At 62.7% G+C, this 68370-nt stretch overlaps 3 protein-coding genes across 5 annotated transcripts in view; all 3 read right to left on the bottom strand.

The window, feature by feature from the left end:
• Nucleotides 1-4560, bottom strand: part of Haus3 (HAUS augmin like complex subunit 3) — a 7802-nt gene extending 3242 nt beyond the window's left edge. Inside the window, exons 1-3 of the mRNA XM_048364497.1 lie at nucleotides 4527-4560; nucleotides 2340-3394; nucleotides 624-1063 (exon numbers count right to left, since the gene is read on the bottom strand). Coding sequence (XP_048220454.1) covers nucleotides 624-1063; nucleotides 2340-3248 — 1349 coding nt within the window. The 5' untranslated portion in view covers nucleotides 3249-3394; nucleotides 4527-4560. The remainder of the gene's footprint in view (nucleotides 1-623; nucleotides 1064-2339; nucleotides 3395-4526) is intronic.
• A 6789-nt stretch (nucleotides 4561-11349) lies between these two features.
• On the bottom strand, nucleotides 11350-22222 carry Mxd4 (MAX dimerization protein 4). Its single transcript, XM_048364368.1, has 6 exons — nucleotides 22019-22222; nucleotides 21839-21938; nucleotides 18846-18875; nucleotides 14088-14202; nucleotides 12988-13150; nucleotides 11350-12464 (listed from the first exon to the last, which is right to left on the bottom strand). Exons 1-6 carry the CDS (start codon nucleotides 22080-22082, stop codon nucleotides 12307-12309), a joined length of 630 nt encoding a protein of 209 aa, XP_048220325.1. The 5' UTR covers nucleotides 22083-22222; the 3' UTR covers nucleotides 11350-12306.
• A 4664-nt stretch (nucleotides 22223-26886) lies between these two features.
• Zfyve28 (zinc finger FYVE-type containing 28) lies at nucleotides 26887-67707 on the bottom strand. Of its 3 annotated transcripts, none has more exons than XM_048364362.1 (12): nucleotides 67574-67707; nucleotides 61694-61831; nucleotides 60117-60319; nucleotides 59344-59433; nucleotides 58237-58326; nucleotides 49039-49140; nucleotides 41772-43001; nucleotides 30652-30806; nucleotides 29973-30089; nucleotides 28249-28353; nucleotides 27345-27448; nucleotides 26887-27018 (listed from the first exon to the last, which is right to left on the bottom strand). In XM_048364362.1, exons 2-12 carry the CDS (start codon nucleotides 61799-61801, stop codon nucleotides 26887-26889), a joined length of 2436 nt encoding a protein of 811 aa, XP_048220319.1. In that variant the 5' UTR covers nucleotides 61802-61831; nucleotides 67574-67707. The 3 variants fall into 3 exon arrangements, with proteins under 3 accessions (XP_048220319.1, XP_048220320.1, XP_048220321.1); XM_048364363.1 differs by having other exon boundaries at nucleotides 30652-30803; XM_048364364.1 differs by lacking the exon at nucleotides 58237-58326.
• Between the last annotated feature and the right edge of the window lie 663 nt (nucleotides 67708-68370).

Here is a 68370-nt window from a genome sequence, read left to right as displayed (position 1 = left end):
TAATAGACTACAGAATGGTTCAAGCCCAAAGCTGCCCAAAGCTGTGAATGTAACTATACAATTTCACAAGGTATCATTCACATACATCATCCTGTCGATGGCACTCTCAGAAATGAGGTAGCCCTAAATCCATACTCATCATTTTACTAATAACCAAGAAATCTAGTGAGAATCTATTCATTCTCTTCATTCTCCAATCCACTATCTATTCATTCCTCCAATCCACTAGCATCAACTTTAAAGTAGCTGCATTTACACTTAACATGAGTGGGAAGGGAGTACAAAATTTGAAAGGAAGCTGTGGCTCACACATATAATTCTAGCTACTCAAGAGTCTGAGATCTGAGGATTGGGGTTCAAAGCCAGACAGAAAAGTCCATGAGATTCTCCAATTACCCTGCAAAAATCTTGGAGAGTCTGCCTTGACTGAAAAAAACAAGTAGGAGGCAAAGGCCCCCCACTGGGAGTTCAAGTACCTGACTAGTACACGCACACTCGCGAGTGCATGCAAAACTGACCTAAATTGAAGTACAATTATTTTTTAAACCCACACAACTTCAATTTGAACTAATACTTCACAAAAACAAAGAAAAAATTACTAGAGATTTAATAAGCATACATACCGCTGAGTAGAATAATCATTGGTATCAATGGTATTCCTTGGATTTATTTGCTTAGAGACAGATGGATCTGTTAACATTTCTAATCGCTGGCAGAGCATCTTGTTTCTTTGACTAAGTTCTTGAACCAGATTCTCAACGTGCCGATATATGTCCCAATGTTTCCTCAATTCAATTTCGTAAGATAGTTGTACAAGTTCAAATGATGCCTTTTGCTTTATCAGCTGATTTAAAACTAACTCTTGTCTTTCTGTGTAATAATCTTGTTTAGCAATCTGCAGATCAAAATCTCCCTTTACAACTGGCATATTCAATAACTGGGCATTCTCTCTTACCACAGCAGGCAAACGTTTATCTTTTATATAAGTGATTTGCTCTTCAAGTTTCAGAATCTCACTGTTCAAGCTAGAAACTTTAGCATCCAAATTTTCTTTGTCAATGACCTACACAAAGAAAAACAATTACATTTCAAACTACAGGTTTAGACTAAGAATAGTTTTTAAATGATTTTTTTACTATTTTAGATGATCAGATGTTATGCTCAATGAAAATGAATTTCATATTAACATTAGCCCAAATTACAGTTTAAAAAGAAAAAAAATGGACTAAGACAAGATCAAAGCCAGCATGAATACTAAACCTTAGGGCCATACACACAAACACACACACAAATGGGTGCCCAAGACCTCATCACATTTGATTAATTCAGTCACAACACTAGCACCTTACTCACTGACAATGAATGAATGCTATTTTTCTTAAAAATTGTTCTCAGGGCTACAAGTGTAGCTCAGTTGTAGAGCCTCTGCTTGGCAAAGCACAAAGCTCTGCTTTTCAAACCCCAGTATCATTTAAAAAAAATCAATTTAAATAAATATATAGAAAAAAGTTATCTGTGGTAGATATTCTTCTAGTCTATTGGTTGATTTTAGTACACCAAATTACATCGAAAGTTTTTTATCTGTTGTAACTAACCTGATATAACTATATATATATATAAAACCTGATATACCCTGATATACTATAACCAGATATTAAGATCTAGGGCTGGGGATATAGCCTAGTGGCAAGAGTGCCTGCCTCGGATACACGAGGCCCTAGGTTCGATTCCCCAGCACCACATAAACAGAAAACGGCCAGAAGCGGCGCTGTGGCTCAAGTGGCAGAGTGCTAGCCTTGAGCAAAAGGAAGCCAGGGACAGTGCTCAGGCCCTGAGTCCAAGGCCCAGGACTGGCCAAAAAAATAAATAAATAAAAAAATAAAAAAAGATCTAGAGGTTACATTTTTACTTAACACACTTGCCATACATCCATACATTCTCAACAAAGAAAAGCCCCTGAACTTGGATGTTTCGCTTCATTAACACCATGCTAAGTCAGAGTAAACAAAGCAGGATATTCACAATCAAGAAATTTGTCTCTTTGCCATATATCATAAAAAGCGAATTCCAGTTTAGTCTAAAGTAATACAAATTTTAAATTCTGAATGCAAATTAAAATATTTTTGTTTAAAATAAACTACATAATGTGGTGGGAATTATAATCACTATGCTTTTCATTGAGAACCTATGGTATATAACGAATACATATCACAAATAAATACTAAACAGAAAAATAAAAATTATAATCAGATCTATATTTCTAAAGGGCTTTAGTAGAAATATTAAATCCTACATTTCTACAACAATTGGAATATGAATAGTCTCATTCACTTCTTTACCTTGCTTGTTAGGCTGTGAAGATTCTCCTCTGCCCATTTTATACTTGACTTCATGCTCAAATTACTTGTTTTCAAGTGAATTAACTGATGTTGAGCACAGATATATGCTAGCTGCAGCCTAGCCATCTCTAGTTGTCTCTCCTCAAGGATTTCTTGATTATCACAAATAGACGGTGTTTGTATATTTAAAAGTTGAAATTTTTCTTCATTTGAACTTTCAACCACTTCATGTATACCCTGAAAGAAGTGCTTTTTGGAGTATGAAGTTAACGCTGTTGTGCATTTCTCTTCCTGGCTTAGATATTTCTCCAAGGAAAATTGGGACAAAAACACCATTGGATTTGTACCTTGACCTAAATTAGAATGTCTAAAGAACATCATCAATTTATTAATTCCATCACCAAGGGCCTTAAGTTCACTACTGAGTTTAGCATTCCTAACATTTAAAAGTCCTTGACTTTGCTTCAGCTTCTTAGTGGCTTCTTCTTGTTTAGCATTTAATCTCAGAGATGTGTGGCTATTTACTGAAGTCATCAACTGGCACTTATTACGGCGCTGAATCTTTAGGTTCTTTAGTTTCTGCAGAGTTTGAACTTCATCCTCTAATTTCTCTAGTTCTTTGTCATCCAGTCTAGGTGTCTTCAAATAAAAAGTTTTACAAGTTTTAAGAACTTCTTCCAATGCTGACCCTTCCAGGATAGGCTTGCCTGATTTTTGAAGAACGCTAAAGGCTTCCAATTCTTTTTCTGACAAAACGTTTTGTTCATTCACATTCCCACAAAACCATCTCAAAAATGACTCATCTTCCACATTCTCAAACAGCCAGTCAAAATCTTCTCCATTAAGAATATCAGCTTTGAGATAACCAATTTTCCTTAATGTTTCCACAAACTCATTTCCACAACTCATGGTTTAACTACCTCCGTTTCTTGTAGCTGATAGGGGTTTATGGTATTGATTTTTAGACAATAAATCAAAATATAAACATACCTAATGTTTACACTAAGTCCACAGAAAAAGGGGAAACTGATGTAAGAATCTTTTAATGATTCCTCCTGGAGTGGGGAGAGGGAAGAAAACAAACATTAGACCACAAGGCAATGTTTTTTTTTAAAGATACAGATAAATGACACATGATGAGCAATAGCTGCACTGTCCGGTGAAGATAAAGCAAGACATCTGTTTCGGCTATTTCTCAGAAAATCACAACAGTAATGAGAAACTAACAATAAAGTCTAAAGTCTCTTTTCCAAAGATAAAACTGTTTAAGAACACACTGCGTTTTATAGAAAGAGTTATTTTTAACCCAGAGTAAACGGGCTGAAACCAACCCACGTCATCACCATGCGCCTAAGCACTCAGCAGCAAGAAAACACAAGTCGACGGGGAAGTTTCGGTGGCCTTCGCCAAGCTCGCAAGGCTCTACCTGGTGACTTCGGAGCCAGTCACCCCGTGAGAACATTCCAGCATCTACTCTTCTCAAGGAGCGCGCAGCTCCACGGCCCGCGAGCGACGTGGGCCGAGCGGAGGCCGGCGGGGCCCGAGCGCACCACGCGGTTTTACTTTGGTCTGGGGTTCGATCCCCGGATGTCGCCGGCGCTCCAGAGAGTGAAACACGGAACCACAAATGCCACTGAACCGCGGCTGGAAAGGCCGCAGCCCGAGGCCGGGCGGCGCGGAGGGCGCCCCGCGCCTTCCCCCGCGCCCCCGGGGCCCCTCCGCAGGGCCCGCCCCGGGGGCCCGCCGCCCGGCCCGCCCGACGGCCGCGCCTCGCCGAGCGCCCCCGCCCGGCCCCGCCCGCGCCTCACCGAACGCCCCCGCCGCGGCCCGCCCGGCGCCCCCGGACCTCCGGCCGCGCCTCACCGAACGCCCCCGCCCGGCCCGCCCGGCGCCCCCGGACCTCCGGCCGCGCCTCACCGAGCGCCCCCGGCCCGCCCCGCCCGGGACCCCGGCCGCGCCTCACCGAACGCCCCCGGCCCGCCCCGCCCGGGACCCCGGCCCGCGCCTCACCGAACGCCCCCGGCCCGGGACCCCGGCCGCGCCTCACCGAACGCCCCTGCCCCGGGCTCGCGGCCGCCCCTCCCCCAGCGCCCCCCGCCCTCCCCCTCCGCGTTATTCGCACGCCCGAGAGCAGCAGTAGAAGGGAGCGGGGAGAGGAGGCGGCCCCGCGGCCCCGCAGCGTCTCACCTGCCGCCGCGCCGGCCCGCACCCTCACAGAGCGCGCCAACCGCGCGCCTCGCGGGGACTGACGGGAGGGCAGCGAGGCGCGCACGCGCAGTGGGGGCCGGGGTGTCCGGCGTCACGGCGGGGACTGCGCGCTCGGGAGGCCGGAGGGGGTGGGGCCTGGTTTGAGGACTCCGCGGCTCGTCCCCACTGAAGCTCGGCGATTGGCTTTCCTGCGTGAGGTCCCGCCCCAGGCCCCGCCCCCAGGCCCCGGGCAGGAGAGCGATGATTGGCTCCTTCTCTCGAAGTCCCGCCCTTGCTCCGGCGCGCCCCCCCCCGCCGGCGTGCGGGGCCGGCGGCGGGTCGCCGCCCCGTGGCCTTCGGCGCCGCTCGGGGCGGGCTTCGGCCTCTCGACGTCTCCAGAGCACGGAGATCCTGAGGCCCCGGCACGCCGGCCGGCCGCTCGGCCTTCCTCTGGGAGTCTGCGTGGTGCCCGTAAGGGGGCAGCGCACCGACTGCCCGGGTCCTGCGCCCGGCCGCGGCGCTGGGCCCCTGCGAAGGGTCAGTGGCGGCGGCTGGCCCTGACACCGTTCACGACGGCTCTGACTTCGCAGAAGCCCCGAGGTCCGGAGCCCTCACCGACGCGCAAGCCGAAGCAGATTTTCCCACCGTGCCTCTGTGGGATCCTGGGGGCCCGAGGGGCGGGACCACAGGGCGGGGCCACGGGGGCAGGACCACGGGGGCGGGGCCACGGTGCGGGACCAGGAGGGGCAGGACCACGGGGGCGGGGCCACGGGGGCAGGGTCACAGGGGCGGGACCACGGGGGCAGGGATACAGGGGGAGGACCAGGAGGGGCAGGACAGGCCACAGGGGCAGGACCAGGAGGGGCAGGGCCACAGGGGCAGGACGGACCACAGGGGCAGGACCAGGAGGAGCAGGACTAGGAGGGGCAGGACGAACCACAGGGACAGGGCCACAGAGTCAGGACCACAGGGGTAGGACCAGGAGATCTCTGGCACTGAGGCTGGAGATGGGAGGCACAGGACAGAGATGGAGTTGAGCAGTGGATTTGGCAAGAGGAAGCAGTGGCTGTTCCTTCAAGAAATTTTGCTGAAAGGGGAGGGAAGGAAGGAAGGAAGGAAGGAGGACACAAGATCTGGGGGTGGGAATGCAGGACCGGGCAAGAGGAGATTTGACTTTGTTTTGTTTTAAAATGGGAGGAGCTTGTGGATATTTATAGACTTCTTAGGAGGAACTCAAAGGAGACAGAGTTAGAGATGCCAGAAAGAGGAGGCCACTCACAGAAGCAGGTCCTCCAGAGCAGGAGGTGTAGTACCTGGCCCCAGAGGCTTCCTGGACATCACCCACTTTTCTTAGTGACTCCTGGGTGGTTTCCTAGCCCACAAACTGTCCCACTGACTTTTGAGTTGACCACAGTTATCCTAGTTGAGACTCAAGAGGCTGAGATCTGAGGTTCACAGTGTGAAACCAGCCCGAGATCGTAAAGTCCCCATGAGATTCTTATCTCCAATTATTTACTCAAGAAACAGGAAGCAGAGCTGTGGCTCAAAGGGATAGTGCACTAGTCTTGAGCAAAAGACCTCAGGGACAGTACCCAAGCCCTGAGTTCAAGCCCCATGGCCGACAAAAAGAAAGCCATAAAAGTATGAAGAAGGGGCTGGGAATATGGACTAGTGGTAGAGTGCTCGCCTCGTATACATGAAGCCCTGGGTTCGAATCCTCAGCACCACATATACGGAAAAAGCCAAAGTGGCGCTGTGGCTCAAGTGGTAGAGCCTTGAGCAAAAAGAAGCCAGGGACCATACTCAGGCCCTGAGTTCAAGGCCCAGGACTGGCAAAAAAAAAAAGTATGAAGCAAAAGTTAAAAGTGTTAGTTCCACAAAGGATTAAACTGTACAGAGCTGGAAAATTTCCTTGATGTTACATGTGGAATTTAACAGAGCAAATATATATCACACTTCTTTCTAAGACAAGCTTTCTTTCTTTTGATCAAAATCAATTGGAGTTTAAATGTAGTCAAATGATAGAGGACTGGTAATCCTAGCTACTCAGGAGGCTGAGGTCTTTGTATCATGATTTGAAGCCAGCCCTGCCAGTATAATCTGTGAGACTCTTATTTCCAATTAAGCACCCAAAACAGCCAGAAGTGGAAGCTGTGGCTCAAGCAGTAGAGCTAGGCTGCCCTTAAGCTCAAAAGCTCAAAAGCTCAGAGACAGCACTCAGGATGCAGCCTACGTTCAAGCTCCAGAACTATAATGTATGTGCACACACGCGTGTGCGAGCGAGCATACACACACACACATAGTTACAGGGAACCCAGGAACTAATCCACCCGGAGCAAGCCTGTGAGACTACAATGAGCCAACTACTAGATGTCAACACTGGCGTGTGGGAAGGAGTGCTATTCCTATTTGCCTTTTACCCTTCCTAGAAGCTGGTTTCCTCCTAATATTAACAAGTGTGTGTTTGATGATGACTTTTAAGACCTTTTTTTTTTTTTTTTGGCCAGTCCTGGGCCTTGGACTCAGGGCCTGAGCACTGTCCCTGGCTTCTTCCCGCTCAAGGCTAGCACTCTGCCACTTGAGCCACAACGCCGCTTCTGGCCGTTTTCTGTATATGTGGTGCTGGGGAATCGAACCTAGGGCCTCGTGTATCCGAGGCAGGCACTCTTGCCACTAGGCTATATCCCCAGCCCCACTTTTAAGACCTTTTTTAAAAAATTTACATCGGTTTGTGACGCTGAAGATGGTTTTCAGGTGCTATTTTTAACTTCTTGTAAAGGTGAGGTACAGAAGTTAGATGCCATTTTAATGGAGGTGCTGGGGGCTCTTGCCACGCAATAGGGAATGGGAGTGTTTCTAAGCTGGGAATGACACTCAGATGTATGTTCAAAACTTGATTCTGCAGCTACAGAGGTAACCAAAGGCGGAGGAGTGAGCCGGAACAAAACCAGCCAGGAATGTAAGGCGAAAGGGCAGAGGAGCTGCAGGACCCTGGCGTAAGCAGCCAGACAGATGTGTCTGGGAGGCGTCCAGCTCCCCTGCGGCACCTGCTGCTCGTGCTGGATGCCCCGGGGTTCACCGCTGAGGTCCGTCGGGCGCTGAGCTGAAGGCGTCCCCGACGCCGGCTCTGCTGGCCGCTGCACCTCCCCCTGCGGCGGAGGGCGGGCGGAGGGCGGGCCAGCCCTTGCGATGCCTTCAGTGGCCGGCCACTGTGAGGAGCGCCTGGGCAAGGTCCGCCCGTCCCGTCCCTCTCTGCCCTGGGAGCCCCGCACTCCAGCTGGAGTCGGGGCGGACACATGGGCCGGCCTGCGGAGCAGCCTCGCTCGAGCTCCGTGCTCGCTGCTCGCGCTCCGGGGGAGAGCTGCAGCTGTCTTCTGGAGCTCCTGTCTCCTTAGTCTTTGAGGTGGGAGAAGAACTCGGGCCTTCCCAGGACCCCGGGGTGGCAGGAGGGAGGAGCGAGAGTGCTCACCATCAGCCATGTGACTGCGCTAGCGCTGCCCCCACCTCAGGGGTGAGAGCTTGGCTCAGCACCACCAGGACCCGGGGCAGGGGAGGGGGCTCTGCGGGTGGAAGGAGCAGGTCCAGAAGCCCGGCAGTGCTGGGCAGCCAAGGGAGAGAAGTGTCCGGAACAGGGCCTCAGACAAGCTGAGGGGGCTGTGGCCGCAAGAAAGTGGGGTGCTGCTGAGAACCGCTGCGGCTCCCAGCCATCTCCGTGCTGAGCCCCGGGGCTGGTGTGCCCCAGCCGCGGCCTGGAGATTGGGGTAAGGAGGACGAGCCCCGTGCAGAGGCCCTGCCAGCGACCCGCTCAGCCTAGCCCAGCACCGTGTGGTGGCTGTAATCCCAGCACAAACGTGACAGAAAGGGACCCAGAGGGCCCGGGGCCCAGCCAGGAGATCCACGCGGAGGTGAGGCCAAGGGCAGGGCAAGGCAGGGGATGGGGACCCAGAGGAGGAGGGGGAGGGGGAGGGCAGAGCGGCTGCGGGGCGCCCTGGCTGCCTGCAGTGGGCGAGGGCTGGGACGGGCCGCCTGGGAGCGGGCTGGGAGGGGGCTGGGAGGGGCGGGTCTCCATCCGCCACCCTCCGCCTCGGGCCGGTGACTGGGGAAGAAGTACCTTCTGTGCCCCCGGTGTAGGACGCCGCTCTGTGATTAGCATGGACCTCCCCCGGCGCCCACCGCTTCCGGTAGGAAGTGCTAGCAACAGAGATTTTGAAACACTCTATTTGTGTTCCCATTAGAATTGCCTTCCCTCGTGAGTGCCCCCCTCAAAGGCCCCTAAGGCCCCCCGTGGGGCTCACCTCGGCTCAGAATGCAGACTCACATCACGTGTGGAAGTGGAGAGGACTAGGATGCTTCCTGGAGGCCCCCAATTCCTCTCCCACAGGCCCCCCCCCCAAACCTGGCAGCAGGTCCCAGGCTGAGCAGCTGTCATGGGCCCCACGTGGGGGCGCCCCGCATGAGGTCTCTGAGTCCTCATCCATCACCCCTGTAGTTCTCGCGGTGGCGCGCTCCCCCAGTGTCGCAGGGCGTGCACCCGGCCACGTCGCCCTCTGCGGGGCAGGTCCTGAGCGTGGGCAGCGGGGACCGCGTCTGGCTTAACCTAGGGTCGCCGAGGACCAGGGAGGGACCAGAGCCAGCAGCCTCCGTGCGAAGACGGCACAGCACAGCACCCTGTGAGGGGCAAGCTGACTTCGGCCCGGCTGCGTCCAGCCCAGCCCAGGGCCAGCGGTCACGGCACCCGCGGGCGGGCGGGCGGGCGAGGGGAGGCGGCTCTCTCAACTCCCACCTGCACTTGACCCGAGGGGTGACTGGAGACCCGGGAGAGGCTGGGCCCTCTCAGAACGCAGAGCCTGCGGACAGGGCGGTGTGGGCCCGTGACCAGGGCTGGGCTTCCAGAGGCGCTCCTGAGCTCAGGCCCTCCGGCCGAGGCTGAGGGGAGGGTACAAGGCAGCATGATGGAAAGAACTGGAAGCCAGAGGTCGAGGTATAAAAATCTGTATTTATATTACAATGACAGATTGACACAGCACAACCTCGCCCCGTGGACAGGTGGGGGCGTCACTCCGCAGCTCAGGTCTGATCACACGCCAGGCCCCACGGGGCCCCAGACTCTGGCACGGAACCTGCCCTAGTGCCCTCATTAGGGGTCTGGGGCCACCTGCTGGCCTGGCGTGACACCCGGGTAGGGGGGCTGGAGCCGGGGTGGAGGGGTGCCAGCTAGCTGACCCCCAGGAGGGGGGGAACGGGGGAGGGGACACAGTTTGGTTCCGGGCTCGGTCCACCCAGGGTCACAGGCTCAAGAACGTTGCCGTGCCCGGGGATGGGACCGCAGACCCGGGGACCGGGCCCCGGTGGGGCCCGCGCCCCCTGCAGTGCCCCCTCCCGGCCAGCCGGGCCCGCGGAGGGGCGCGGCCTGGCCTGGGCTCCCGGACTCGGCCGCCCGGCACCACGTGGCCACAGATGAAGGGCGCCGGCCGTGGCCACACCACAGCAGGCCCGCTCTGACCCCGTGGCCGCCGCGCCGGGCAGCTGGTGCACGTGGGGGGGAGGGGAGGAGGAAGGGGGCGGGCCTCTTAGCACCAGCCCCGCCCCGCAGACCGGCCGCCGCCTCCCGGCCGCCGAGGGGGGCTGATGAGACCCACCCTGCCGTCGGGGGCCACGCCTGACCAGGCCACGGCCCACGGAGCTGGGAGCTGCTCTGGGTTCGGTTCTGCCAGGCAGCGGGAGGCAACGGATGGTTTCAGAATTGTGACTCGGAGGCAAGCCCCGAACACAGACCGGGCACGCAAATAAGCGCTCCGACAGACAGACGCCCCCTTCCCCGGCACTGCACCCCAGACGGAGGGAAGAAGCAGACAGCGCGGCTCCGCAGGAAGTCGGGCATCCTCTCCCGCTCCACAGCCCCCCACCTGCGGGCCCCTCACCCCTCCATCCCGAGCCCCCACGGGGCGGCTCAGCGGCAGCGCGGTGTCCAAGGAGCCTGTGCCTCCGCGGCCCCCACCTCGGGGGTCCGTCAGTCACCACGGCGGAGATCAAGTTTGGGACTTTGTCGCAAGCGCCCCGAGACGGGCGAGGAGCTGCGCGACCTCAGCACCGCTGCGTGCTGCCCACCGGGAAAGGTCTGCAGGAACGACAGGCCGGCGGGAGCCTGCACCCCGTGCAGGGGTGAACACGGCTGTGTTCACCGCCGCCAACCGCCGACACCCCGATCCAGCCTCAAGAAGAGGGGCTCCCGCTGAGTCACAGGCTCCCGAGGCGCCGCCACCGGGCCGGGCCACGGGCCCCCCTCAGAAGGCAGCCACACTGCCCCCCCCACCCCCGGGGGGGGGCGGATGTGTCACTGAGGCGGCGCAGCTGCTGGGAAGGGCTGTCTGTGAGGCGGGAGGGGAGGAAAGCTGCCGGCCGGCCCGGGCCCCCCGCGGGCACGGGGACATGCTGGTGGCGGTGGGCAGGGCCACAGGGGACACAAGGCACACTATGACGAGGTGACAGGGGACGGGTCCCTGAGACACGGGGTCACCCCCACCTCAGCACACAAGGACACAACATCGGCTAGGAAAATAGAGTACAAAAATCTCGTACAGGAAATAAAGGCGACGCACGGCCACACCCGCCGAGAGCCCTGAGAGCCCTCGCTCTCCAACGACGTGGGAAAACCCTCCGCCGCTGAGGCCGCGGCAGAACCGGCACGAGGGCCCGGCGGGCTCCCTGTGGCACCTGGCCGTCCTCCCTCCCTCCCTCCCTCCCACCCACCCTCCCTCCCTCCCTCCCTCCCTCTCTTCCTTCCTTTCTTCCTTCCTCCCTTCCTTCCTTTCTTCCTCCCTCCCTCCTCCCTCCCTCCCTCCTTTCCTTCCTCCCTTCCTTCCTTTTTTCGCTTTTTTTAAGAAAGGGAGCTGAGAGCCTGAGGACAGGGTGCCCAGCGTGCCCAGCCTCTGCCAGGAGAGGAGCCATATTTCCTGTACAGACCCGGCCGGGGCCTCTGGGCCGGGAAGGGTGCGCGGGGCTGGGGGCGGAGGCAGCAGGAAAGGCAGGCAGAGGCTCGGGGCCAGCACTTGGAGGTGGCCCTTGAAGGTCTAACCTCGCAGGGTGTGTGTCTGCTGGTGCCCGTGTGTGTGTGCGTGTGTGCGTGTGTGTGTGCCTGGGAGTGAGCCTGGGGGGTGCATGTGTGTGCCCGATGGTCCTAAACAGAGCAGAAGCGACCCGGCGTGGCCTGGGGCTGCCCGGAGGAGCCCCGGGAACCCAGCCTTGGCTCCTGACACCGGTGGGAAGAAGGTCTCTCTCCACCCACCTGCCCCAGGTGCTCACCCAAATCCCGCCCTTCATGGATCCCTCGGTCCACGCCCCAGGAGCCTGTGCGAACCAAAAGATGGAAATACAGACGGACAGACCGTGGCGCCATCCTTCCTTCCTCAGTCCACTCCTCTCTCCCGGGATCTGGCGTCGGTTGCAAGCTCCCTCGGTGGTCACTAAGCCCCTGACATGGTGCCCACCAGAGTTTGCAGCAATGACATTTAATACTTCTGGAATGATTGGGAATCTGAGAACAGACTGTGTGCGGCTACGCTGGGCTCCGGGGCGTGGGGGCTGGGCTCCGCCTCCCCGTGGGGGGCCCGTGGGGGCCCCGGCGCTGCAGGAAGAGGCTGGCAGTCCAGGCGGCGGCCGGAGCTTCCAGCATGGCACGGCAGCGGGCCCGCGGAGAGGCTGGCGTTGGTCAAGGGAAGGCTGGAGGGCTGACGCGCTTGGCCAGGCGGGGTGGCAGGCCGAGGAGCACAGGACACGGGACCTACAAGAGGCCGGGGCGGCCCGGCCGCGGGCAGGGGCGCCCGTAGCTGCCGTCGCTGCCGCCGCCGCTCTGAAGGCTGTAGTGGTCATCGGTGTCACTGCTGCTGCCAACACTGTCCAGCTCCCCGGGACCAAACTCCATGCCCTCTATGTCCACCTCTGCGGAAGCAACAGAGAACAGGTCACGCGGCATCTCCAAGGCCAGCCCGGCGCCCCCTCCCCAGGCAGGGCTCCCTGCTCCCTCTCACAGAAGTGGACGCTCTGTGGGGGCAGTGGGGGGGGGGTGGCCCTGAGCGAGCAGACGCCAGCCTGGGACTCAGCATGGGGCTCCCCGCCTGCCACCCCGGAGACTCAGCAGGTGCAAGTGGCTGGGCTGACCATGCTGGCCTGGGCAAAGCGGGAGCAACCCGAGAAACACGAAGGAGCAGGGCGGGCACTGCCCTCTCCTGGGGCGATCACAGGGCCCCGCTTCTACACCGGGGCTCTGGGGCGGGGGAGGGGCACGCCCCGCGGCCAAGTCCGCCGGGAGACACGGACCCGCCGCCCCAAGTGGGGCGCTCGGTCAGGGTGGGAGCGACTTGTTCTGGGATCATCCCCACCCATTCCCCGGCCCCCCCCCCCCCGCCTTCCACGGGGAGGTGCAGGGTGCCCGGAAGCCCAAGCAGGCCGCCCCGACGCCCACCTTGCTCCGAGTCGTCGGTGGAGACGGCGGAGCCGGTGCTGTCGGTGCGCACGCGCTCCACGCTCTGCACGGACAGCTGCTCCAGGCGCCGCTTCAGGAAGCGGTGCTCCCGCTGCAGCTGCTCCTTGATGCTCAGGGCCCGCCGGTCCTGCTCCTCCAATTTCTGGGGGCCGGGAGGGGGGCCTGTGAAGCCGGGCCGGCGGGAGGGGTGGCCTCCCGGAGGCCTGCGCGGAGCAGGGCCCTCACCCCTCACCCGGCCCCCAGCTCCACGGCCCCCAGACCCAAGGTGCCGCTCCCCACGCCAGCCCTGCAGTCACGGGGCCTGGCCCTGCGCCCCCCACCTGCTGACCAGCTCCAGGACCCCCAGAGCTGCTGGGCAGCGCCACCTCCCAGAGGCCCGCCCTGCTGCCCCCGGCAGCCCCCCCTGGCCCCCCATGCCCCCGGCAGCCCCCCGCCCCCGCAGCCCTCCCTGCCCCCCATCCCCCCCCCGCCCCCGGCAGCCCCCCCCCGCCCCGGCTCGGCCCTCGCCGGGCCTGTCCCCACGGCATTTGTGCGGGCCCCTCACTGTACACTCCCTTCTGGCCCAAGGAAGACGCTGCTGCTCACAAGGACGCCCAGCCCCGACGGAGCCGCCCCACCGGAGGAGACCGCCTTCAAGGGCTCCCCGACCCCCAAGCCTGCACGTCTGTGTGAAGGCCTCGAGGCAGGCAGGCAGTGCCCCTCGCCACCCAGGCCCACCGCCAGCACCCCAAGAAGCAGCCTCCAACTGCCCCGCACTCCAAGATGGCCACCTCCTTCCCGACGGCGTAGGAAAGCACGGACGATGCCGGGCCCCGCCTGTCCTTCCAGCAGCTCTCCCGGCCCAGCCCGGAACACGGCGCCGCCTTCGCCCCCACCCCTCCCCTAGCCTGGTCTGCCCACGCCGCCGCCTTCCCGTGACCCCTAATAAAACTCAGCAAAGCCAGGGCACCTCCTCGACTCCCACCGGTCCTACTGTCCCCAGAAAAGCTCCTTTGCTAACGCGCGCGCCTCCGCACTCCCCACGCCCCCGGGGCGGGACGGCCAGGCAGGGCGCGGGCACCGCAGGGGCGGCTGCTCACCTTGATGTGCATCTTGGCTCGCTTCAGGAGGCTCAGCGTGGTATGGCGCGTGCTGTCGGGGCCCAAGGGCACCAGTTGCTTGAGCTGCTCCAGGTAGAGCCTGAGTTTGGCTCGTCTGAAAGAGCCAGAGACAGACCATGAGGCCAGGCACAAGAGCCCATGGGTAAGAGCAGAGGGGCGGGCGCGGGCCGGGGGGAGGGCCTGGGGCGGCACGGGGCTCCTGGGCGCCCCTCTCCGGGGCCTCCCGGCCTGGCACGGGCGGCCGGCTGGACGTAGGCGCTCAAAGGGCCCTGCGAAGCCTGCCTGAGAGCCAAGCTGGGCCCAGGGGGCCTGGGGACTCAGACGGCACAAATGTCCCCATGGGCAGCACGCACCCCCATCGCCCTCGACGGGCTGACAGGCACGGGCCCGCCCACGGGGGGGCTGAGGGCGCGCGTCCTGTTCCCTGGGTTTGCTAGGCCTTCGGAAACTGCTTCATGCCACGTCTTGTTCCTGACTCCATATGGATAGAGCCATTGTGGTTTTGTCTCTCCCCCCCCCCCCCCAGCTGGAGCCATTTACTCCGGAGACCTGCTCTCACACCACCATGCCCTTGAAGAATAATGCCCATGGGTGTGGAAGGGGCGGCTACGTTCACGCCCAGGCCCTCTGCTGCCTTGTGACGGCCAGATACCCCTCCCAGGGCTGCGCGCATGCCCGGGTTGGCATGCCCCCAGCAGCCCGCGGAGGCCTGGCCAGCCCCACGTCGCTTCCACGTCCGCCATGCTTTGCTACGCACAGATTCTCGGGTGTGCAGCTTCCAGGCCTAAGGAGAGGACGACTCTGGGGGCTTTGGAAAGCCTGCTGTCCACCCGGCCGGCCACAGCCAGCACCCTTCTCCCTAGCCACGGAGCCTCGGCAAATTCACGGGCTTCTTCAGTCCTGAGGAGACCCAGGAGGGCAGAGGGCAGGAACGGCCACCTCCCGGGACACCGGAGGGGTCACTGGGTGCACAAAGGGGCTTCAGGAGGGCGCTAGCAGCCCCAGTCCACAGCAGAGAGGGAGGCTGCACTGGCTAACGGCACCCCTGGCTGACAACACATCTCACCGGGAGCTGCAGCCCAAGTGCCCTGAGGCCTAGCGGTTCTTCTAGATCAACTTCTAGAACCCAGGTGGGGAGAGGAGTCCCGCTGCAGTGGCCGGGGCCCTGGGCGGGGAGGGTGGTGGAGCCGCGCGTGCTCCAGCCTTGAGGCCATGTGGGGCTCCCTGAGCCCCGCCCCTGCCCACGTGCCCAGAGCCTCGGCCTCCTCTCCTGCAGTGGGGTGGGCAGGCCGCCCCAGGGCTGGAGGCACGGAGCTGAGCACGGCCGCAGATGAGGCTCGGGCGATAGGGGCAGGTGCGGGCAGGTCCCTTCTTCCGGTCCACCCGCTGCGTAACAAACAAGGCCTCCCACCGCCCACCGCTTAATCGCATCAGCTACACGTGACCTGAGCAAGGACCAACTGTCAAGAAAGGAAGTTTCCCCCGCCCACAGGTGCCCACACGGTCATTTGGCAGCATCTCCACTTCCACACCACGAGTGTTAAGTGAAAAGTTGAACCACGTGTGTGACAAGTGACCCAGTTTCGTTTAGGAAAATGAAACAGCAGACGCACACGAGAGACTCCACGGAACACAATGAAGCGCAGGAAGCACGCATCTCCAGGACATGCGGCCACAACGTTTATTTCTTGAGCTTGGTGCTCTCTATTTCCAGGCACTTTCTATGCTAGCCCCTCCCCCACGTTACTAATACAGAGAAAGACACATTGGTACAAGAAAGGAAAAAAAAACACAGCTAAAAGACAAATAACAGTAGAAAGGTATTTGCAATACATATAAAAGACAAACGGTTAGTATTCATATGTTGAGCTCATACACATCAAAAATAGAGTAGTCCCTGAATGTCACAACGAGCAAAGAGCACAAACAGGTGAGCTGCAGAGTGAAGGGCAGATCTAAGATGAAGTTCACTCCATCTTGTAAGTACTCAAGAAAATGGAAATTCCCACGCGCAGATACTCATTTTCTCCTTTGCCCCAGTGAAAAGGCAGAAGGGGTGCCGGGGCGGCGGGTGCTCGCTTGCTTAGCCAGCGTGGGGGCCCGGAAGGGCGCGGGCTTCAGCTCGTAACTGTGGCCAGTGCTTCCTCTGCTCTTAGGACTTGGGTCTTACCACGTCCTCCCAGGCATGCCAAGACGCCCGGTGGGCACTGCCCACCTGCCAGGGCGGCATTAAGACCCGGGGGGTGGGGCAAACCACGGGCAGGGAGGTCGGGGAGGGCGAGGCCGGAGGGCGGCGCGGCAGGACCCCATGGAGGACCGTGAGGGGACGGAGCGATCGAGCCGTTCCCTGGGGCGCAGCGCAGGAAGCACGTGAACAACACCTTAGAAGAGCACGTTTCTCAAGAGACCATACACACGTGACGTTTAAAATCCACCATGTCCACCGGTCTCGGCGGGTGCGTGGCCAAAGCTGCACGCTGCCCGGGTCCCTGGCTTCTTGCCCTGGGCAGCCGCGGTGATGGGCAGGCTGCCTGAGGCCACCGGCTCTGCCCGGGGCTGGCGGGTGCGTGCGTGTGCGTGCGCGTGCGTGTGGTGTGTGCGTGTGCGTGTGTGCTGGGACCGCCTTCATCCTTTCAGCCCCACAGCCACAGAACCCAGGCCACACCGGGCTTCCCGCTGAGCCCCTCCACGAGGCCCTGTCGTGGCCCAGGCCCTTGGCCAACGTCGCAGCTGGCCTCAGCAACCCATGGAGCTTCCAGAACCTTGCATTGTGGAAAGGAACCCACAAGGACGCAGCCCCTGGGAATCCGACACGGACGTGGACTGTGGCCAGCCGCTTGGCACAGCCCTGCCGACCCCCCCACCGCGATCCCCCACTCCTCCTCCGACGCCCCGCGGCCCCCCGGCCCCCGAGGGGCAGAGTTCTAGGTGGCTGGCAGAGCCAGACGTCAGGCCACACCAGGCCAGCGGCCAGCGGGAAGGGGGCAAAAGAAGCCCTGCTGACCCTTCAGCTTTCCAGAATCTTCTATGGGTTGGCAAGCTCATGCGCCCTGTGTGGTTCCACAGGGCTGCCCTGGGCACTTGGGCCAGCCTGGAGGGGCAGCTTAGGGTTCCAGGGTCCGCCTCCCCCGCGGCAAGGGGCCCGGGCACCATGGCCGTGCCTGGGATGGTGGCAGAGGCTACCCTTGAGGATTCGTCCTGCCACTCCGGGGCCAGGAAGAGTGCCCGAGGCCCCTCTGTACACCAGCTAGGGCCAGAGCCTAGGGCTGCGGCCACGAGGACGGCCAGGCCCAGGGCTGGCTGCAGTCGCCGGCCTGGGCAGACCTGCCGGAGCTGCTGTCTGCTGGGGGACTTGGAGGAGGAGGACCAGGGCCAGAGCAGGCCTGAGGCTGGCTGGATACAGCTCACAGAACCGTAAAAGGGGGCGCCACAGGCTCAACCTGGACCCCAGTGGGAGGGTTCCCCTCCCCCTCCCCTGGGAAGGCGGTGTCTAGGGCCTGTGACAGGAGCCTGGCTGGGGGTGGGGGTCCAGCTAGATGCTTCCTTCCCTCCCTCCTGAGGACAGCAGCCCCCAGCACCAGCCTCAGGCCAGCCGGGCCCCGCTGGGCCCCGCGCTTCAGGTTCTCCCAGCCTGTGGCTCGCCCTGCCTTCCCCACAGTCTTCAAAGGGTCTCGTGAGGCCCCGCGTGGGCACAGAGATCAGGGCCGGGATCAAGCAGCAGGTATGGAGGTCGGAGGCCAGGCCTCGTCCTCTGCCCTTGCCGCCTGCCCTTCAGTGCCCCCCATCTGTCCTCCCTGAAGCTTCTAGGACACCTCTCCCGGTGTGCCCGCCCTGGGCCTGGCCCGTCAAGGCTGACTGGGCTCCTCTGGCCTGGGAGCAGAACAGCAGCCCCTATCCCCACGGCCTCCTGGGACCCCCCCCCCAAACACACACATGACGAATGCAGGAAGTGCATCTCCTCGGGGAACACGGTGTTCTGTCCCGCCCAGCCAGAGCCCTGGATCCCGGGGGAGCGGAAGCTGGCGCTGCCAAGGGTTCAGGCACGGGGGAGGGAGAGGGGAGAGCTGGCCAGGCTCCAGATGTTCCCAGCACACCCAGGAGGCTGTCTGGGAGGCAGACCTGCCGGGGCCCATTGCACAGATGTGAGCAGGGGGGCAAGACAGCCATGCCCTGGTAGCCCTCGGGGTTCCCCCTGGTCCTGGCACAGGGCTTCTGTCTACGGGGTGCAAGGCCCCAAAGGCCTCTGCACCCACCTGAGTGGCACTGACCACCACAAGCGCCCTCACCTCCAGAGGGGACCGGGATGGAAGTCTCAGGGGCACCCGCCACCGCACAGACACCTGAGGCTGGGCCCTGCTGGCTGACTTCACCTCTGCGCGGGGCCGTGTGGGGCCAGGCAGGCCTGGGGGGGGCCTGGGGGGGCCTGGGGGGGGTACGAGGCCCCAGTCAGAGCAGCGGGACTCCTACAGGCCTCCCACAGGAGACGCCCACCCCTCATGCTGGGTGCAGAAATGATACTGCAGCACATCTGTCCCTCCTCCAGGGAGCCAGGCCAGACTGCCACCAACAAGGCCCTGGCCTCCAGCAAAGTCCGGCTCAGTGTGAGCACTTACAAGCAGAGCCTGGGCCCGCCCGGGGCCTGCCCCCCCGCGGGCCTCTTCCACAGTGCGGGCACCGCCTGGCATCTCCCTGGAAGCGCACAAGGGAATGGGGCCGGGGGGGGGGGGAGCCACTTACCTGTGCTTTTCTAGTTCGTTGTGTGAAGACCTGTTTGGAGAGACAGAAAGACAGGGCTCACTCTGAGGCCAGACACCAGAGTACAAACCACCCCGTTTTGAGGGAGCCAGGAGCCCCCGGGCAGCGTTTGGAGGTCGGGGCCCGGGGCGGCTGGAGAGCTGGCCACTCGGGCGGGGCACCCACGGGGAGCACCAAGGAGACGGGCGCCAGGGCCACACGGCCCCCTAGTGTGACTGACCAGAGGACACAGGGCCCTTCCAGAGGGGTGGGGAGCCCCGGGAAGGAAGGCTGTCCGCTCAGTGCTCCACACCTGGCGGGGAACGAGCCGCTGCCTCCTCTGCTTCCCTCTCCCCAAGGCCAGCGGGTCCGTGGCAGGCTGAGCGGGGCACGGAGGGGCCAGCACCGTGTCCTGAGCAGACAGGGCCATGCGGTCCCCCCGTGGCCACCGTCGGGTCACGCGCCTCGGCGATGGCGGACTCGGTGGGTCCCATGAGGATGGGCCCAGGACAAAGCCGTCCTAGCCGGGTGGGCTCCGGGGGCGTGGGGGTTCTCAGCTACGAAGGCTTCCTGGATCCGCGGGTCCGGGGGGAGGGTGTGGGGCAGCCGCAGCTGGGCCTCTCAGGGAGCACCCCCCCATGTCCTGCCCATTCAGACCGGGGCACCAAGTCCTGAGTACCACGGGGGCCCCCCAGTGTTCACGTCCCTTGCCCTCCCGGCCTGGGAAAGGCTGCTGCACACAGGTTCCAAGCCCTGCTCTCTCCAGGCTCCCCTGCGTCCTGGGCGTCCACTGGCCTCTGCCCTCTCCCCAGCGCGCTCTCGCTTCAGCAAGTCAGAGCTGGCATCTCCCATCTCCACCCCCGGGCCCCAGCACCTGCCCACCCTGCCTGCCTCCACCCCGGGCCCCAGCACCTGCCCACCCTGCCTGCCTCCACCCCGGGCCCCAGCACCTGCCCACCCTGCCTGCCTCCACCCCGCCTGCCTCCACCCCGCCACGGCCACCTGGGGCGGCAGGCCTCTCCCCTTTCCTCCCTGAGCCTGCCAGGTCCTGTGCCTTCCAGGGCCCTCGAGGACCTCCTGGTCACATGGGCTGGGCAAGGAGTCCTGGAAACCTCTGCCAGGGCCGACTGAAGCCAGAAGGGGCACTGATGAGGCTCCTCCCTGGCCATCAGGGGGCCGTCCCTCAGTCCAGACCTCAGCCCGGCCGTGGGGGTCAGGAGGTCTGCTGGCTCACAAGGCAGGCTGAGGTCAGCAGGTGCCCTTCAGTGTAGACAGGCCCACCCATCTGCCCTGTCAGAGGACAGCGCCGGACTCCATACACCCTGGAGGCAGAGCAACCTCCTCCGAAGCCCAGGGCAGCTTCTCCCTACGCTCCTCCTGCCTGCAGATCTCCAAAGGGATCTGCTGCCCCACCAGTCCCAGGAGCACCTATCCCTCGGAAGACGTGGCACCCAGGCTGCTCTGGGTGGCGCCAAGGGTTGTCCTGTGAGGCAGGCATTCTTCCACTTGCCTTCTCAGAGAACCTGGTGCCAGCCCCCTCCTTCCAAGCCATCCCTCCACAGAACTTGGAACAACCACTGAGCTGCTGACATCCTACCCCAGCGATGCCTTCCTGGCCTGCCACCCACCTCCTGCTCTGGTTTTCCATGCCCAATCTTGTCCCCTGCCTTGGCAGAACGTAAGAGCTGTACAGGTAAGGGGCTACCCCTGCCACACTGGCTTCTCTGGGCCGGCTGGAGACGAGCCTTGCGGGTGGTAACCAACAAGGAAAAGGGTTCAGCCATTTCTGTTTGTCTCAGGCCCTGGGGAAGTTGTAAATGCCCAGAAGGGCTGCAAGAAAGGTACACTGAGGCTGAGGGGCCCTCTCTGCACCCTTGCCCAGTGCTGCCAGGTGCTGCCATCGCAGCAGAAGGTGAAGAGCTCCCAGGAAGAGGGTGTGAGAGGCAAGTGGCCCTCCGCAAGTAACTCAGTCTTTCTATGCTTTTGGTTCGGGTAGGCTGCAAGATGGAGACAGAAACGACACTGCCTTCACAGGACTGGGGTGAGGAGAACGTGGAGGATGAGAGCCGAAGCCATGGTTTTGGCCAGCCGGGGCCTCGCCATGCCAGAGGCCTCCTCATCCTGGCATCTGGTACAGGCGGAAGCGGAGACGGTGATGTCCCCAGCGGGGGACCAGAGTCTGGGACTCAGGCAGCTAGAGACGCAAGGAACCCTTCGCCAGGCCCAGGACGCCACAAAGATGGGTCCCGGTGCCAGTCCCTCTGTTTCCCAGGAACATGCAAGCCACAGGAATGAGCCGCACCCTCTGCCAAGGGGCCCGGAAGCCCCCTGCCAGGGCAGCTCCCGGGGACCTGGGTGGCTGGGCCCGGTGGGTCCTTGGGGAGCTCCACATGGGCCCAGATCCCCTCAGCAGCCAGCAAGGGGGGCGCCCGTGGGAGCCCACGCCCGAGTGGGCCTCTCCCTGCCAGGGTCAGCACGCAGCCTGGGTCGGGGCTTCCGCGGTTAAGCACCAGGCCGAGGGCCCCGAGGACTGTCCCCCTAAAGAAGGCGACCCCGCACGGGCGGGCGGCTGGGGCGTCGCGCTGGGCACCGCAGGGGGTCCCCGACCACCCTCGAGAGACCGGGGTGCCGCGCCGGGGAGCGAGGCCCGGCTTGGAGACCCGGGGGCGACGCGCCCCCCCCCCCCGCCCCGCGGCGGGGCGCAGGGGCAGCGGCCGGGGCCGGCCGACCCCTCCCCTCGGGCCGGAGGGGCCCCGAGGGCTGGCGGAGGGCGCGGGCGGCGGTGGGCGCTGTACGCGTGGCACTGTTTACGGCGGCGGGAGGCGCGGCCGCGGGAAGATGGCGACGCGCGGGCGGGGCGGGCGGGGCCGGCGCCTCCTCCAGGCCGGCCGCCGGGGCGCGCGGGGCCGCGCCGGGGACCCGAGGCGGCCGGGGACGCCCGGGGGGGGCGGAGGCGTGGGGGGTCGACGGGGCGGCGCGCGGGGGGGGGGCGGTACCTGTTGTTTGGGGCCTTGCGCACCAGGCCGGCGGCCTTTGTTTTCTTCCTGGAGAAGTCGCCGTCGAAGGGCAGCACCGAGGCGTAGCCGTGCTCGGCTTCTGCGGACAGACGGCGCGGTCAGCGGCCCCCCGCGCCCGCCCGCCGCCCGCCCACCCGGGCACAAAGGGGCGCGGGCTACCTCGATCCCTGCGCTCCAGGTACTCGGCCGCCTCCAGCAGCAGCAGCAGGGAGTTGAGCTCCATCCTGCCGCCCGCGCCCGGGACGGCGGCGGCCGCTGCCCGGCGCGCTCCGGACGGCTCCGCTCGCCGCCCGCCCCGAGCCCGGCGGCACCCTCGCCCGACTCGCCGACTCCGGCGCTCGGCCGCCACCCTCCGCCTCGGGCCCTCAAATTGACACATAAGGGGGAGCGGCGGGCGGGGCGGCCAATGGGCTCGGGCGCTGCGGCCCCGGGGGCGGGCGCTGCGCCGGGCCCCGGCCAATGGGGCCGGGCCGAGCGCCTCGGGCTGGGCCGAGAATGTTGACAGATGCGAGGCGAGGCCGGGATAGGCCGGCCGCGCTAGTAACAATTTAGAAGCCCAAGCTTAGCAACAGCACGTGGTGGCCCGGCCCCCGCGCGCGCTGACTGGCGGCCCACGTGCATGTTAAGTAGGTGCCGCGCGCTGATTGGCCCAGAGCGTCCTATGTAAATCGAAACCGCGGACCAATGGCCGCGGGCCGGGCGCGCGGCCAATGAGGGCCGTGGAGGCCGGACGCGTTGCCGAGAGGAAGCGGCGCGCGCGGCCGGGCGGGTCGCGGGCCGGGCCGCCGCGGGGCCCGTGGGGGCGGCGCGCGGCGGGACGCGGGGGCCCTCGGGGGAGGCCCGGGCTCCGCGGAGGACGGAGACGATCGGAGACGACCGCCGGGCGCGTCGGGGTCGGTGGAGACCCCGGAGCCCGCCGCGCGGGGTCGGGCCGAGCTCCGGGTGAGTGGCGTGGACGGCCGGCGCCCCGGGGAGTCTCCGCGGGCGGGAGCCGGTCGGGAGCCTCCGTGACCCCCAGAAATCCCAGGTCCAGCCCGAGCAAGAGCGCTCCCAACCCCACGGTCCCGGGGAACCTTTCCCGGTACCCCACGGTGGCTTCCTTTCTCCGGACCCCGGGTCACCGCCGAGCTTTCCGGGTGTCTGATGGCCTCAGCGTAGTGTTTGGAGGCCCCCCCCCCCCCCAGCTGGCCCTACCTCCTCTCCTCTGCTGCCCCTGGGGTAGGTAGATGCCTGGCCTGCAGCGGGCCCGAGAGGGTGGCGTCCTTTTCCTCCTGGTCTCAGAATCTTCTTGCAACCTGCAGCCCGCCTCTCGGCCCCCGGGGGTAGCTGTTCTGTACCCCCCCCCCCAGCAGTCAGCCAGCAGATGCCCCGGAGCTGCGATGGGCCCAGCCTCCAGAAGCCCCGTGGGTGCCCGCGCGGGCAAGGAGTCCGCGGAGGGCCTGCCTGTGGGTCCCGCCCCGCACCCACTCGGGATTCTGGATTCTGGCTCGGCCATGCGAAGTCAGTTCAGTCCCTTAGCGCTCTCTGAGCCTCCGTTTGTGGGGTTGCAAAATGGACGTGACTGCATCATGCCTTTTGGGGTGGCTTGGACCCAGGGAGGTGTGCACAGACACCCCTGGACCGCAGCAGGCTGGGCACAGAGCAGTGCCCAGAAATAGCGGGCATGGGAACAGTGCCCAAGTCAGTAAGTGCCAAACCCCTGGTCCCGCCAGGGAGGGGCGGAGGGGAGGGAGGGGAGGGAGGGGAGGCATGCCTGCCTGCCTGGTCACAACTGGTCAGAACCGGATGCCAGGCTGGCCAGCCACAGCCCCAGGTCAGGTCTCTAGAAAGTTTGGGGACCTTCCAGAAAGTTTGACATGCAGGAAAACATTGTTTTCAGAATATAAAAAGAAGACCTGGAAATCGGGATGCTGGAAGATGTCATCAAATGTCTATGGACCCTGATATAATGCCAGCATTATTTTTAAAATTTAAAATAAAACAATGCGTCGTGCTTGTGAACAATTGTCAGAGCGGATTTTTGTCCTCGATTTGTCTCCCCACTTTGCTGGTGAGCCCCGCGCAATTTAGCAACTGTAGGTTTAATGAATTTCTTGTAGCCCCCAAAGGAAATCTCATTGCGAAAGCTTTTTCAGAAGGAAAAGAAGCCCAGAGGAGGACTGTGGGTGTGGGTGGACGCATGCCCTGCGGTGGTACCCAGGTGGCCCCGAAACTGGAGATGCCCGAGTCTGCCAGCTTAACAGGCCGGACTCCTCGGAGCACCGGGGTGCGCAGCCTCGCTGCCGCTCCGACCCAAGCGGCTGGGGGTGGGGGTGGGCGGGCACGCCCTTACGGGAAGCCCGGGCAGGGGCAGGTGTGTTTGGGGCTTTGCGCTGGGGGTGGTGCCTGGAAGAGGGGGTCTGGGGAGGAAACGGCTCCTCCAGGACTGGGGGGGCATGGGCGTGGCATGGGTAGCTCCGCCCCTCGGCCCTCGCAGCACAGTCCAGCCCACTTGGCCCAGGCTGAGCGCATCCCAGTTCCCGGGCTAGCTTCCAGCCAACCCAGCTGGCCAAGGCCTGCAGCGCCCACCAGTAGCCCTCCTTGGAGTCCGCCCTGCCTCTGTCGTGGCTGTCAGGTGGAGGCCTCTCTGGACCCTCCACCCATAGGTAGAGTTCTGAAGGCCAGGAGCTGCCCACCTGCGGGAGGGGGGGGGGCGGGAGGAGGCAGGGAGACGGCTAGGACCCGGCTGCCCCCTGGTGGCTGGTAGGTGCGGTATGGGAGAGGTGGAGGTGGTGGGGTGTCCTCATTTGGCCTCTAGTGCCCTCTTCACCAACAAGAACACCAGCAGTCCCGAGCCCGCGTACCCGGCCGCCCTGCGGAAGCCTGTCTCCCACGCTACGTACAGGACTCAGCGCGTCCTGGCCAGGGTCCCCAGGCCCCTGCAGGCAGGACCTGAGGACCGGAAGGGGCAAGGGTCGCAGGGAGCGACTGAGGCCAAGAGCGTCCTGGCGCTGGTGGGGTGGAATCTCAGAGCCACCGCTGCGAGGGAGTGGTGACTTGAAGCTCCCTCTACTGAGGGGAGCCTTGGGGGGGGGCAGGAGGGTGAGGGTCCTCCGAGTCCCTCTCCATGCTCCCTCCTCAAGTCGGACCTGGCCATCTCTAACCCCCCCCCCCCCAATCCAGTGGCTCCAGGACTCCTCCTCAGGCTGTCACCTTTCTGCTTGCTGTCCTGCCTCTTGCGTGGGGAGCATCTGAGTCAGGCTCCCTTTGGCCTTGGGCCCCTGCTGGGTGGCTGAGGGCCCCTTCCCAGCCGTGTGCAGCCAGTGAGCGCCGAGGGCCCTGCTGCTAGTTGTTGCCAGCTGCCGGCAGGCTGGTGGTGCTCCCTCTCGAGGCTTTTTGTTGCCAGCTGCCGCCAGGCTGGTGGTGCTCCCTATCAAGGTGCAGTGTTGTCAGCTGCCGCCCGGCTGGTGGTGCTCCCTCCCGAGGTGCTCTGTTGCCCGCTGCCGGCAGGCTGGTGGTGCTCCCTCCCGAGGTGCCCTTCTCACCACCCACCGGTGGGCGGCCACTGCTGCCCGGCACCTTCCCTAGCCGTGTGCTCAGCTTCCAGCCCCGTGGGTCCTCTCTTAGAGCCCGCAACCCAGCACTACCACTTGCCGACCTCGTCAAGCCTGTTTCCCCATCCAGATGGGAATCCTGCTCCCCTGGGTGGGCATAGGTGACACCGTCCATCAGGTCTGGAAGAGGCCCACCGAGGGCAGGGCCAGGCTTCCTGATTGGCGGCTGGGGGGCGGGGCTCCTCACTTGCACCAGCCCACAGGGGCGGGGCCGTCTGTGTCAGGCAGGAAGGTCCCCTACACATTCCTCTCCTCCCGAGGGTCCCACCCCACTCAGGAGAGCCCCACGCTCTGAACCACCGACCAGAAAGTGGATAGGGGAGCAGCTGTGACTTCCCCCAGCCCTGCTCCCGTCTCCGGATCCCCCAGCCACTACCCCCACGGGACCGGGCCCCCAAGTCCCAAGGGCAGAGCAAGTCCCCACTGCCAGCTCTGCCGCCCCGGGTGGGGGGGGGCAGCCCTGGGTTACTGGGCTGCTGCCCCGCCCCCATGCCAGGCCCAGGCAGGATGGGTGGCAGCCACAATGTCGCGTGGGACAGAGCCAGAGGGGGAGGAGGCCCAGCCGCCCCTCCTGAGGGCTGATGGGAAGCCAAGTCAGCCTTTCAGCCTGGAGAACGTCCTCAGCGTCCACAGAAAACATGAGAGCCTCTGCAATCCTTAAATAGATTTATGGAAATGGTCTCCAATTACAGCATTTAGAAAATAAAAAATAATCTCCATACATAAGATTCCCTCTGTTACATTACTCTCTCCCCCCTCCCCAGAGAAGCCGTTTTTGTGCATGTGTATTCCACTGCTGAGCAATACTTAGTTTTCATCTATAAAAGAAGCTGCAATCGTCATTGCAATGTGAAGCCTGAGATCAAAGCCTGAGGAGACAGCATGCCGGGGCCCCTTGGCCGGCTGGGCCCGGGTCCCGGCTGCTCTGGGGTCTGAGCCGGGCCAGGTCCCAGGGTGAGGGGGCAGGGGGGAGGGTCGGCCAAGTGTGTGGTCCTGGGCCACTGGAAACCCTGGGCCCGCGGGGCCGGGGCCTGCCCAGCGCTGCTCTGCCGGCACCGGGCTGTGGGCCGAGGTCAGGGGCGTGTCCCCATGTCCCGGGGGGGCCCCCGGCTTACCGTCCCATGCTCCCCCTCCAAGAAGAAATGAGACACGTCATTTAGCGGGGTCCTAAGGCAGTGGCGGGCTGTGGGCACGGGGAATGAGGTGGGCGGCAAGCATGGCGGTGCCCTCGTTCCTGCCTCCGCGCACAGCCGGAGCAGGCCCCAGCGGGTGCCCCGCCCCAGAGGCGGCCTCTAGGCAGCCCCGGGTCCCTCCGCCGGGGAGAGCAGACCCGCGGCCGTGGACCGCGGCCGCGGCGACGGCTTGCGGGGCGCGGACTCCTCGGGCACCGCCCGTGCGGGGCTCAGGATGCAGGGCCAGGGGTCCCGGGCTGCGTCACACGCCCGCCTTGTCGCTGTAGAAGGGGGTGACGTGGAACATGTAGCAGTGCGTGCACACGCGGACCGGCTTCACCTGCCCGTAGCGTGGCAGCGGGGCCGAGTGCGAGGAGCAGCGGGAGCAGAAGATCTGGAAGACAAGGGGACGGCTGGCGCGGAGCGGGCGGGCCCCGCTCGCCCCCCGGGGCCTCCCGCCAGCCCGGGCGGAGCAGGGGTGGAGGGGGTCTGCCCGGCCCCGGCCCCGTGGGCTGAGGAGCTGGGCCTGCAGGAAACCCCGAGTGGCGACCGCCGGCACTTGCGGCCCCGAGTCCTGGACCCCCGCCCGGCCCGGCCTCCGAGGGGCTGGGCGTGGCCCCATCCAGGCCCGGTCGAGGCCCGGAGTCAGCGCAGGGCCAGGACTCGCGAGGGGGGACGAGAGCACGAGGAGCCCCAGGCCCTGCCGGCGACCACACCCACCTTCCCGCAGCTCCGGCAGTGGTGCTTCCTGCGGATGACCGTGAAGGGCGCCTTGCATGCGGTGCAGAAGCCGCAGGCTTCGTCGGGCACCCACTCGGGGGGGTCTGTCACAACAAGAGCCAGAGCCCCGTCAGGCACGGCGAGGCAGGAGGCCGGGCGTCCTGCCCCGGGCCTCGGTGCCCAGGTGTGATCTGAGGAGCAGACGGCACCCTGGGGCTCTTCTCAGCCCTCCCCTGGCCGTCACACTGCCCGCTGGCCAGGCGGGCCACCTCGACGTGGGGCTGCAGCAGAGGCTGCCCATCCACCCGGGTGACCCAGGCCTACACTCCCAAGTGTTCTCTGCCAACTCCGGTCACTGGGTTCCGGCCCCTATGCTGTCGTCCATCCGGGAAGGAACCCCGGCCTGCAGGACCAGGGGGTCCCTCCCGTAAATGTGCTGCGACACCCCCAAGCAGGCCCCAACTTCCTGCCAGCTAAGCTGTCCGGTCTCCAGGCTGACGGGAGGACGTCCCCCGATCTCACACCGCAGACCAGGCGGTCTGCGGTCCCCTCCTGGCCACGGGAAAGGTCCCTGGGGCCCCCAGAGCCTCCCACAAGGAACGCTCCGGGGCCACACAGCCCCACTTCACGGGGAGCGCCGGCCACGCTAGGCTCCCGGTGAAGCCGAGGGCTCAGGTCCCTCCCAACGCCTCCGCGGCTCCCCATACCCTCTGGTCTGTGCAAGGAGAGACCGCTCATGCGCACACACACACACACATCCCATCTGTGTTCACAGAGGAACCGGGGGTGCAGCGCGGAGGCTGCCGCCCCAGGGAAGATGCACCCAGATGGCCCCACAGGGTGGGGAGCGGGAAATACCACCCCCCCCCCCCGACAGCCCGCCCAGCCCGCGCTTCCCACCCACCTTCAAAGTCCCCGTCCCGGGTCTTGGCTGCGAGCTCGGAGGACGACAGGGGCTCCTGGCACAGTGCGCAGTCCTCCAGGGCAGCGCTCCTCAGGCTCTGGGTGACTGGAAGAGAAGGGGGCGCTGGGGCGTGGTGGGCAAGGGGCCGGTGCCCTCGACGATCACGCCTCGTGCTGCCAACAGGCTGTGGGCCGCCTCAGCATGAGGGTGCTGACCCACAGGGCTCTTTCTCTGAGGCTCTTCCTCATACTAGGGTGGATGCAAGCACACATGGTGGGGTCCTGCAATGCATGCAGCATCTGGACCAGGGCTACTCTTCCCCTGACAGTGTCACGGCTCCTCCCGTGTGAGCCTCCGACCCGGGACTCCTCCTCCCCTCCTCCCCTCGGGCCTGGGACTCCTCCTCCCCTCTGAGCCTCCGGCCCGGGACTCCTCCTCCCCGCTGAGCCTCCGGCCCGGGACTCCTCCTCCCCGCTGAGCCTCCGGCCCGGGACTCCTCCTCCCCTCTGAGCCTCTGGCCCGGGACTCCTCCTCCCGTGTGAGCCTCCGGCCCGGGACTCCTCCTCCCCTCTGAGCCTCCGGCCCGGGACTCCTCCTCCCCTCTGAGCCTCCGGCCTGGGACTCCTCCTCCCCTCTGAGCCTCTGGCCTGGGACTCCTCCTCCCCTCTGAGCCTCCGGTCTGGGACTCCTCCTCCCCTCCTCCCCTCTGGCCTGGGACTGCTCCTCCCCTCCTCCCCTCTGGCCTGGGACTGCTCCTCCTGTGTGAGCCTCTGGCCTGGACTGCTCCTCGAGTATGAGGCTCTGACCTGGGAGCAGTCTTCCCCTCTGAGCCTCCGGCCAGGGACCACCGCACTGCATGTGGACAGAGCCTGGCCTGGGATCCTGGGGAAAGGTTCGGGCTCTGCTGTCCGGAGTCCAAGGGTCCTGTCTGGGGCTGGGAGCAGGCGGCTCACAGGCCTGTTTGCAGAGCTGGTACCTAGTATGGACGTGTCCAGGTGACAGTTCTGCCTAGGTGCCCTGTCAGCATGATGTCCAGAGGCCCCTCCAGGACCTGTCCTGCCGGCCTGAGCGTCCAGAAGTGGACGCCCCGCCCTGTGTACCCAGGCACCCCATCAGCAGACGTTCTGGAGCCGTCTCAGCTCAGCAAGGGTCCAGAACTCTCTTCTTCCCTGGGACCCTAGAGGACAGAGGGCCAGACTCCCTGTGCCTGACCCGTCCGCACAGACAAACTCCTGCCGTGAGCACGAGGCGAGCTTCTGCGCGGACCTGTGCCCCTCCGTGACGGGCGCCCGCGGGCATGGCGGCAGGAGGCGGAGCGCGCGCACCGCCCCGTCCCTCCCCTCTGGGAGGTGGGCCCCCATCCTCCCCCCACCCCCGCCCGCTCCCGCTCCGGCCGGCCTGCGAGCGCGCTGACAGATGGCCGGAGGTGTCACTGCCACATCCGGTCTCGTCCTCGGGAGGGTTGGGAGGGCGGGTGGGTCTCCCGGCGTCAGGCCGCTGCGGGCTGCGGGGCTGGGGCGGGCTCACCCCCGCGCGGCAGGGCGCTTCCCCGGCCGCCCCCAGCGGACGGCCCGGTGCATCCGGCCCGGCCCGCCCCGGGAGTGCGGTTGGCTCTCGCGCTGCCCGTGCCCCGGCCGGGAAGTGTGCGCGTTCTGGGCCCTTCCTGGACGCGGCGGGCGTGGCAGCTGGCACGGGCCCTCCGCCTGCCCTGGGCCGCCACTCACCCTTCTTGAGCTTTTCCCTGTCCTCCGCCTCCGGCTTGGTGGCCATGACCTCGAACAGCGTCTTGAGAATGCTCCTCAGGTCGCTCGCGTAGTTGGTCTGCAGCTGGTCGGCCACACCTGCGGGACACGGACAGGCGGAGGGAAGGACAGGGAAGGCTGCCCTCGGAGGGCGGCCAGCGCCACGGGCTGAGCGGGGCCCACCCCCAGCTCAGCACGCCCCGCCCCTCGGGGAGCCACGGAGAGAAGGGATGAGAGTTTCCCTCGTGGCCCCACCACGCCGCCACCGCCGCCTCTGAGCCACCCTGACCCCGCAAGGGACACAGCCCCGCCCGCCGTGCAGCGTGGCCATCCGGATGCGCCCACCACAGTGCGTGTCTGGGGGGCACAGCTCCTCAGGACCCCGCAACACACCTCCCTGCCTCCAGTCACGGACGGCAGGGCCACAGGGTGGACACGTGCTGGGGGGGGCCCTGTGACCCGGAATCAGGAGCCCCCCCTCGCCCGCCTGCACGGGCCTCCCCGTTCCCTTCCCGGCAGGCAGGCCTAGTGATCGCTCTGTCCACGGCACTGCTCCGCGAGCGAGGGGGGCCTGGGGCTCGGCACCCACACTGCACAGCGAGGGGGGGCCTGGCCCTGCGATCCCGCCCCCTGCACGCCCCAGGCCCACACCACCCCCCACCTGAAATGCAGACAAACAGGCGGTGAATGAGGTCGTGGCTGCCGTGGAACCTGGCCCGGATCTTCTCTCGGGTGGCGGTGGGGGTGACCGGCACGGCTGCTGGGGACACCTCCAGCCCCGTCTTGTCTGAGGAGCAGGAGCCGGCGGTGGAACTGCTGCGGGGGGGGGGGGGAGGGAGGTGAGGTGGGTGGGGGCATCACGAGGGGCTGCCGGGGCCCCAATCCCCTCACCATGTTCCTCCCTCCCTGTCAGGGCTTCACAATGTCTCCAGCGCAACCTGGGGTGCAGCCTAAAGAGCCAGGGGCCTGGCAGGGCTCCCGCTGGCACCCCGGTCCTCACCCCGGCCCCAAGGGAAGCCCTTCCGGACCCTTCCAGTGGCTCTCTTAGTATTGACTCAAAAGCTCAGGCCAAAAACTGAGGGAGGAGGTGATGAGTAGGGTAAGAAACGTACGCACTGCCTTACATCTGAAATCGTAACCCCTCCGTACAGCGTTCCGACAATAAAGAAACACGTGAATTAAACAACCCCGAGCAGCTCGGGCCACTGCCTTCTGCGTCCTTGTCCAGTGTCATCAACTGACTTCCCCCGGTGGAAGAGGCAACCCGGCTAACGCGCGCTCTCTGGGGGCTGAATGCAGCCCGGGGCCCGTGCGTGGGGCCGCGTGGAGTGTCCACCGCAGTCCCCTCACTCACAGGACGTCCCCAGAAGACACAAACGCGGAGCCCGGGGCACCCGGAGGAGAGGAGGGAGCCGGTGACCACAGAGCCAGCTACAGTACTGTGGCCACGGGTGGGGGGGGGGAGTGGGGGGGGGACGGGGGCACCTGCAGCCCTCGGGGATGGAAGGTGTGGGGAGGAGCAGGGAGGACCCTCCCTCCTCTCTGGAGAAATACTCATTACAGTTGTTCAAAGGGCCACTCGCGGCTCTGACAGCCCTGTGGGGGACGGGCTCACTGGCTCTGCTCCCCAGGCCGGGCTCTACGGTGCGCCAGCACGGGGCCGCCCTTCCGTGGCCCCGCGGGCCGCGGCTGGCGTCCGTGCGCCTGCAGATCGGGCGCAGCCTTCAAGGAGGCCCCGGATGCTCCCGCGGGAAACGACGCGTGCAGGGCGGGGGGCGGGGGTGGGGGGGAAGGCCCCGGGGGAGACTCTGAGCCGACACTGCGAGGGCTCCGTCTGAGTGGCGGTGGGCCCCCGGGTGCAGTGCAGGGGCACACGGGACTGCATTTGGGATACGTCCTCCCCTGATGTGTAGAACCATCCAGAAGCACAAGGGCACGATACAGGCAACGCCACGCGGCCCGCTGCACGGAGGGCTCTGGGCTGGGAGAGGCCCCGGAGCCCCGTGGGCTCCTCCCCCTCATCACGGAGCCGGCGGGCACCCAGCACGCACGAGGGTAGGGGTTGAAAGCCTGGCATGCAAGGTCAGGGAGCCCCACGATCTGCGGGGCCCTGGTGATGATCGAACCCCCCCCACACACACCTGGGGGCCCTGCTCACAGAGGTACGCCTCTGTCCCGGGCGCTGAGGAAGGAAGGGGTGTGGCCCTCGCCGTCTGGGATGTCAGCTTCCACTCAGTCACCTCCAGCCTCCGTGGACAGCCTCCCCCACAAACACCGAGCACAGAGACCCTAGCCGACACGCGCAGCCGCAGGGCTGGTGGCCAGAGGTGGAGGAGCCCACGGACAACGGAACGTCCCTCAGCCTTCACAAGGAACAAGCCTCAGAGGGGCGCGCAGTGTGAAGGAGCCTCGACTAATGAGGCGAGCGAGACACACCAGCCCTGCGGGCGAATCCCCGCGGACTTCCACTAGGGCAGGTAGGCCAGGAGAGACGGGGCTGAGGGGGGGGACCCTGGGTGTGAGGGAGGGGGATGGGCACAGGCTTGGGAAGTGCCACCTGCAGGGGCTCTGCACGGGTGTGTTACGTTCATGGAACAGCACAATGCCGCTGAGCTGGAAACTAAAGTGGTGAACGTGAAAGCCGGGTGTCCGGGGCTCAGGCCCACGACCTTAGCTACTCGGGAGGCGGGGACCTGGGAGACGGCAGTTCAGAGCCAGCTAGGTCAGAAAAGTCCACAGGACTCCGCCTCGAGTTAACCAGCAGAATGTAGGGCGGGAGGCAGGAGAAACCAGACACAGGTTTGAGGCCCTGAGCTCAAACCCTGGTATTGACAAAAATAGATAGGTATTAAGCCGTCTCTTAGTTGGTATTTCTTTGTATATTTTTTGCTCAAGGCTGGCACTTTACCACTTGAGCTACACCTCCACGTCCCCCTTTTCGGTGGGTAATTGGAGATAAGAGTTTCACGGCCTTCCTTCCCAGTCCCGAGCCTCCGGAACAGCTAGCATAACCAGCAGGGGCCACTGGTGCCTGGCCAAGTGATCTTTTGGTTGTTTTCAATATTTTGCTGGAATAACTATTTTTCTTCGGTGGTACTGGGGTCGGGCCTCGGGGCCTCACGCTCGCGTGGCAGGCGCTCGGCCACGCCTCCGCCCCTCGTGAAGTTTTAAAGGGACTAGCCGTCGGGGTGGAGGGCAGGGACGAAGGAGCTGGGAATGTCTGTGGAAGAGAAGGCTGGATCGGCGTGGCATTCAGTCTGGAGCACGTGCACACGGTACAAACCACGGGCGCGCGCACTTGGCAAGGGTGGGGTCTGTCCCCGCTGCTCTCTGCCCCGTCCATCGTGTCACCTCGGCACGCACGCCAAGGGATGCTGAGACCCAGCCACGTTTTGCAGCTTCTACGCGCCCTGCGGCTGCCCCGCCGCTCTCACCGAAGGCAAGCCGCGTCCGCCGAGGTTTGAATTGCTTCCTAACACCACCCTCTGGTAGAGAAACACAGGGCGATTCGGGCACATCAACAGCAAAGGTTTGGGCCACCGTGAGCCCGCGACACACACTCCACTGAACGCTCTGATGAGCTTCTCCCGGGCAGCCCCGGTGGAGGAGTGTCTCATTTCACTGTGGAAGTGGGGAGCGCTACAACGTTGGGAGCACAGGACATAGCTTCATTCAGCAGTCCAACACAGCAGACAAGCACATTTTACTCAAAAGTTTAATTCCAGTCACCTTCTAAAAAGACCATCGCAAGCCAGGTGCCGGTGGCTCATGCCCGTGATCCCTGCTCAGGAGACAGATCAGAGGATGGCTTCAAAGCCAGCTCGGGCAAGAAAGTCCAGGAGACTCTTTAGTACACTACCAAAAAAGCCAGAACCGGCGCTGTGACTAAAGCAGTAATAGAACACAAGCAATGAGCAAAAGAAGCTCAAGGACAGCGTCCAGGCCCAGAGTTCAAGCCCCAGGACTGGCATGCGTGCACACACGCCATAGCAAAGCCCAAATGAATCTGGCTCAGTGGAGAATTTAGTTACTGAGTATATGGGTGGAAAAAGACCTTCGCCACCTTGAACTTCTGAAAGTCTGTGAAGCAAGAGAGAACGCCAAGGGGAAAGCCAGTAGAACTGCGAGCTGTTTCAGCTAGCGAATCGCGGATTCACCCGAGTGCCCCGGCCCCCTCGCGAAGGCCTAAGTAACAAGACGTGAGGCTGCAGAGCCTGAGTGCGCGTCGGTGCGAGAGCGTGAAAGCTTGGACGTCTGCACAATAGGCTGCCCTAGTGAGGCACCTTGACCCTACTGGAGATGATGGGCTGGTCCTTGTAAAAGCCATCCGCCCACGGGTCTATCCATCCTTCAGAACCCACCAGCCATCCTCCATCCATTACTCATCCACCCAGCCACCCACCCAACATCCATTATCCGTCCATCCATCCATCCGTCCGTCCGTCCATGCACTCGCCCACGCCACCCACGCATTCTAAAAATGTATACTGGGCACAAAGCACACGGCGGGAATGGTCCTGGTTCGTCTCAGGAGCTCAGCACTGACAGTGGAGATAGACAACCCATTCTTGTATACTACTAAAAGTATAACGGGAGAGTCACACCGGGACATCCTGTAGAGGGCTAGAGGAAGGTCTTCTCGCTGAGGGTGGACAGGCATGGAGTCCGGGAGCCCTTCCTGGAGGAAGGCACGAGGACAGCCCAGGCAAAGGCCTGACGGCAGTCCCCGTGCCACAGAGCCCACGCTTCAATGCTAGAAAGACCAGGCCGAGGAAGGCAGAGGCTGGGTGAGGTTTTCGAGAGCCAAGGATCACCAGCCGCCACTAAGGACCTTTGGAGGGGCCTGTGACAGCTTCTCCCCGCTGTCTCAGAAGGAGCTGCCCCTCAACCCTTGATCCTCCAGCCGCCTGAGCACCGTGATGAGGAGCACTCCCTCCAGTGCCAGTGCCCAGCTCCTGCGGCGGGGTCAGGACCACGTCACTGGCCAGCACTGGGGCCTTCCTGCTTCCCTTCCTCCCTGTCTGCTTGTTGTGGGTGCCGCGAAGCCTCAGAACGGAGGGGACAGGTGGTACCAGGCGGTGAGCAGAAGCAGCTCAAGATAATAGAGCATGCTTACGGTGTTTTAAAACACTCAAAAGAATAGTCACGTCTAACATATAATTATCACGTACGAGGTCTAAGGGATGCTAAGCCTGCAGTCAATGTTTAAACATCTGGGCACGGTGCTTTGCAGTGTTTATTTGCTGCACTCATCCACGCGTTGAGCCTGGAGCGGCGCAGCGGCGGTGGAGATCTGCGCTCCAGTGCGGGGCTGACGCGCCCCGTCACTCTGCATGGACAGTGTGGAGAGGCACGAGGGCCCCAGGGGTGCGGGGAGCGGCATCTTCCTGCCCCAGCTGCCTGGAGGGGGGAGCTTTGGTGACCTGGCTCTTCCTCCAGAAACCTCTGGAGAACCCACCTGGCCAGGCCACAGGCTGCCCCCTCCCCGGGGTGCTTGCAGCCAGGGCAGAGAGGGCCTCCCCTGGGCTGGGAGCTGGGGGGGCGGGGCGGGGCTGGGGGTCACCCTTCCTCACTCCCTGAAATGTCCATGTGCGGGTGAACGTATGCGTGCACACGGCTGCACTGTGCCAGGCACGAATACCTGTGGGTGTGCGCTGAACCGCGGCCGTGTGCAGGCGCGCAGCCATGCCCGAGGGCAGGTGTGACCGCGCCTCTGTGTGCACGTGTCCCGTGGGTGGGCAGTGGACACCGTGCCGCGCCCCCGCGGGCTCCCGACCCACCGAGACCAGGGATGGTCCCCAAGGCCCCGGCGTCGGCACCACGGAAGTCGGCTGCACACAGGGCTGCTTTTCAGACCACGGAAGGCGGACCCCAACGCCGCCCTCCGCACAGGAGGGCTCCCCGCAGCGGTCCCCAAACTCCTGGCTACGGCCACCACACCAGAGCCACCCATGGCGGGCAAGGTCAACATGCAGTTCATTAGCCTAGGCCTGCACCGCCCTTTAACAACAAGCGCCACTGTGCGTTAATTTTAAACGTGGTCACTGAGAAATGAGACCCCGTGAGCTCCACGGGCGGAACGAGCCGTCCCAGCCGCCCACACCGCAGTCACGGGGCGACCCGAACCGCCCGCCCACACCGCAGTCACGGGGCGACCCGAACCGCCCGCCCACCCGCCGTCCCAGCCGCCCACACCACAGTCACGGGGCGACCCGAACCGCCCGCCCACACCGCAGTCACGGGGCGACCCAAACCACCCGCCCACCCCGCAGTCACGGGGCGACCCGAACCACCCGCCCACCCGCCCGCCCACACCGCAGTCACGGGGCGACCCGAACCACCCGCCCACCCGCCCGCCCACACCGCAGTCACGGGGCGACCCGAACCGCCCGCCCACCCGCCGTCCCAGCCGCCCACACCACAGTCACGGGGCGACCCGAACCGCCCGCCCGCCCGCCCACACCGCAGTCACGGGGCGACCCGAACCGCCCACCCGCCCGCCCACACCGCAGTCACGGGGCGACCCGAACCACCCGCCCACCCAGCCGCCCACACCGCAGTCACGGGGCGACCCGAACCACCCGGCCACACCGCCCACACCGCAGTCACGGGGCGACCCGAACCACCCGCCCACCCCGCAGTCACGGGGCGACCCGAACCACCCGCCCACACAGCAGTCACGGGGCGACCCGAACCACCCGCCCACCCCGCAGTCACGGGGCGACCCGAACCACCCGCCCACACAGCAGTCACGGGGCGACCCGAACCACCCGCCCACCTGCCCACACCGCAGTCATGGGGCGACCCGAACCGCCGCCCAGCCGCCCACACCGCAGTCACGGGACGACCCGAAACACCTGCCCACACCGCAGTCACGGGGCGACCCGAACCGCCCGCCCACCCCGCAGTCACGGGGCGACCTGAACCACCCGCCCACCCACCGTCCCAGCCGCCCACACCGCAGTCACGGGGCGACCTGAACCGCCTGCCCACCCCGCAGTCACGGGGCGACCTGAACCACCCGCCCACCCCGCAGTCACGGGGCGACCTGAACCGCCCGCCCACCCACCCACACCGCAGTCACGGGGCAACCCGAACCACCCGCCCACCCACCGTCCCAGCCGCCCACACCGCAGTCACGGAGCGACCTGAACCACCCGCCCAACCGCTGTCAGTGCGTGTGCAGCACATGCAACCACCTCCCGGGCGGCCGGCTCACTACTGGCCCGCAGACACGCCACCGCACAGGCCCGTCCGCACGCCCGCAGACACGCCACCGCACAGGCCCGTCCGCACGCCCGCAGACACGCCACCGCACAGGCCCGTGCCGCACGCCCGCAGCCACGCCACCGCACAGGCCCGTGCCGCACGCCCGCAGACACGCCACCGCACAGGCCCGTGCCGCACGCCCACAGACACACTACCGTGCAAGCCCTTGCCGCACGCCCGCAGACACGCCACCGCACAGGCCCGTGCCGCACGCCCACAGACACACTACCGTGCAAGCCCTTGCCGCACGCCCGCAGACATGCCACCGCACAGGCCCGTGCCGCACGCCCGCAGCCACGCCACCGCACAGGCCCGTGCCGCACGCCCACAGACACGCCACCGCACAGGCCCGTGCCGCACGCCCGCAGCCACGCCACCGCACAGGCCCGTGCCGCACGCCCGCAGACACGCCACCGCACAGGCCCGTGCCGCACGCCCGCAGACACACTACCGTGCCGCACGCCCGCGGACACGCCACCGCACAGGCCCGTGCCGCACGCCCGCGGACACGCCACCGCACAGGCCCGTGCCGCACGCCCGCGGACACGCCACCGCACAGGCCCGTGCCGCACGCCCGCGGACACGCCACCGCACAGGCCCGTGCCGCACGCCCGCGGACACGCCACCGCACAGGCCCGTGCCGCACGCCCGCGGACATGCCACCGCACAGGCCCTGGCCGCACGCCCGCAGACACGCCACCGCACAGGCCCGTCCGCACGCCTGCAGACACGCTACCGCACAGGCCCGTCCGCACGCCCGCAGCCACGTTACCCGCAACCACGCAAGCCCGTGCCGCACGCCCACAGACACGCCACCGCACAGCCCTCCGGTGCAGTGCAGCCGTGTCATCTGCCTGTAATGGAGGCCACGTCTATGAGGCCACCCCCCAGGGATGAGCCTCATGCCTCCCAGGCCTGCAAAGTGTGTGAACCCAGGTCTGCCAGGGACAGTTTTTTCAGTGCTCAAGGCCTGAGTTCAAGCCCAGGACTGGCAAAAAAAAAAAAAAAAAGGTCAAGCCTAAAGAGCCACTAAGAAAACTGCCCACAAGGATCACTTAACACAGAAAGCGGAGGAGGGGTAAGTCCTCGTGCGTCCTTGTGATTGAGCAATGGCAAGGAGAACTGCACCTTCAAAGAACTTTGTGGGCAAGTGGTTAGAACCTCACTTTCAGTGAACAGCCAAAACCGCTCCTGAGGGGGGAAGATTTTTTAGTTCCCTCCTAGGTCCTTTCTGAGGTTTCCCAAGGACGCGCAGAACCAAGGGCCACAGTCGTCGCTAGAGGAGAGGAGGCTGAGGGGCCTTCCCGGCACAGGTTTCTGCATGTCCGGAAGAGGGGCGGACATCGGGCTGGGCAGAGCGTTCCCTTCTGACAGGTAATTGACAGATGATTCTTAAGAGCACAGAATGTTCTAGACCAGGGATATGAGGCTGGGCAGAATGTTTTTTGAAAAAAACATGTCTTCCCCGCCCCCGCCCCCCCCCCCCCCGCAAAAGGCTCACCTAGGACTACTGAGAAGGCAGGAAAGCAGCCAGTTGGAAGCAGGGAGCTCAAGGGCAGAGGGTGAACTTTGCCCCTGCAGGGCCCCTCCGCCGAGGCCGGCCCCGCCCGTGGCGCCGGGCCCCGCTGGCTCCTGGCTCCGGCTTGGGTCAGGTCCCCCGCAGGGGCGGCCTCGGCGTTCCCCCTGAACAGAACACTCCAGCCGCCCGGCGAGGGCGTCGCCGGGAGCCTCTGACTCGCGGGCGGGCCCCCGGTCGCGGCTCCCTGCACGGCCCTCATCTGAAGCGCTCGGAGCCTGGATCGCACGCAGAACCCGAGCCCAGGGGCGCAGGACCCGCACGGGCCACCCAAACGCCTCGCCACCCCCCCGCAGGGCCACGGAAGTGGTGCTGGGCAGGCGGGGCCTGGTCGGATCAGGACAGCGGGCTGGTGGGCCTGTGCTGTGCAGGTGCCGGGGACCAGCACCCCGGGCTTGCTTAGCCCAGGCGGGAGGAGAGGCCACACCTGTCTGGCTCCCTGACGGGCGCACAGAGCGTGACTCTCGACACACAGGAAGGAGGAAAGGAGCAAAGGGGGCGCCCATGCAGCCGCTGTGGGCGTGGGATGCGCTCCCTGCAGCGCTGTCCAAGGTCCTGGACCAAACGCACGGAAGCCCCGGCCACCGGCCCTGCAGCCTGCACGTCCTTACACTTGCGGGAAGGCTTCCTGGGAGATGGGGCGCCCCTGAGCTGGGGCGTCAGTGCAGAGCAGGGCAGGGCATGCGAGCTAGGCATGATCTGACCCCAAGAAACTTCCAGAAGGGGTTGGTGTCTTCGGGCTGCCGCCTGGACAAACCACAAAACGAGCAGGTCAGAGTCCCAAACCCCTCACCTGTCAAGGAGTCTGTGAGGGTTCGTGTCAACCACACAGAAAAGGGGCTCTCCCACCCACAAAGCAAGTGCAGGCGTGGGGCCCAGGCTGGTGGCAGCCTGTCAGAAGTGGATTTTGTCCCAACCGACATGCAGTGTAGCGAGCACACTGGACCATCATCGCAGGAACCTGGACACGGCCCACGGCCAGCGCTGGACCACGGTTGCAGGAACCTGGACACGGCCCACGGCCAGCGCTGGACCACGGTCGCAGGAACCTGGACACGGCCCATGGCCAGCGCTGGACCACGGTTGCAGGAACCTGGACACGGCCCACGGCCAGTGCTGGACCGCCATGGCAGGAACCTGGACACGGCCCACGGCCAGCGCTGGACCACGGTCGCAGGAACCTGGACATGGCCCACGGCCAGCGCTGGACCACCATTGCAGGAACCTGGACACGGCCCACGGCCAGCGCTGGACCACGGTCGCAGGAACCTGGACACGGCCCACGGCCAGTGCTGGACCGCCATGGCAGGAACCTGGACACGGCCCACGGCCAGCGCTGGACCACGGTCGCAGGAACCTGGACACGGCCCACGGCCAGCGCTGGACCACGGTCGCAGGAACCTGGACACGGCCCACGGCCAGCGCTGGACCACGGTCGCAGGAACCTGGACACGGCCCACGGCCAGCGCTGGACCACGGTCGCAGGAATCTGGACACGGCCAGCGCTGGACCACGGTTGCAGGAATCTGGACACGGCCCACGGCCAGCGCTGGACCGCCAGGGCAGGAATCTGGACAGGGCCTCGGCTGGCAGTGTGTGTGGCCCAGCCCCACCGGCTCTACACCTCTGGAAAGTAGCCTGCCTGAAGCTGCTGGGGGGAGGGGGGAGAGTCAGGAAGCCTGGCGGGAAGAGCTCCTGGAGCAGGAAGCCCCCTCTCCTCAGCCGGAGTGTGTGGAGCCTCATGTCCACTTCTCCTTGCTTCGACTCCTAAACATGGAAGACTGTCCAGGCATGGTAGTTCATGCCTGTGATTCTACCTACACAGGGGGCTGGGATGAGGAGGATTGTGGTTTAAGGACAACCTGGGCAAAAGTTTGTGATATCATGGCTGGGAATGTGGCTTAGGGGTAGAGAGCTTACCTAGCACGCATGAAGCCCTGGGTTCGATTCCCTAGCACCACATACACAGAAAAAGCTGGAAGTGACACTGTGGCTCAAGTGGCAGAGTGCTAGCCTTGAGCAAAAGAAGCCAGGGACAGTGCTCAGGCCCTGAGTTCAAGCCCCAGGACTGGCAAAACAAAAACAAAAACAAAAAAACAAAACTTTGAAGCCTGTTCCCTTTAGCAGCAAGAGAAAATAAAAAATGCCCCCGGGCTGACTTCTTTTGTAGATTTGGCTGGAAACCATGCAAGTATTTTACATGGAGTTAAATTAAACATAAACAGCAGTCTCTATATATCTCATGCAAAGTTGACCTGATGGGAGTAAAATTGCCGGCAGAACCTCAGAGAGAGGAACAAGTTGGGGTGACCAAGGCAGCTGGCTGGATGCACTCTCTAGTGGATTATCCCCTAGACACACAGAAAGCAGCAGTGCACGGCCACCCTCGTGGGCAGGGATGCGAGAAGCGGAGCCCTTGTCCGTGACCAGTCAAGCGCACACCAAGTGCGGCTGTCTTGGCGAGCAGTCTGGCAGCTCCTCCACGGTGTTAGCCATGAAGTCACCCGGGAGCCACACGCGCACCGCACCCCAGCCGCCGTGCGCTCATCCGCCGGCGCCAGGAGGCGCAGGGCAAGACGTGCGCGTGGGGCGGCTACGGGCCCGTCCACCGCCCACACACCGCTCACGCTCACGCGGGGGCTGGACGAGGAGCCGCCGCAGAGCACGGGGCAGCCCGGGCTCGGGTGGCCTGCGGGGGTGGGAGGGCAGATGAGCAGCCAGGCGGGAGGAGGGGGGAGGGGGGAGGGTCACGGCTTGGCTGTCTAACTTCCTGTGGGGTGGACGCCTCCCGGTCCGGCCCACCTCCCGTCACACTGACCCCGCACCACCCATGGCGCGGAGCCTCAGCAGGTCGCCCGGTAAGGACCGTCCAGCCCCGAGGGTCCCGGGTGCTCCGCCGGCAAGGCCGCGGGCCCTGGGGCAGAACTCCTCCTTACCTGCAGCCCGACGGGTGGGGCGGCTCCGCCTGGGCTGCGTCTCCTCCAGGACTCGCCCCCCTTAAGGTGGACGGGTTCCCGGGGCTGCGCTCTGGGGCCTCGGGCCGGCGTTCGACCCCGCCGCCGCCTCGCCGCCCGCTGGCGTCCCCCTGAGGCCCTGAGGTGTGTGCGAGGCACGTGGTGGAGGCAGGGCCTTCGGGCTCCTGCCGGTGGGAGGCATCGTCTGCGGGCGGGGAGGAGGTGGGGGCCGGCTGGGCCTCGCCCAGTCCCTCGGGGCCCTTGTGGCCGGCCTTGGCCAGGCCGGCGGTGGGGTGGGGGGCGTCCAGGAGGCCCCGCAGGGGCTCGGCCGCCTCCTCCCGGCCATCCCGGCAGCTCCGGCAGCACACGCAGGAATGCAGGAGGCAGTTGGTGGCCGTGGGGCCCAGCGCGCGGGGCCCGTCCCCCGTCCCCTCGGCCCTGGGCTCCGCAGGGGAGGCGGCGTGGCCCGGGGCTCCCGGGGGGCCAGGGTCTGGGGAGGGGGACGACTTGGGATTGAAGATGACCGTGGCGGAGAGCTTCATGCCCCCCGTGCGGTGGGCGATCCTCTCCGCCGTCTGGGCGTGCTCGGCGCCCGCCTCCCAGCCGTCCAGGGAGAGCGGGGCGTCCAGGCAGCTGCAGGAGGAGGAGCCCGCCAGGCCCGGCCGCTTCTCGCCCTCCTCCTCGTTGTTGTTGTTGCTCCAGTCCTCCGCCTCGTCCACCGCGGGGGTGCTGGCCCCGGCCCCGCCCTCCTGGGCGCCGGCTGGGGGGCTGTCCGCCCACGCCAAGGGGCCGCCCGGCGCCTCGGCCACCTCCACGTCGTCCATGAAGAACACCCTCTCCTCCTCGAAGCTGCCCGCCTTGGGCGGCGCCCTGCCGGGGGAGCCCTCCCCGCGGGGGCTGCCCGCGGCCCCCAGCCCGTGCGCGGGGGACTGGCAGGCGCTGGGCGGGGACAGCAGGGAGGACATCTCGTCGCCAGCCCGGTGGACCATCCGGCTGAGCTCCTCCAGCTCCTGGTCGTCGTACTGCATGGAGCAGGCCAGCTCCGCATCCGGGTCCCGGGGCTGGGCGGAGAGCAGCTCCTCGGGGGGCAGGGGTGCCGGAAAGGTGGGTGCCTGGGCATCCGCCTGCTTGGGGAGCTCCGCGTCCTGGGAGACGCAGAGGCTCCGCTCCAGCCGGTGCAGCTCCTCCTCCGTCAGCGCCTGCAGCAAGTCCCTGCGGCCGAGACAAACCCCAGGTCACGCCTGCCTCCCCGGCCGGCGCGGAGCGGCCGCACGCGGGCACCCGGGCACGGGCGCTGGCCCCGGGCTCTCCGCGCCGGGTGGGCGTCTGCGACGCCCGGCTCTCCCGGTGCCTCCGGCTCAGGGCCAGAGGGCGGCCATTTGAGGGCCATCTCTCCTCCCTCCCCTCCCCGACCCCGCACAAGTTCTGTTTGTGGTTACGTCCTCGTATAAAGGAGTCCAGGAGTCGGGCTCCGCACGCGGTGCACCTTGGTCAAGGCTGGTCCTCCCGCCCGTCCTCCACCCCCCACCCCCGCATCCCTGCCTCGCCTCATCTATCTTGTATGTGACATACACCGCCTGTAATAACCCTCGCTCGCCCTCCTTTGGTTTCCACGCCCCGGCGTTCACTCTAACAAACGGCTGTTCAGCGCAGTTCGCCCTTAGACCTCGCCGGAGTACACCGTCCTTACGGCAGTCTGTGTGTGTGCACACGCACATGGCCCTGAGTGCGCCATCATGCATGTTTGCATTTTAGATCTAACCGCCACACGTGTGAAACAAAACAGGCGCCGCTAGCCTCGCTGAGCCTGGCGTACCTCACTTCACGTGATTTGTCCTAGGTCCCTCCATTTCCCTGCAAATGGCATGTTATTCTTTCTGAGAGACGAGTAGAATCCTATGATGTATCTGTGCCGCATTTTCCTGACCCCCCTCATCAGCTGTGGGGCATCTGGGCTGTTTTCACAACGTGGCCGTTGTGAACAGTGCAGCGATGACCCTGGACATGCAGGTGTCTTTGCCTGGTTTGTGATGTTCTGGGTAGATAATGGCTGGGTTGTGGGGAAGTTCTAGGTTTAAGTTTTTGAGGATTTTCCAAAAAGCTTTCTTTTTATAACTGACGTTCCAGAGCCATTTGCCGGAACAGGAGAGTCTTCAGTCCTATGTTACGTGTGTCAAGGGAATCTCTGTTTTCAGTGCTGGGGTTTGAACTCGGCCCGCAGGTGGCTCTTCCACTCTTGTCCCCTCCCCAGGCCGCTGTGCTTGAGTGTGTCTTTTTCCTGGATATGGTCCGGGAGTTCTGCCCAGGGGCCAGTAGTGGGATGAGAGGCACGCGCCACCACACCCAGCTATCGCCAGCTTGGTGCCCAGTGGGCCTTGACCCAGCGTCTTCTCGGTATCCCCTTCCTGTGCTATGTGGCTGATTTTAGGAGTGAGCCAGTGCATCTGACACTACACTGGTTAGGAAGTAAGAAGCACTGGCTTAAATGTAGGGTTAAAAAAATTTTTTTTTCAACAAAGATAGCCAAGCAACAGCCCTAATCCAGGCACTGGGCATGGGGAGCAGCAGGGGGAGAAGAGGCCTGGCTGCTGCCGGCATAGCAGTACATACCTGCAATCCTGGCTACTCAGGAGGCAGATGCGGGATGATTATGGCCCAAGGTCAGACCAAGCCAAAGTATGAGACTTTAATGGGGGGGGGGTCTAGGGATGTGGCTCAAGTGGTAAGAGTGCTCTCCTAGAAAACATGAGGCCTTCAACTCACTACCCAGTACAAACAAAAAAGCCCCCACAGGCTTCGTGAGGCTTCGTGCTCACAGGGATACCTGCTGGCTCCGTGCAGCTGTTAGAAAGTAACCACCAAGTGGAGCTGTGGCTCAAAGTGGTAGAGCACTAGCCTCGAGCAAAAGAGCTCAGGGACAGCGCCCAGGCCCCGAGTGCAAGCCCCATGACTGACCGAGAAAAGAAAAAGAACCACCACTCCCCTCCACTCCACATGCCACTTTGTATGTTTACAAAGCCTATTCTGTTAAGACTGTATTTGTGGGAAGGGTTTTTTGTTTTTTTTTTGCCAGTCCTGGGCCTTGGACTCAGGGCCTGAGCACTGTCCCTGGCTTCTTCCCGCTCAAGGCTAGCACTCTGCCACTTGAGCCACAGCGCCGCTTCTGGCCGTTTCTGTATATGTGGTGCTGGGGAATCGAACCTAGGGCCTCCTGTATCCGAGGCAGGCACTCTTGCCACTAGGCTATATCCCCAGCCCTGTGGGAAGGGTTTTAAGCAGTAGATTACATTTTCTTAATACAAATTGTGCCACAAGATTTTCTGTTCTTTTGGTAGCTTTGATTACTTTTTTTGTGGAATTTGTCCTTCACAATCCAATTGTCCAATTTTTTTCATATCAAGCTGTTTGCAGCTATCTTCTTGCTGTCATCTGTAGTGTCTGTCCACTCAATTATTGGTAGTGGTTTGTATCTGTTCTTTCCTCTTGATTAGTCTTGCCAGGGATCTCTCTCTCTCTCTCTCTCTCTCTCTCTTTCTCTCTCATGTGCGCACACGCACACGATACAATAGTAGGGTTTGAATTCCAGGCCTTGCTCTTGCTCAGCAGGTGTTCTATGACTTGAGCCATGTGTCCATCCCCTTTGCTTTCATTATCTTTTCAATGGCATCTTGCTTTCTAACCTGGACCTCAATGCTATCTATTCTTCCCTTAAGGCTGGGATGACGGGGGTATGACCAGTTGCTTTGGTGGTGTTTTTGTTGTTGTTGTTGAGATGCCTCTCAAGCACTATTTTCCTGGGCTGACTTCAACCCCCAATCTCCCAGCCCCTCCTCCCTCGTAGCCTGGACTACCAGCGTGAGCCACAGCACACACTTGTGGTGTGTCCCGCTGCTGCCCTTGTTTCGTGGGGCTTTCCTCACCCGCTGTTTCTCTCTGGGCTTTGGCGTGGCTCTCCTCGAGCGGTCCTCAGACTCCTCATGTCTGTCCGGTCCTGTGGGGTCTAATCTGCCATCAGTCCCCAGCATTCTTATTTTTAGATTTGGAGTTTTCTTAGTTTTAAAATGTTCTCTTTAAAAATAGATTCCAATGTTTTAAGTTCTTCATTCTTTCACCAACTTTCTTCTATGTTCTTTAGTTTATCCACCATAATTGTGCTCAAGTCCTTAAGAGTTAGGTCTGGCATCTGGCCCCTCTGCTTGTTTTCTGGGCACCATTCACATCCACGTGACACCAGCCACCACCCACGTCCACGCAACACTGGCCATCATGTATATCCACGTGACACTGGCCACCATTAATGTCCTAACACCAGCATCACTCACGTCCACGGAACACCAGCCACCACCCACGTCCACGCAACACCGGCCATCACCCACGTCCACGCGACACCGGCCACCACCCACGTACACGCAACACTGGCCATCACCCACGTACACGCAACGCCGGCCATCATTTATATCCACGTGACACTGGCCACCATACATGCCGTAACGCCAGCCACCACCCACGTCCACGCAACACCAGCCACCACCCATGTCCACGCAACACCAGCCACCACCCACATCCACGCAACACCGGCCATCACCCACGTACACGCAACGCCGGCCATCATTTATATCCACGTGACACTGGCCACCATACATGCCGTAACGCCAGCCACCACCCACGTCCACGCAACACCAGCCACCACTCACGTCCACGCGACACCGGCCACCACCCACGTCCACGCAACACCGGCCATCACCCACGTACACGCAACACCGGCCATCACCCACGTACACGCAACACCGGCCATCACCCACGTACACGCGACATTGGCCATTTATATCCATGTGACACTAGCCACCATTCATGTCGTAACGCCAGCACCACTCACGTCCACGCAACACCGGCCACCACCCACATCCACGCAACACCGGCCACCACCCACGCCCACGCAACACCAGCCACCACCCACGTCCACGCGACACCGGCCACCACCCACGTCCACGCAACACCGGCCACCACCCACGTCCACGCAACACCGGCCATCACCCACGTACACGCAACGCCGGCCATCATTTATATCCACGTGACACTGGCCACCATACATGCCGTAACGCCAGCCACCACCCACGTCCACGCGACACCGGCCACCACCCATGTCCATGTGAACCTGGCCACCACTCACATCCATGCAACACTGGCCATCATTTATAGCCACGTGACACTGGCCAGCACCCACATCCACTTGATACTGGCCACCGATCATGTCCACTCAATACTGACCATCATTCACATGTCTGCTTGATAGTGGCCACTGTTCTTATCCACTTGATAGTGGCTGTCACTCCCACGTCCATTGGATATGGCCGAAGATGGACAAGAAATGCAGCCATCTCATTTTCTTGTCTCATTCTTTTTTTCCTCTAGTAGGAGAGTCGCTGGGCATAAGGTCATCTAGAGATGGCAGGTGTCGAGGGAGCTCCCTTCCCCAGTCAGGCCAACGGCGGCCTGTCCCACAGGTATTTCACTCAGAAATCAAGCCCAGTGGGTCTGGTGACGGCTGCTCTGCGCCTGGCGGGGCTCTGGCTTCCCAGAAGACGGGACAGAGTCTCAGAGACTCAGTGGTGCCCTTCTGGGTTCCAGCCCAGCCTCCACTCCCTCTGCAGGTAGCTCTGAGCCCTGGAAAGAGCCCGGAGTGTGGGGAGGGCTGGAGGTCTGCAGGCCCTTTTCCTAATAAGCATCTAGAACGGGACTCCTTCCCCGCTGCGGAGCAGGCACTGAGACAGGTGTGCAGGAGCACTGTCCAAGGCTCTGCACACCTGGGCTCCCACACCAGGGGGCTTCTCTGGCCCGAGCCCTGAGCCTGGGACCCGCAAACACTCAAGGGATGGGGGCCCCTGTGGTGGCACCCCACCTCCTCTTGAGGTTTAGTCTGGTCAGTCCTCACTTTGACCATTTTTCAAACCTATCCAGACTTTTCTAGTTGTTGAGGCCAGAAAATTGGCCTGTTACAACCTGAGGCAAATTGTCCCAAAGCAGGGGTCTCACCCACGTTAAAAAAAAAAAAAAAAAAAAAAAAAGGGCTGGGGATATAGCCTAGTAGCAAGAGTGCCTGCCTCGGATACACGAGGCCCTAGGTTCGATTCCTCAGCACCACATATACAGAAAACGGCCAGAAGTGGCGCTGTGGCTCAAGTGGCAGAGTGCTAGCCTTGAGCGGGAAGAAGCCAGGGACAGTGCTCAGGCCCTGAGTCCAAGGCCCAGGACTGGCCAAAAAAAAAAAAAGATGTGAAGATGGCTGGCCGTGTCTTTTATTTAAGGGTGCTCATTTAGGAAGATATCACACAACCATACCCTAGTCACCAGCAACAGAGATGTCGGGCTCCGAGTTCTCTCCCAGCACCCTATTTAGCCGCCTCCCTCTGGCTCTCTCCCACAGGGGTGGCGTACAGTCCCGAAGGCGGGGGTGGGTACACTCCATAAACACAGACCACAGGAGACCCCGCGGTGGCGAGTTCCTGGGCCTTTCACAGCAGATGTGGCCCCTTCCCTGGAGAAGCCACGGCCCCACGAGCTCCAGGTCATTTCTGACTGGGCTCACAGCCCCTCTGGCACCTCCTGGGGCAAGGGCCTGTGCTCTGTGTCCTCAAGTGAGTTCCGACCCCTGCTGGCTGTTTCTAGGGCCATCCTGTGCTATGCCACTCTAAGCAGGCCACAGGATGCTGTACTGGCCCCGTGGGGTCCCCAGCGGTCCCCTGCTGAGGGCGGAGGCTACCGTAGAGACCAGGGGCCAGGGGAGGAAACACGTGGGTGCCCAAGGCCACTGGACCAGCAGGCGCCCAGAGGACAAATGGCCATCTACCTCTGGAGGCCCCTGTGGGCTCTCCCGGAGCAGGGAAGCCACAGGAAAAAACCAACATGACACAAGGCTATGGGCTTTCAAAATCGCTAGGAATCTTACAAACCATAAGAACCAATGGCTGAGCCCCTGCGGCTCGAACAGAGGACATTTGGGGGCAGGTGTAAACGAAGGGTTGACACTGAGCTGGTCTGTGCACCCACCCTAAAGGAAGGACCACGTTTTCCATTCCCGGAAATGACAGGGGACAACCAGACAACGCAAAAGCAAAAAAACGATCTGGATCAGTCTGGGGTCATGACCGGCCCACAGGGAATACCAACCACCCCTGGAGGGGGCCGAATACCTTTGCTCAGCACCGCCCCGCCCCGCCTTGCTCTTCCCTCCCGGCCGCTCAGCCCTCACCTTATTTTCCGCAGAAGCGTGTGGAAGGGCCGGAACAGCTCGGACATGTCCTCCACCTTGCGATCCAGGTTCAGGGGTCCGTCTGCATAGACCACAAGGCCGCTGCATTCGAGACACAGAAGCCAGGGTGGTTAGGCCCTCTGAGGGCGTCCTAGAATCCCACCTTCAAGGGACACCCCCTGGTGTCCCCCAGCAACCCCACAGCTTAGTGCGGTACAGCTTCCCCCTTCACCTCTAGGTCTAAGTCTAATAAGTTTAGAGAAAAAGCAAGGAGAAGCACCACGCAGCCTTTATCACCTTTTGAAGTGGATTAGGGACATTCATAAGATAATCGTGACATTTGTACCTATCAGTGCTGCAAATTCAGCATCAGGATTTGTTACTAGGATCTTCCTCACTGACCATGAAGAATGGAGTTGTGAAGGCTCACGAGAATCAGGCCGGAAAGGATTCCCAACCCAAGCCTGAGGACTGAGGTCACGGAGAACCGGGGACCTGCGCCTGCGCCTGCCACCTCCCAGCCGGCTTCCTGGGCTTCCCGCCGGCACCCGGTGCTTTAGGAGGGGACAAAAACTGCCTTGCCCAGACAGGACTGACCCTCTCCCGATACCCACAATGCCTTGAGAGCTGTTCCCTCTCCAGGAGGGGGTCTGTCTGACCCTCCTCTGCATGCCATCCAGCTCAGCGCCTTTCCCAGCTGCCCCCCCCCGCCCCCAACCACCCTGACCATCATCCGCACACATGCTGGCCCCCGCAGCCCCACCAAGCACTGCCCCACTCTCAGTGCGCCTCCACCAGCCACATCCCAGCCCAGCTCTCCTACAGCGTCACCCCACGACCCATATCGGGGTGCTTCTTGCTGAGTCTCTAGGAAACAGACAGCTGGTCCCAGCGTGTCTCAGGGAAGTCCATCGGTCTGTCCTCCCATCTTTTCCACTGGAGTGCAGAGGAGGGCCGCATAGACTCCCTCCACAGGCGAGTCGCTGCGGGTCTGTCTGTCTGTCTGCAGGTGTGCTGAGTCCCGGGCACAGGGCAGCGCGCGGCATCTCCCTGGCTCTTATCTGGTTTATGGATCTCCCTCGAGTGGATGGTTCTGATCAAATGAGCCTAATTTAGGGGACAGATTTGCAAGACAGAGCATTCACGTTTGTGGGCAACCAGGTGTCCTCAGGACAGAGTGAAAAGAGGCAGACAGGGTGCCGGAGTGCATGTGTTGGAGGTGGGGCCTGGGTGTTGAGATGCTGCCCCGGCCTTCAGTCCTCACAGTCCCGTCAGAGAGCTGAGCAGTGGACAGGGCAGGTCCTCAATTCGGCCGTCCCTGCTGATCAAGGCTGAGCTGAGCCCTGCTCCCTGTGCCTGGGGCCAGCCTGGCGGTGGCCAGTTCCCTCGCTGTGCACGCAGCCCCGCGAGGGTGCGGTCAGGGATGGAGGCGGCACCAGCCGCTCTGGAAGAGCAGGAAGAAGGGGCTGCTGCCTGCAGGACCTGGCACGGTGCTGGGCTCCTCTGGAACCTCAGAAAGCAGCCCAGGAACTGTGTGCCTCCGCAGGCCAACCACCACCCCATCCTCCGCGCGAGTGTCCCTGCAGATGTGCCCAGCTGTGCCCCAGGGCCCAGGGGTGAGTCAGCTCCCACGCACGGGCACATTCAGGCCACGTGAGCCCACTCCGTGCCCGTCCTGCCCTCTGCTCAGCAGCTCTGGGAAGGGCGGGAAGGCACGAGGCCAGCTCGCTGCCCTGTCCCTGTGAACCAGGGCGACGCTGGTCGGTCTTGGGTCCCAGGAGCTCAGCAAACACCTGCACAGAGTCCAACTGGCCCAGACGCCAATGCCCGTGTGTGTTAGGAGAGTGGGACCCGGGCCCGGACCCGGGGCCACGTATGCCTGGGCCCAGCACGCATAGGAGTCCAGCTGGAAGTGGCAGGGTGGGAGTCTTTTTTTTTGGCCAGTCCTGGGCCTTGGACTCAGGGCCTAAGCACTGTCCCTGGCTTCTTCCCGCTCAAGGCTAGCACTCTGCCACTTGAGCCACAGCGCCGCTTCTGGCCGTTTTTCTGTATATGTGGTGCTGGGGAATCGAACCTAGGGCCTCATGTATCTGAGGCAGGCACTCTTGCCACTAGGCTATATCCCCAGCCCGGGAGTCTTTTTCTTAACATTTGCATTACCCTCCCTTAACCACTTCCAAGTGTGGTGCCACCAGGGAATTGCACACTACTGTGTAACCCTACCTTTCCTCACCCTGGAGGAGCACCCTTCTCTCTCCTCTCTCTCTCCCCACCCAGGCCAGCCTCAAGCCCACCGTCTCCGGACTCCAGGAGTTCACCCACGTAGGACACCTCTAGAGCGTGTGACCTGTGAGTGTCCTTTCCCTTAGCATGGGACTCAAGGTCGTCTTCACTGCGACGCGTCAGCATTCTGTTCTCCTGGGGACATGGTGTCTGGCTGTGTGGGCATGCGAGTTGTTATCCACACGTCCTGAGATGGCTCTTTGGGTTGTTTCCTCCTTTAGACCCAGCTGCAGCCAGCCATGGGCCAGCAGAGTCTGCGGCCAGTGCCAGTGAGCAGGGCAGTCGCTGGGTCAAGATTTTATTCTTTTAAACCAACTGATGGAATAATGTTGCCCAAAAACAAATATATTCTTTACCTGACTTATGTAACAAGAGCCCCTCTGTAAATCATCTTGATAATAAAAATAATACTACTAAAAAGGACTAAAATAAATGTGTTCCCTTAAACCCAGTGTGTCCCAGTCTGGGCCAGGGGAACTCAGTCTCTCCAGAGCTGGTCTCCTCCCTGATGGGTATCTCAGTCTCCCCGAGATGAGCAGAGCCCAGGCACACAGTGGTACGGCATGCGCATGCTCACTGTGTAACAGCAGGAGGGAGGCCTCCAGCCAAGCCGCTTCAGGTTCTGCGTGAGTGGCTGTAGCCTCTGCGTGAGCAGCTGTAGCCTCTGTGTGAGCGGCTATAGCGTGTGTGTGTGTGTGTGTGTGTGAGAGAGAGAGAGAGAGAGAGAGCGAGAGCGAGAGCCAGAGTGCGGGGCTGTAGCCTCTGTGTGCGTGGCTGTAGCCCCGTATCTTTGGGCCAGAATAGCTCTGTAGCCGGAGAGCGTGCTAGGCTGCCAGCCCCGAGGGAACCAGGGAGCATCCGCCTCGGGGCAGCCGAAGGACGGGCCTGAAGTCAATTTTGGCCCTGATTCCTCAGGTACACAGCCTCACTGTGAGGTGAGGAACCTGCTTCTGGGGGCTCTGTCAACAGGCCAAGCGACGCTGCTCCTCTCTGGGCTCTGGGCCCTGGCCTGTTCCTCCTGAGCACATACCTCAGTCTTCCTCCATTTCTTGGGGCTCCCCCCCAGGCACCCTCCAGGCCCTCCCTCTAGCCTGAGCCCCCTCCCCCCACAGCCCAGCTCGGCTCTGGGTGGACGGACCCAGGGCCAGCAGAGCCGACTCTGCCCATGTGGCACCAGTGGCCTGGGCAGGGAGACGTGGTTGTGTGCTCAGGCACAGGTGGTGAGGGGGCCCTGGCAAAGAGGCACCACTGTGGAACCCAGAAAGGGTGGGCGGGGCTGTCTGATACCCCCACTTATTTTAAACTGATGTGCTGCCCAAGAGAGGCCTGAGGGGCTTCCAGAAGGTTCTGAATTGCTTCCCTCTGGCCAGGCTGGTGGCAGGCGGTGCAAGGAGGTGCGCAGCCCAGAACGGTGGCCCTGTAGAGCTCTCTGAAGCAAGCCCCTGCTTGGACCCCAGCGGCTGTCCCAGCGAGGCTGGGGCTGTGCGCTAGGGGCCACTTCAAAGAACAGGCGGGTTTCCTGTGCTCCTGCAAGGCAGCGTCTATCCCAGAGACATGGCAGCCTGGAGCGAAGAGGAAATACAGACCCATCCCGCTGGGCAAGCAGGAGGTGCGGAGGACCCTTGTCCCCAAGGAACCGTGCTGTTTTGCTTGTACACACCGGGAAGTCAGAGCCAAATAAGCTCATCGTTTTCACCTGCATGAAGATGGCCACAGAGCGCGTGCTTGGGAAGAAAGCCACGTGACAGATGGTGAGGCCCTTGGAGGGAGGGACCCCTCCACCCCAGGGCCCTGTGTGAACGGGTGGGGCCCTGGGTGACCCCACGAGACCCCTGCTTCTCTCCAGGGACGTGTCACTTCACACCAACCTCCACATCCTCAGATGATGGGAAATTCCAACACTCAAGTCATTATGGGGTGTCAAGTGCCATCCCCCAGGTACGGGTGCGGTGATGCACACCTGCAGTCACACCACTTCAGAGGCAGGGGCAGGGGCAGGAGGGTCATGAGTTCAAGGCCTGGGGTACAAAATTCAGTCTCTAAATAAATAAACCAACACACCACTGGCCCTCGGGTGTGAGGTGAGCTGTGTCCCCCCTCTTTGGACTTGCTGACTGGAGTAAAAGCAAACTGCTGAAGAAGGAAGATGAGAGGAAGGGCCAGGGATCCGAGCCATTAGAGGATCCTGGAAAAGCCTCCAGGGACAGACAGGGACACAGCGAGGCTGGGTGTGCAGGATTCCCTGGGGGGCAAGCTCTGGCTCCTCTCCCCGGCAGGTCCGAGGCTCGGGCTCTGTCCCCATGCTCTGGCGGCTCCCCGTCTCCACTCTGTCTCCTACTTCCCACGTGGCAGTGCCCTGGTGCGCCGCAGCGTGTCTGTGCTCTGCGTCCCTGGGTGAACAGCCATGCACACCCCCAAACACAGGGCTTGGCCTCTGACCCCCAGAAGCTCAGAGATGCTCAGTGACACAGCTCCGTGGACTCGGGCCCACATCCACATGCCTCCTCCACACCATGATGCCAAGTGCCAACCCGAGAGCTGCCTCACCAGCCCCCCCCCCCCTATCGCCAGAGGGGCGGGGCTCCCCAGCCTTCCCGTGGGCCTCGGGCTGCCGTCCGCCTGGCTGTCAGGCTAGCGGGCTGTGCTTCCCTGCCAGCCCAGAAACTATGCAAACAAACCAATCCTATCCCTTGGCAGAAACCAGGGGACACCTTGTCCACGGGTCACTCTGCAACTTTGGTCACCTGAGTGGCCCCGCCAGGGGCGAAATCCGCCTCCCCCAAGCTGCACCTGTGTCCAGCAGACTGCTGCCCCATGTCAGAGGGCAAGAGCCCAGCCACCCTGCACTATCTGGGGTGGGGGCTCCCACCTCACCACTGAGCAAATCAGGAGGTGTTCAGACTCTTGGCTGCTCATCTGCCAAGGGGGCCAAAAGGCCAATCTGCCTACCAAGGGACCTCAATGAGGCCAGCAGCCTGAAGCCCTCCTTGGACCAGCACAGAGATTGCACCAACGCCAGCCTGGGGACCCCACCAAGCCCGGCCTAGGGACCCTACCGAGCCCGGCCTAGGGACCCTACCGAGCCTGGCCTGGGTACCTCACTGAGCCCGGCCTGGGGACCCCACTGAGCCTGGCCTGGGGACCCCACTGAGCCCGGCCTGGGGACCCCACTGAGGACAGCCTGGGGACCCCACCGAGCCCGGCCTAGGGACCCTACCGAGCCCGGCCTGGGGACTGAACTGAGCCCGGCCTGGGGACAGCATCAATGCCAGCCTGGGGACCACACTGAGCCCGGCCTGGGGACTCCACTGAGGACAGCCTGGGGACCCCACTGAGCCCGGCCTGGGACCCCACCAAGCCCAGCCTGGGGACTGAACTGAGCCCAGCCTGGGGACAGCATCAACGCCAGCCTGGGGACCCCACCAAACCCAGCCTGGGGACCCCACTGAGCCCGGCCTGGGAACCCCACTGAGGACATCCTGGGGACCCCACTGAGGACAGCCTGGGAACCCCACTGAAGACAGCCTGGGGACCCCACCGAGGACAGCCTGGGGACCCCACCGAGCCCAGCCTGGAGACCGCACTGAGGACAGCCTGGGGACCGCACCGAGGACAGCCTGGGGACCCCACCGAGGACAGCCTGGGGACCCCACCGAGGACAGCCTGGGGACCCCACTGAGCCCAGCCTGGGGACCCCACCGAGGACAGCCTGGGGACCGCACCGAGGACAGCCTGGGGACCGCACCGAGCCCAGCCTGGGGACCCCACCGAGCCCAGCCAGGGGACCCCACCGAGCCCAGCCTGGGGACCCCACTGAGCCCAGCCTGGGGACCGCACCGAGGACAGCCTGGGGACCGCACCGAGGACAGCCTGGGGACCCCACCGAGGCCAGCCTGGGGACCCCACCAAGGACAGCCTGGGGACCCCACCGAGGACAGCCTGGGGACCGCACCGAGCCCAGCCTGGGGACCCCACCGAGGACAGCCTGGGGACCGCACCGAGCCCAGCCTGGGGACCCCACCGAGGACAGCCTGGGGACCGCACCGAGCCCAGCCAGGGGACCCCACCGAGCCCAGCCTGGGGACCCCACTGAGCCCAGCCTGGGGACCGCACCGAGGACAGCCTGGGGACAGCATCAACGCCAGCCTGGGGACCACACCAAGCCCAGCCTGGGGACCCCACTGAGCCCAGCCTGGGGACAGCATCAATGCCAGCCTGGGGACCACACCAAGCCCGGCCTGGGGACTCCACTGAGGACAGTCTGGGGGCCCCACTGAGCCCAGCCTGGGGACCCCACTGAGCCCGGCCTGGGGACTGAACTGAGCCCAGCCTGGGGACAGCATCAACGCCAGCCTGGGGACCACACCAAGCCCAGCCTGGGGACCCCACTGAGCCCAGCCTGGGGACAGCATCAATGCCAGCCTGGGGACCACACCAAGCCCGGCCTGGGGACTCCACTGAGGACAGTCTGGGGACCCCACTGAGCCCGGCCTGGGACCCCACCAAGCCCAGCCTGGGGACTGAACTGAGCCCAGCCTGGGGACCACACTGAGGACAGCCTGGGAGCCACACTGAGGACAGCCTGGGGACCCCACTGAGCCCAGCCTGGGGACCACACCGAGCCCAGCCTGGGGACCCCACTGAGGACAGCCTGGGGAGCACACTGAGGACAGCCTGGGGACCCCACTGAGGACAGCCTGGGGACCCCACTGAGGACAGCCTGGGGACCGCACCGAGGACAGCCTGGGGAGCACACTGAGCACAGCCTGGGGACCCCACTGAGGACAGCCTGGGGACCGCACTGAGGACAGCCTGGGGACCGCACCGAGGACAGCCTGGGGACCCCACCGAGGACAGCCTGGGGACCCCACCGAGGACAGCCTGGGGACCCCACCGAGCCCAGCCTGGGGACCCCACCGAGGACAGCCTGGGGACCGCACCGAGGACAGCCTGGGGAGCACACTGAGCACAGCCTGGGGACCCCCACCGAGCCCAGCCTAGAGACCGCACTGAGGACAGCCTGGGGACCGCACCGAGGACAGCCTGGGGACCCCACCGAGGACAGCCTGGGGACCCCACCGAGGACAGCCTGGGGACCCCACCGAGCCCAGCCTGGGGACCCCACCGAGGACAGCCTGGGGACCGCACCGAGGACAGCCTGGGGACCGCACCGAGCCCAGCCTGGGGACCCCACCGAGCCCAGCCAGGGGACCCCACCGAGCCCAGCCTGGGGACCCCACTGAGCCCAGCCTGGGGACCGCACCGAGGACAGCCTGGGGACCGCACCGAGGACAGCCTGGGGACCCCACCGAGGCCAGCCTGGGGACCCCACCAAGGACAGCCTGGGGACCCCACCGAGGACAGCCTGGGGACCGCACCGAGCCCAGCCTGGGGACCCCACCGAGGACAGCCTGGGGACCGCACCGAGCCCAGCCTGGGGACCCCACCGAGGACAGCCTGGGGACCGCACCGAGCCCAGCCAGGGGACCCCACCGAGCCCAGCCTGGGGACCCCACTGAGCCCAGCCTGGGGACCGCACCGAGGACAGCCTGGGGACAGCATCAACGCCAGCCTGGGGACCACACCAAGCCCAGCCTGGGGACCCCACTGAGCCCAGCCTGGGGACAGCATCAATGCCAGCCTGGGGACCACACCAAGCCCGGCCTGGGGACTCCACTGAGGACAGTCTGGGGGCCCCACTGAGCCCAGCCTGGGGACCCCACTGAGCCCGGCCTGGGGACTGAACTGAGCCCAGCCTGGGGACAGCATCAACGCCAGCCTGGGGACCACACCAAGCCCAGCCTGGGGACCCCACTGAGCCCAGCCTGGGGACAGCATCAATGCCAGCCTGGGGACCACACCAAGCCCGGCCTGGGGACTCCACTGAGGACAGTCTGGGGACCCCACTGAGCCCGGCCTGGGACCCCACCAAGCCCAGCCTGGGGACTGAACTGAGCCCAGCCTGGGGACCACACTGAGGACAGCCTGGGAGCCACACTGAGGACAGCCTGGGGACCCCACCGAGCCCAGCCTGGGGACCACACCGAGCCCAGCCTGGGGACCCCACTGAGGACAGCCTGGGGAGCACACTGAGGACAGCCTGGGGACCCCACTGAGGACAGCCTGGGGACCCCACTGAGGACAGCCTGGGGACCGCACCGAGGACAGCCTGGGGAGCACACTGAGCACAGCCTGGGGACCCCACTGAGGACAGCCTGGGGACCGCACTGAGGACAGCCTGGGGACCGCACTGAGGACAGCCTGGGGACCGCACTGAGGACAGCCTGGGGAGCACACTGAGGACAGCCTGGGGACCCCACTGAGGACAGCCTGGGGACCGCACTGAGGACAGCCTGGGGAGCACACTGAGGACAGCCTGGGGACCGCACCGAGGACAGCCTGGGGACCCCACCGAGGACAGCCTGGGGACCCCACCGAGGACAGCCTGGGGACCCCACTGAGGACAGCCTGGGGACCGCACTGAGGACAGCCTGGGGAGCACACTGAGGACAGCCTGGGGACCCCACTGAGGACAGCCTGGGGACCGCACTGAGGACAGCCTGGGGAGCACACTGAGGACAGCCTGGGGAGCACACCGAGGACAGCCTGGGGACCGCACCGAGGACAGCCTGGGGACCCCACCGAGGACAGCCTGGGGACCCCACCGAGGACAGCCTGGGGAGCACACCGAGGACAGCCTGGGGACTGCACTGAGGACAGCCTGGGGACCCCACTGAGGACAGCCTGGGGACCGCACCGAGGACAGCCTGGGGACCCCACTGAGCCCGGCCTGGGGACCGCACTGGGGGATGAACAGCCACTTCCAGACTGTGAGTAAGAGAAGGTCCTGTCCCCACCAGCGGGGACGGGCCACCAGGGTTCTGCTCCACGACTGTCGGAGAGAAGGGCACTCACCACACAATGGCCAGCCTGGGGATGGTGAACATGAGGGCTGGCTCATAGTCATCAATCATGTCCTGGGTCAGGTACCCGAAGTCCAGGGCCCTGGCCAAGGGAGACAGAACGAGTGGGCATCCATGGTCAGTGCCAGGACGCTGGGGGGAACAGCCCGCTCCCCTCAGCCTGGTCCCCCAGGGGATGGGCCGGGGTGGGGACCCGCACCACACAGGGGCCCCGCGTGCCATGCGGGGGGCTCCTCTCTGCAGGAAGGCCCAGGCAGGAGCGGCTGAAGCTCATTTTCCAGCTTCCCTCCGGCCCCAGGAAAGGACAGAAAACACAGGGGGCACTGGGTGCCACTGGGTGTCCGACACCCCACGGAACAAAACAGGCCGCGCAGTCCTTGCTCTGTTTAACCAGGCAACCGAAAGAATGCAGGTGACAGGAATAAACACGGGACAGAAACATTCCCCACACAAGACAGCGCTTCCTGCGAAGCCGGCCTGCTTCCAGCCCAGCCACGCGACGGCTCCGCTGACCCCGTGAGCAGGTGCTGCTGCCGTCAGGGCCTCAGAATAACAGGTATTTTCTGCCACCTTGTTTTCTGGCAATCTGAGACACCTTGCCAAAGAATAAACAGTCTCTTCTAAAAATACACACGTAGGGTGTGACTTAGCCAATTTTGAATCACTTAGTGCCCACAGCACTATACAAATTGGAGAAATACTCCAGGAGAAATCCTGACTGCCACGTCCAAATGGCAAACTCTGACTTCAGATGACTGCATCAGGTGGAGGGGCATCCAGGGCCACGCTGCACGACACGGCTAGCAGGCCCCATCCCAGGCCCTGGAGGGGAGGAGCAGTGGGCGTGAGGAGGGAGGGAGGGAGGGAGGAGGCGCAGGGGTCTGGGTGGAGGCGTCAAAGCAGAGCATTTTGCACCGTGCTCTATCACGTGACTTCTGCAGTACCGGCCACCCTGCAGGCCCGGGGCCTGGGGATGGGCCACCAGAAGGCTGGGTGGGGAAGGCCGGGGACCAGGGCCTTCCAAACGCTGGAGTCTTTGGTAAGGGGCTCTGCCGCCTTTGCCGGGCCTGCGGCAGGGCAGGGGGAGCAGCGCGCTCACCTCTCCACCGTCTCGCAGAACAGCACGATGACCTCCTGCTGCACGTAGTATTCCCTGGGAGACTTCACCGGCACCATGGCCGAGACGTAGCTGCAAACAGCATGCAAGGTCAGGCCTCCCCATGAGGTAACACATGACCCCCCCTCACCACCACCCCGCAAATCGCAATGCTGCCCCAGGTCCTAACTGCATAAATACACAACCCTCGGCGTTAGTGACACTGTAAATCGGAGCTCCTGCCAGGGCAGACCTTGCTGGGCTCCGCAGCCCGCACCCTATGGGCCCTGACCACCCAGATACCGCTACCGTCCCACGGGCCCTAACAGGCCAGGGGAGCAAATGAACGCGTGCGTGGACGGGTGGTGGACAGCACATCGCCCCACGAGGACAGCAGCCCGGGAGCCGCCCTGGCTGGACACCGTCGCGGGGTTCGTTCAACTGCTCCCCACACTCCCCACAACAACACTGACTTCCTTCAAAACCACTGAATATCCAGGGACGAGGGAAGAAAGTAAAATGTTCCTGCCGGGCCCCTCGTCCACCCCCCAAAAGGGCCTTCTCTCCCAGAGGCCCATCCAAGCCAGGACCCTACACGACCCTCCTGTCACATCGCCACTTGCCCCCACAGGGCCCCAGGGGTGAACCCCACAAACAGATGGCGCCATATTCGCTAACTTCCCCATGATCTACTTGGAAACACCAGGTTGAGCCCCTAAGAGTTGGCAGCCCCCGACTCGGAGGGCAAAGGCTCGGTGTGGGGTCTCTGGGGTCACCTGAGCTCAAACTCTGCAAACAGGACGTCGAAGTGCCTCAGCGCCTCCCGCATCTTCTCTGTGTAGGTGTTGAGGTCCCGCAGCGCCTGGTCCCGGAGGGCGCCCCGCACGTCCTCCAGGCTGCGCGTCAGCTCCTTGGCCAGCGGCCGCATGGCCATGCTCTCCAGCTCTCGGTTCATGATGATGGAGCCAGCGGCCAGGCACTGCGGGCAGGAGGGCAGAGAACAGGCTTGGGAGGAGCCCGGGGCTCTCGGGGTCACCCAGTCCCCAGGGTGGGGGACTCGACCCTGTGTGCCCCAGGGCCAGGACGGGCACCTGCTACTGACTGGCCCTCTCTCCTGAGGCCTCCGTTAACTTCAGAGCAACCACGGCAGCAGTGCTCAGTGTCTGTTCCTGAGAGGGGCGTGCTCCCCACAGGGGCCGGGGAGGCGGGCAGGGCACGGGGGCTGAGGAGAGGGCTTCGCGCAGCAACCCCGGTGGTGGGGCTCCCGTCCCCTCCAGTCCAGCGCACAGGGTGGCTGTGGGTCAGGAGTCTCCAGAAGCCATGCTCAGGGCTGCATCCCCGGTGTAACATGCCAGGGCTAAGCTGACCCCCAAGCATGACAGCCTGCAGGGAGACCTCGGACAGCCCCTCAAGGCTGTAGAAACCCAGCCACCTTGGAACCAGACTCACCCCCCCGAGAATGCCAGGCTCCTGGCTGGTGAGGAGCCCTCTGACCACAGATCCTCCCCGTCTGCCTGGGCCTCCAGGGCAGAGTGTGGATCCAGAGATCAGGGGCAGAGGTGTAGCCAGGCCTTGGGGGGCCCTCTTGGGGTGTGGATGCCTACATACCTCCTCGGCCTTCACCGCTTTGGGGCAGAACCAAGCAACCAGCCCACCCGCAATGACCAAAGGGGACAATTTCCTGAGCAGCGGAGCAAGAGGGCCCAGCTTCAGCTTCCAGCCAGCCCTGGTGTGGGGCGTGGATCTGGGGCGGGGGGGCAGCAGTCCTGGGGCACACGTGACTCTCGGGCCAGCAGGCAGGACCTCCACACAGCAGCCCTATGCCCAGGCCGGAAGTGGGCACCATGTGCTGGGGTCACGACACCCGACTGGAAACTCCGGAGGATTTCCTAGCCAGTGGCTTAGAGGATGGGGGGGGGGGCGGGGGCCGAGGGGGCTGTAGAGATGACGGAAACAGCACAGAGGAGCAGCAGCAACAGGCTGCAGTCAGACTCCTGGACCTCAAGGCCTACAGAGCATAGCCGATGAGAGGCACCTGGGTGTCCCTCGGTGAGGCGCAGGGAGCCCTTGGGCATGGGGACTGCACCTCTCGATGCCTCAATGGGAAATAAATACAAATATCGGATGGACTCTGTAGGAGAGGATATCATCACCAATACTGGTGATGTCCTGGAGCCCTGTGAACCTCATCAAAAACCACGTGGGAAACCACGTGTGCAGTTGCAGTGCGGGGGCTGGGGCTGTCTCCCTTGGGCAAGCCCCGGCCCCTGCGGTGCCCACAGTGTGCTCCAGAGCAGAGGCTGGACAAGGCCACTGCAAGGTGGCACCGGGACCCCAGCCAGCCACTCTCTACCTCAGCGCCGAACCACAGCTGGCCGGCCAGGTTGTCGTGCCGGATCTCCTCGGGGAACTTGACGCAGAAATCCCGGGGGGCGCGGTCCTGGGGGATGCACTCATCCATGATCTGGTTGATGATGTTTAGCACGTTGTCCTGAAACACAAAAGGAGCGAGCATGCCGACACCACATCCAGCCAGATGCACATGGCAGGCACACTGGGACTGCAAAAGCCGTCCCGTAGCATGCCTCTGCTGGCTGTACACTTGCTATGGAAGGGCCACACGTCCCAGGAATGTTCCCAGAGAGGACAGGAACTCCGACGTTCATCCCCGAGACCCTTCCTCGGTCACGCGAGGCCAATGGGGCCTCTAGCGTGGGGCTGGAGAGCGGCTGGGAGATGACTCTGGGGAACTTCCCCATGACACGTGGCCACAGCTGGGCCGTGCTTGCCCTTCTTTCCTGCCGGGCTCCCTGCAGGAGGGGCTGTGTCCACCTCGACCACCTCCCTGCACGCCTGTCTAGGTTCTCCTAAGGGCGCAGGGAGCAAACGGAGCTGCTGGGTCAACACGCTCACATATGCATTGGCTTTTGTCTGCCACGTCTCGGTGTGGCTGCTGTTTCCAGCACAGGCCCGGGCCACGCTAGGTGTGTCAGGCATTGCCGGTCGGGAACATGGCTGAGAGGACCCCGTGAGGCGGGTCTCTGCTGCGTACACGCCAGGGGACACTGCACTGCTGCGACTGCAGAATTTGCACCCTGTGGGGGATGAAAGGGCCTCTCCAGCCAGGTGCCAAGGACTCGCACCTGTAGTCCTAGCTGCTTAGGAGGTGGAGAATCATGGCTTGATGCCAGCCTGGGCAGAAAAATCTATGAGATTCCATCTCCAATTAAGCAGCAAACGCTGGGCTAGAGACATGGCTCAGGTGGTACAGCACCAGTCACGAGCATGAAAGCCTAGCAAAAGCGAGTTCTGAGTTCAAGCCCTAGGATACACATGTGTGTGTGCGTACACACAGCCTCTCGGCTCTGTCCTGGCCTATGGCTAACCTTAATGAACCACGTTTGTTTTAAAAACTTAAATTATGCAGATAGGAATGTGGCTTAGGGGTAGACTGCTTGCCTGGCATAAATGAAAACCTGGATTCAATTCCTCAGCACCACATACACAGAAAAGGCCGGAAGTGGCGCTGTGGCTCAAGTGGTAGAGTGCTCGCCTTGAGCAAAAGCAGCTCAGGGACAGAGCCCAGGCCCTGAGTTCAAGCCTCAGGATTGGCCAAAAAAAAAGAAAAAAAAGACCCTAAAATTATTTTACTTTACTTCCTCATGCTCAAAATACAAAGTACACAGGCTGAATGAATGCTTTGTGTTTTCGAGGAAATCAGGCTTATTGTATCTTGAATTACATCTCGCCCTTCCTTTTCAAATTGCTCTGTTCTTTAAGCACGCAGAGAATTACATCTGAATTTTCCTTTCTTTGCACACTGCTCACAGGAAGTCTACGCGACGGCAAAGTACAGCAGCAGGGGAGGCTTTCTCCGTGACAATACTGCAGGCGGGGCCTTTCCTCCCAGGTCCCGTCGGCGCTGCCCTCGCCCCAGCGGTTGATCCTGCATTCTGCCGCTGTCACTTCCTGTGGGACATGCCGTTGTGCAGCTCTTGATGGACAGCTATACAAACGGTGGCGTGCGGTCTCCCCCTGCCTTTCCTGCAGTGCAGGGATGATGTTTCTGGCTCTCCGCCACCTTACGTAGTGCTGCAGTCACTGACACCAGTGACTTGCAACTGTGGGGAATTTCTTTAGGACACAGATCTCTAGAAATGAGTTACAAAGTCAAGAACGAGAAGTGCAGCTGCAGGCTCTGATTAGATTCTGCCCAGCTGCTTTGCAGAAAGATCAATCTCACCGACTCTCACCCTCAGGGATTCTGGATCTTGACGTCATTCCCTTCTGCCCTCCGAGGCGGACGTTTCAATTTCTTTTTAGAAAACAGATATGGAAAATCATGCTAAGTGGGGGACATGGGACTAGAGAAGCCTCTGCACTCAACCCTGAGACACAGCTCTCAGGCAGTGTAAGGAAAATGCTATGCCTTAACGACACAAAAGAAAATAACATCTAGCCAATAACGGAAGGGTGAGCTGATCACGATGCTTTGAACTTATAAGCTGACGTGTTGAATGGTAATCCCTTTTGTACAACTACTTAAAGGTAAAGAGAAGAAATAGTATCTAGCCAACATCGAGTGGTGCTACTGTTATTACTTTCTAGAAGCCTTCCTGGGTAGGAAGGCCCCATTATAGGGTCCAATAAAAAATAACAGCAGGGGGCTAGGAATATGGCCTAGTGGCAAGAGTGCTTGCCTCATATACATGAAGCCCTGGGTTCGATTCCCCAGCACCACATATATAGAAAACGGCCAGAAGGGGCACTGTGGCTCAAGTGGTAGAGTGCTAGCCCTGAGCAAAAAGAAGCCAGGGACAGTGCTCAGGCCTTGAGTTCAAGGCCCAGGACTGACCAAAAAATAATAATAACAGCAGTAAGAACAAGTTAGTGCAGGGCACCGCCCACCAGTGTGCACCAGCCTGCACAAACCCTGGCTGGGTATTCTAATGCCAACCAAGATGTAGTGGCAGAAGACAAAAGTGACCTCTCCCAACAATAGCCCTCACAACACTGGACAGCAAAAAGGAGGTCCCTGAGCCTGAGTCGGGGCAAGCAAGTCAGGTCCTGGCAAGCGAGGTGCAGCCTCCGGTCAGAGCTGAGAGAGATGGCCCCCGGGGGACCCAGAGGGTGGAGCCCCAGATTGTGGAAGTGGGGAAGAGGCCTTCGCTGGTACTGGCTAAGGATGGGAAATCCCTGCTTGGCATCATGGAAAAGAAAAGGGTCAGGGGTCCTGGACAGACACGGTGCTGATCTGCCTGAGACCTTAAACAACAAGATCCGGAGGAGCAAAGGAGAGTAGCGGAACATGAACTATTTTTGCCAGTACAATTAATAATTTATAAGACTTTTTTTGCACTACTGGCATTTGAACTCAGGGCCTCTTGCTTGCCAGGCAGCTATTTTACTACCATGTCTCCCCCACCCCCACGCCCCTTTCAGATAGTTTTGCAATAGGCTCTTGCTTCCTCCCCAGCCAGGAGCACACGGCTGGGCACTTGCCTCTGTGAAGCTGGGATGACGGGCACTGCCACCAGATGGAGTCTTGCAGATTTCTTTGCCCAACCCTCCTGACCTCAGCCTCAAAGTAGCTGGGACTACAGGCATGGCTCGCAGGTGCCCAGCAGAAGAAAGTTCTTGAAATAGGATACTAACTACCAAAATTCTTCGAGAAGAAATAGGCATTCATATCAACGAAAAAACATATACAACAATAATATATACATATATATATAATGTACATACACACACTTCTTTTTCTTCCATTTTCCTGACACACGGCTCCTAAGCTCCTTGGGGTCTCTGAAGGTCAAGGCTGCCTTCTCTGACAGAGAGCTGACTGCTGGCTGGTTCCGCAGGCAGCTTCAGGGTGCGGCTGGTCACCCGAAAGACCAAGGCAGAAGCAGGGGGCTGCGTCCTTCTGCCCCATCCCTCAAGCTTGGGGAGGCCGAGCTGACTTTCCATGACTGTGTCTATGAAACCTCCACAAAACCCTAGAAGGACTAGGTTCAAGGACTTCCATGTTGGTGAATGTACCTGCAATCCAGGGAAAGGGCTCTGCAGCAGTGAAGGGCAGAAGCCCCCGTGCTCAGGCCCTTCCAGATCTGTGTGCCCCTGTGCCTTGCTGAAGAACTTCCAGACTGATGGACCTCTGTGCAGATACCCCAGGCCTGTGGGGCTCGGCACCGTTCTGCATACGCCCCAGGCCCATGCAGCTATTCACCTCTTGCAGACAGCCCGGGCCTGTGCGTCTCGGAACTTTTGAGCAGGTGTTCACCATATCCCTCATTATTAAATAGTAAAGGTAAGTTCAGCATTTTCCTGGGTCCTCTGGACCCTCAACCTGTGGCAGCTGACACTGCAGGCGGTGTCAGAGCTGAATGTGCGGATGACACCCAGTGTGCCAGATGACACCTGAAGCATCTGAGAACAGCTTGGCTGTGTGGGGAGCCCCACGCCCCGGGGGTCGGTGTGCTGAGTGCCTGGGTCAGCATGGACTCTCCCTTTGCAAGGGTATCGGGACAGATCCCATACAACACCCACTGCTGTTCAACAGAGCACCAAAAATCGAAGCAATCAAAATCTGACCTTTCAAAAGCAATACCATGTAGAATACCAAGAAAAACAGAATTCTGGATGAACCGAGCAATGTTGTATGAGGTGCCTGTGACAAGGACTGGGAAGAGTTGAGATACTGGGGGGGGGGGGGTGCGCGGCCCCCCGGGGACAAGAAGGGGAGAGACCATCCCTGGTCCTCGGAACATGCTAGGACTGAGCTGTGTGATGTCCGGGGTGGGGGGGGGAGGTGGAGGAGTCATGGGGTCCACGCCTGGAGCTGGAGGGGGAGGGGCTGAGCTGTACAGGGGCAGGCACAGTGCGGCCATGCAGGGCCGGGGAGGAAGAGACCGAGCGCGGTGCCCAGCACCTCAGAGGCTGGAGAGGAGAAGCAAAGTCACCAGGGGAGCGGAGAAGCCGCGGGGGGTGGGAGGTGAGTGTGGGGCGAGGACCGCCCCCTTCCTCATCACTGACTCGGCCACAGACCCCCCCGCAGGGCAGCAACGCCGGGAAAGGGGCCACGGCTCTGCGGCACATCACCCCCTCTCCGACGCACTCGCCACGCTGCTGGAGACAACACCACTCAAGAAAAGCACCCAGGCCACGGGACGGGGACGGGAGGGAGCGGCACGCGTCCCCCACAGGGACCACGCCTGTCCCCTCTGTCCCCGGAGGGCCGCGGAGGGTGCGGCCTCCAGCCCCGCGGAGCATTCCCGCCATGGCGCGCCTTCGGAAGGAGGCCCCGTGACCGCTGGGCCCCGGCCAGCGCGGTTCTCAGCGTGAGGCTGCAAGCGGCAGTTCTGAAGGGACGGGACAGACTCCTGGGTGGAGGCTGTCACCCCGCAATGCAAAGCCACGGAAGCCAAGGGAAAAGGGGCGCAGATCGTGAGCTGGCCCCCAAGGTGCCCTGCTGGGGCGAGGCCCCACTGGATCAGGCCAGGTGGACGGAGGGCGCGGAGGAAGGGACCCGACTGACCAGCGCTGGTCTGCCACAGGCCTGAGCCAACCCAGCGCCACCAGCTCGGCCACTTGGCAGGGCTGCGTGGGTGGGACCCCGAGGGCCACAGTGACCGAGCGGCGGCTTCCCGCCGGCTGGCACGTCAGCCCCCCCCCCCCCCACCGGACGCTGTGGGAAGAACACCGAGGCCGGTCCTGAACTACGCGCAAGGGCCTGCCTGCCCCTGGGCAGAACTGCGCCCTGCTCTGCCCTCCTGCCGGGGCGCCCGGGAAAGCCTGTGGCTGCCGCGCTCGGGGAGCACGTGGCGGCAGCCGTGGTCGCGAGGTATTTTTAGTCGCTGCTCCGGGGCTGTCTGGGAATCATGCAGCAGAAGCTCGCAGCACGGTGAGTCAGCAGCAGAGCCGAGGCCGCGTCCCGCGACGGCTCCCTGCGCGGCGCCTGCCAGCGGGCAGATCCCAGCCCGGCCAGCCGCTCCTGCCGGGCTCCCGCATCTCCTCCCGGCCTCTCTCCACCCCGGGGTCCTGGGTGATCGGCCACCTGCCAGCCTGCTCTCGGCCCAGCCATGACCTGGGCTTGCTTGGTGTCTCCAGCACTCCGAGGTGACCCTGGGGCTGACCCCATGGAACGCAGGGAAGTATCTGGACACTCACCCAGGCAGGACCGACCTTCCCTGCAGGGCAACCCCCGTCCCCCGTCCCCCCGCCCCCCCGGCCGGCTCACCTGGCAGGAGCGGAACTGGCTGACGAGCAGAGTGCACCGCTGGGGGTCCTTGCGCCCGTCTAGACTGTCCAGCTCCGAGGCCACCTGGTTCAGCTCCTCATCAGCGTAGTAGAACTGGGCCAGCAGCTGCGGGTCTGACCTCTGCAGGGGAAGGCACCAAGGGGGTAAAGTGGGCGCTGATAGGAGAGGAGATACTGTAGTTCGTGACCCTAGCCAGGCCTGGACCTCGAGCCAAGAGCAGTCTGGAACCTTCCGCCCTGCCCAGTACCAGGTTTGTCCATCAGACACCCATCAATCAAGATGCACTGCACACCTAAACTGACATGGTGAATTGAAACACTTGTGAACAACTATTTAAAAATTTTATATCTATATGTGTGTATACACACACACACAGTTTTTTTTGGCCAGTCCTGGGGCTTGAACTCAAGGCCCGATCACTGTCCTTGACCTTCTTTTGCTCAAGGACAACACTACCACTTGAGCCACAGCGCCACTTCCAGCTTTCTGTTTATATGTTACTGAGGAATCAAACCCAGGGCTTCATGCACACTAGACAAGCACTCTACCACGAAGCCACATTCCCAGCCCCACATAATTTTTTTTAAAGAACCATTAGGAAGGTCACCACCGCCTGTAGGGTTCTAGCTGGAGCTGCAACCCCGTCTCAGAAAACTGCCTGAGGCTGTGGGCATCAGCTCTGGATCTGCACCGGATGCCGAGGTCAGACACTGTGGCCTCACCAGACCGGCAGCTCTGACGGGAGAGGGCTGCAGGGTCTGTGGGCTGGTGGAATC

Source organism: Perognathus longimembris, chromosome 16 (assembly GCF_023159225.1).
Source record: "Perognathus longimembris pacificus isolate PPM17 chromosome 16, ASM2315922v1, whole genome shotgun sequence".
In the NCBI taxonomy this organism is placed as follows: Eukaryota; Metazoa; Chordata; class Mammalia; order Rodentia; family Heteromyidae; genus Perognathus; species Perognathus longimembris.
This window is presented reverse-complemented; position numbering and strand designations above follow the sequence as displayed.

What these genes read in the sequence shown, in the direction of transcription:
- Mxd4 (XM_048364368.1), bottom strand. Translation starts at nt 22,082, where the DNA reads ATGGAGCTCAACTCCCTGCTGCTGCTGCTGGAGGCGGCCGAGTACCTG. An exon ending in AACGAACTAGAAAAGCACAG is followed by an intron (nt 14,203 to 18,845) that starts GTAAGTGGCTCC and finishes TGGCTCTTTCAG; the next exon opens with ACGAGCCAAACTCAGGCTCT. An exon ending in GAGCCAAGATGCACATCAAG is followed by an intron (nt 13,151 to 14,087) that starts GTGAGCAGCCGC and finishes CCCGGCCCCCAG; the next exon opens with AAATTGGAGGAGCAGGACCG.
- Zfyve28 (XM_048364362.1), bottom strand. Translation starts at nt 61,801, where the DNA reads ATGGATGAGTGCATCCCCCAGGACCGCGCCCCCCGGGATTTCTGCGTC. An exon ending in ACGCTTCTGCGGAAAATAAG is followed by an intron (nt 43,002 to 49,038) that starts GTGAGGGCTGAG and finishes TCTCGGCCGCAG; the next exon opens with GGACTTGCTGCAGGCGCTGA. An exon ending in CCGGGACGGGGACTTTGAAG is followed by an intron (nt 27,449 to 28,248) that starts GTGGGTGGGAAG and finishes TTGTTGTGACAG; the next exon opens with ACCCCCCCGAGTGGGTGCCC.